Here is a 72,089-nt window from a genome sequence, read left to right on the forward strand (position 1 = left end):
TTTATGCAAAACATTTTAATTTATTTTTTTAATTTTTTCTTGGAACATCTTCAATATGATAGAATATTTAAAGTGCACTTTTAAATAGTGGCTGGCAATCTGTGAAACACCATTTTAGCATGAATGAAGTCATATGCTACTAAAATACTCCTTATACTAGGAAACTGAGATAAATTGAAAGTAGCACAGCTAAAAAAAGGGAGGGCAACAGGTGTTTTATTAGACAGCAGATATCGGCTTTTTTTACATGTGTAAAATAACTGATACTTCATCCTAAAAATTGTTACAAATTTGTGTGTTTCTACTACTGAATATCAGTAAGTCACACTGTTACTAATTTAGTGCATGTTCCTTTAAGGTGTTTTTGATGAATAAAACATGATACGCTCTCCTAGCATATCACCAGTTTTGTAATGTGGTACAGGATTGAAAGAATTTTGCTTGAGAACCAGGCATTTGATGACTAAGAGTATGCTGGAAAATGGAACAAGGCAGGCTGTACTCCTGCACAAAAAAACCTGCATTCTGTAATTACAGAGATGACTGTAAGGTGCATGTGCAGCCTGTTATAAAGAAGTATTTTCTGTGTTGCAGTAAATGGGAGAGTAATTTTCTTAGATACACAGATCTTAGTCACCTACTTAGTGAATAAGAGCAGTGTGATTTACCTCTGCCCAAAATTTAAAATGCCTTTGACTGTTAATTTGAGCAAGTCTCCAAAGTGAAGCATCCCCGATGCCAATTTTCCCACTGTTTAAATCTGAGATCCTCCCTAGTTTATTGCTGTAATTTACAGAACCTTTTAGAATGTGCTGTTTAAAACCATATTGTTGGGAGTTTTAGCACCATAGACCAAAGAATATATAGATGATAAAATGGTTTCAGTAAAAGCATTCAACCTGATGTTTCAAATTTAATGTTCTGTATACAGAATGCTGTAATATTCTCACATCCTAAAAAATATGGTACCTTCCATAAAGTAGTAGTTTCAGGTGACTAATCATTGTGTAAAGCACAGAACTGGTATTTAAATGCAAATCAGGGGCCTTTAGGTTTGTGCAGTTTTGGTATTTTAGAATGATTCACAGCACACCCCTTAGGTGATTCCATTTTCTTTTGTAAAATGTGTATAATAATGTAGATTTAACTAGAAACATTGACATTTTAAAAATATGTGTGCAATGGATACAAAATATAAAATGGTTTGAATTCAGTTTGCAAATGCACATACTATTTAAACTGAGTACAACTGAAGTGTCAGTCTGGAAATGTGGAGTGTCAGAGCCATCTGGAAAACACACCCCTGGGCTATTCAGACATCATTTCTGTCCCAAGACCCTTGCTGTCATGGCTATTGAAGATCTTGCATGTCTTAAGATTTTATGTAGAGAGCCTTTTTTAGGCTTTGCTGCAATGGCATGCAATGAAGGCACTCATGCCACCTAAATACCATCTGTCCATGCAAAGCACAAGAGGGTCTTACGATCTCAGGGAGATCCTGGCTCCATGGAAACTGAAGCAGAAGACTTGTAGTGACTTTACTGGAGCCAGGATTTTCTGTATCTTCAAACAAATGCTTTTGCAGTAATTGGATCTGGACCTGGAGATCAGTATCAACTGCTGATGTTATCGAGCAGTACTGGTGATGCTATTGAGCTGTAGAACATTATTTGCCATAATGGTTGTGATCAGAGACAAATCTCTCTTCCCTCTCATTCCAAAGGAGATGTACAGGGAGGAACCCTCAATCTTTTCAGGAACACATCAAGAGAAGAGAAAATGGTCAGTGTATTCAGAATTGCAGTCCCACTTTTCACTAACTCTTTGGGTGAGAGCCCATGGTCTGCTCTGAAATCATACTGCAGTTAGACAGCCTCACCAGATACCTAACTAATGGTGTAGCTGCCCGGGTCACTGCTGGAGAAAAGGCACTGTGGGTAGAATATCTTTTCAGTTTAGTCATTTCAAAGTATGAAAAGGTCTTTTGAGGCCACAAGGGCAACTGCTGGTTTCCTGAGATTTGCACTGATTAGATCAATCCTGGGCTAAGGCCAGAAGGTGAAAGGGTGAAGAAGGATGAAAGCTTGACTTCAGACCTTCACGTCTCTGTTTGTCCTGCAATCTGTGTCTTTGCTGAGCCAAGAGATTCTAGCAATGTGCTTATACAGGAGATCTGGGTTAGGTAAACCTCTGTTTGGAATTTAAAAACATAAAATATACCTTAAAAACACATTTTGAAATATAAAAGGAAGAGAACCCCTTTTCAAGTACACAACAATAAAGATATTCTTTGTAATCATTCTGTAACTCTCCAGTTTTCTCCATTTGTTTGAGTGACTGTGCTAACAGTCAGTCAAAGTCATGTAGGCAGTACATGTGTGTGACACAGCTACAGAACATAAAAATTTAAGCTGAAGAAATGAACCTCTCTTGTGATACTTCAGGATTTACCTACTAATAATTGCTTGCCTGTGGCTTAAAAAACTTCACAAAAGCTGTCTGAAATCACACTAGGAAATCCTCTGAGTTCAGTCAAATCTCTGATTTAGTCAGCTTCAGCTATCACTGCTATCACCAGCGCATCTATAAATACATCTGCTTTCACAGAGTACACATTCTGAAATTTGCCCGTTGCCTCCTCAGAAGTGCAGAGCTATCATTGCTATTAGACAAGCCTGGCTTCACCAAAGCCAACATTAACCCAGCCTAGAGGCCAAGCCCATCCCTTGTTGTTAGTTTTGATAGTTGCTGCTATCATTTGATAGTTCGCTTGTAGCCTGTCCAAGTTGGCAGTGTCAGACCAAGCTGATTGGAGCTGCAGACATTTTTGCTGACTGGAGTCATGCTATCTTTGCCAGTTTGCTGGAATAGACACAGACACTGATTGGGTCATGCTGAAAACATTCCTGTCCTATGAAGCAAGTCTGTTTGTATTTTAGGTTTGCCAGGACTAATGAATTAAAAATCTTGGGCTCGCTGCAGTTTGCTGCTTAATAATGCCTGTGACAGAAGGATTTTTTCCTCACTGAAGCGTGACAGCATCATAATCTCTCCTCACTGACAAGGAGAGGAAGGAAAAGTGGAATTGTGGAGAAAAGTGGAAAAGGGTGATCTTTTGGGACAGCAAAGCCTATGGGAAGTGCAGGTAGCAGCATGTTGCCCTGACAGCTGTCTCAGCTTCTCAGACCTTGTCAGTTTGTTGCTATGCAGCAGGTGCAGCCTTTTCTTTTATTGAAGCTTTACTCCATAAAGGCAACGACAAGCCAAGGCAGTGGCTGGCCCTGGATTATACAAGTGCAGACACTCCGCTAAGTGAGGTAAGGCAACAGGTGTGAAAACTGAACTAAATTGATAGAGCTGTAACAGCACTTAATCTGAGTTCTGCAGCAGGTTTTTCATGGAGAACCAGCAGCCAGTTCTGTAGGCAATTGTTGTGAAGAAGAGAGAGGCTCATTAAATCTCACTAAATTCCAGGTTGCCCACTCACCCTCTGTCTACAGAGATACTGTTCTTCATACATGGAGAAAGCAGGTGGGGAACTGGGGGCAGTTGGTCTGTGTGTTTCCTGTATCACTTTGTCTGCACACAGGCTGCTTCCATCCCTTTCTGTTCTCTGTGACTGCTTTTTGTGATGAAAAGCTTGAGGACTCTGCACAAAAAGGAGTGAAGGGATGAATGCAATATAAAAAAAATGGATAGGAGGATAACTGCTGCATATAAAGATGAGATTTCTTTTTCTGCATTGGAATAAAATGAAAACACTTTTTTGTGTTATGATAGAATTCACCCTTGCTTATCCAAGGGGTATTGATTTTTGCCCTCATATATAAGATGGTTAAAAGAGGTAATTTAAAGACATCACAGACCACAGAGTGTGTGACTGGGATAAAAAAACAGATTTGCTCCTAGCAATAATTTTGTGGCAAATTTAAAACCTAAGCAGAATGCATCATTTTCATTTCTCAGGCTATGATATGAAATGTTAAGTATACTCTTATGTGGAATACCACTTGAGATAGTAAGCAGATGTCAGGGGACTGTGTTCCAACAACACAGAATGATGAACAGCCTTGTTTTAAGGATGTGCTTATCACTTTAAATCTCTTATTTTCTTTTTTTTTTTTTTTTCTTTTATTGGGAAGTATGGAAGGGAAATATAATAAAGAATTTTTGATTAGTAGTTCTGTTGTTTTTGAAGAACAATGAGATGTTTCAGATGTTTCTTATAAGTGAGGGTCGGGGGGGGGAAGAGATCAATAATGCTCAGAAGGTAAAAATTATCAGTCTAATGCAATGCATTTTGAAAGGGAATATTTCAGTTGACCCAAGGATCTTTTCCTGAGTCCAAAAACACACACTGTTGCAGTTTAGTTGACTTTTCTTTGTCTCTGCCCAATAGCTATGAGCTCAATTTTTGTGTCTTGATTATTAGAAATGGGGAATAAAGAACGATACCTGATATCCTTCATATATTAGTAGAAGGAGACACTCTCAGCTCCAAGTAAGATTGATTTGAAGTAATCATTTTAGATTATTTGCTGTTATTTTAAGAAAGGATTATGTACTTCAAATAACAATTTATTGTGTAGCATTGCTACAGGGTAACCGTATCACTCTGCTAGCTAAATATTAAGACAGACAGAGGAAAAACAAAATAAATGCTGAAATTAATGTGTCAAATGCAAATTTGATACTCCTCCACTGATTGCAAGGCAGTGATGCCAGGGAAGTGTTTGATTCACTTGTGCATTGCCAAGGAAGATTATAACCCTGAAATATTGTTCTGTTCTATTGACTTTCTGAGACTGCCAAATAAAGTGTAAATTAGAATGAGTTGTTCGGATTTCTGTGCAATGCAATAGCTACTTTACTGAAAAACTGCAAGACTATTGGCTTAGGAAACTGGCTTTTGCTTTCACTAGGTAAATGCTGAGTTGTCTATTGATGTGGTACAACTTTTAGTAATTAATTGTATTTTCCTGAAGAATTTGGTTTCTAATTGACTGAGTTTTTATCTTACTTTGAAAGTGACTCTCATAACTGTCCATATAGTTGGTATGGATGCAATGCACTCTGGATAGCATAGTCTTCAGTCCTAAAATAATTTCTTTATGGGCAAATCTTTTTCATGCATGATGTCCCACTTGACTTCATGTTCTCCACACATGGAGCTAATCAGAAGATTAATATCTGTGAATTTTAGCAGCTTTGTGCTAGATATACAAGGAGATTAAGTTTGCTTTTAGCTATTTAATAGAATTTAACCAAAACCAGTCAAAAGGTTAAATATACGCTGAGCTCTGAGTACAACGTTGGAGTGTTCAGAGATGCTTTAATTATACCATTACAGATCAGTAGTGGCTAATTCTTTTGTTGCTCAACAATTCTTTAGTGCCCTGCTTGAAATGAACTAGCAGTTTTCTTAATGGACAGGGTTTCATCTCAGTAAAACTACTTTTTGGGATTGGTGGTCTCAGAAGAAAGACCGAGGACTGAATAAGGTCCTGATCCAGGAGTCAAACCCATGCAGACAGACCCCTACACCTGCACAGAGTTCCACTGAAGGATCACCACCAAGGTTTGGAGACCCAGTAACTTTCTGACCATTAAGTGTGTGACTATCAAGTACAGTTTGACTGGGGGAGTATGGGTGGAAGGTAGGAGGATGGGTGTCTCCTCATTGACACCATGTGGAGTGGTGTGCACGTTTCCAATCACATGGCAGGCTTGGGGTCATGTTACTCTCAACTCCCCACCCCTTCTTCCTTCTTCACCTTCAGAACCAGGCAGCATTGCCACGAGTCAAGGCTTGCTGAAGGGGCAATGGCGGGGAGCAAGCAGGTGAGGAGAGGGGAAGCTTCCTTTGCCATCATTCTTTCTAATCTGTAAATAGCAAAAGAAAGGCAGTCTCAGCACTGAATTTCACTTAAATCCTTTTCAAATGGAAAAGTGAAATGGCGCTCCCTTGACTGATTCTAAACATTGCTTAGCTAGAATGAGAAAGATAGCTATGAATGCATGAAAAGCATTAAACCTCATTTGTTGAATGGTGTAATGTGCTCTGTAATAAATATATTGTTTGTATTATTACAGCTGGAACAAACAAGTAAAAGCATTGACTCAAGTGCCCACATGATCACCACCGCCAGGGTACCTGCTGATAAACCAGTACGAATTGCCTTCAGCCTAAATGAATCCCCAGGTACAGTTTAATTTATGCAGTAAACCACAGTGAAATGATTGCTTTAAAATTTTACATGTTCTTACCAATGTTTACAATATCAAATGAAGTCCAGTGTTACGCATGCATTTTTTTCCTAAGTGATAGCATGTGATCAGTTTCCCTGTCCGATAAATTTTAATGTTTCCGTTAACAATTTCATTATACTAAAACCACGAGCCTGATGGTTTAGATCTTAGCTTTCTTTCAGTAGTTTGAGTAATATAATTTGGATTGTAATTAACTATCGAATTTAACTGCATATGCGGTATGTCTGATTTTAAGGAATTTTAAAACAAGAAAAGAAAAATGACATGTTTTACTGAGGATGATGCTAAGAGCAGGAAGAGACTTTCCCTTCAGCAGGGAGGTTGGAAAGTGCTGTATGTGCCCAGCCTGATGAAAGGTTTCAGGAAACAGATGCCCCACATGGCATGTGCCCTGAGAAAGCATCAGAAATTTCATTGATGCTTATCCTGTCAGCTAGTGCTGATTGCGTATTAATTTCCCCAAACATACCCTGTACATACATGGATCCTTTCATCTCTGGAATAGATGGATGTTATTAGTTTTCACCTTAAATATTATTGAAGTCTAGAGAAGCTGTTGCCAAACAGTAAAAGTTAGAATGAAATAAAGTAAATTGGAAGCATCCCCAGAAAAGTTGCCTGTGCTGTTACTAAAGGTGGGTGCATGGACCCAGGGTTGGGATGTGTTTATGGCATGACATATAAGGATCTTTGATAACCCCAACTGAAACTTACTGCTGATGAGTGCTTTATGGAAGGGTATGCATTGCAGGATAATGTGTGAGGCTGCTTCCTGAGTTTTGTGTGAATAGTCTCAGTTTGAATACAGTTCTCTCATTTTAAAAGTATTTTAGAATATGCATTATCTTTCCTAGATAGTTGTTGTGTAATATTAATTTGCAGCTAGAAGCCTGAAACAGAATCTTATTCCCTAAGCGAGACAATTTAAAACCAAATATCATATATTACTGCACATCAGTTTCAGCTCAGGAGTACATGTGGCTGTGTGCCATTTTTGTAGATTAAAATAATTTTGTAATTACATTTTATTATAGAAAGTAATAAGGAATCATTCTTATCTTTCAAGGCATAGTAACATGGCAAATTTCTCACAGGAATTGTGGCAAAAATAAGCCTTGAAGAGAGATGTAAAAGAAAGGGGAGTGCTCTTACAAATTATGGAAAAAGAATGCTTATGTGAGATACTGAAAACAAGTCAGGGAAAGCTGAGACCATGGGAAAATCAAAGAGGGCAGGGTGGTTTGTGACAAGAGACGGCAGTAGGAAATGACAAGGTTGTGAATAGCTTGGAAGAAGACAACATGAAAGGCAGGAAGCCTAGCTTCCTTAACATTGCATCATACTTTATTTTTTACTTTCTATCTTGCTAATAATTACAGCCTTTCTTTAAACATTTAGAGAAATAAACCAAATTACAGAAAGCTAATCTTTTTCTGCTACAGTTTGATTAAACTTTTCCGTAATTATGAGTCCTTTATTGTATACATACAAGTGTTCCTACAGTATGCAATCCAGAATCTGTGTGAGTACTGATGAAACTAAACAGCAACCAGTAAAGTGAGGGCCAGCTCCTCAGTATCGCATCCCCTTGGGTTCTATCAGGAGATCTAAAACAGCATACGATTTTACCATGTCAGAAAAATTCTGTTCTTGCTCTTAATAGTAAGCCTGAACTTGGTTATTACATTTGATACATCTAAAGAAGGGAAAGGAAAAAAAAAATTCTTACCAGCTTTGAAAATTTCCAGCAAACCATCATTGAATCAAGAGAGTATAAAGTATTTAACACTTTATTTTTCAAGATGAACTACAAAAACACTTTACAGATAGACCTTTAAGTATTCCATATTTGGCTTTTATTTTTTTGTTGTTCCTCTTGGTTTTTTCTCCTTATTTTTTTATATTTAATCTTTTTTTCTCTCCTTGACAAGGGTATTTGTTTTCAGTTCAAACAGGAGTTACCTGCTGCAAGCGTGATGGTAAATCATCAGTTAAGGCTTGTGTACTGCTTGGGTATATACAAAATGTTCTTCACCAGGGCTAAGTGGTGAGGCAATCTGTCTGACTTAAGCTTTTCCTTAAATTCTACCTCACTTGAAAGGCACAGTAACAGATTCACCAAGAAAGGCTTGCATTCTCCTTCCGGGGGCTGTACAACTGCTTACGAGGAGGAACTGGCAGCATAACTGGATATAAAAAGGGGAAATGGAATGTTTCTTCTGGGTGCTGATTATCTCACTGGCTAGGATTGTAACCAAGCACTGGGTGTGAGGAGCAGCAAAAGGAGAAAGTGCTCTCGACTCATGAGAAGAGATTAGTTTGTGTTAACTGACCTACAGGACTGGATCTGGTTTATCCTGAGTATAAAAGAAATAATTTAATTGTGTTATATTATTTGCCAGTCAACACCTGATGACTGAAATCCTGGCCAACTTTGAGCAGTATTTTTAATGTGGAAGTAGGCTAGCCAGTTCCTTAAAAGTCTCAGGAGCAGACCATGAGAGGGTGCTATATAAGAAGGCAGTTTTATTGTGTATCTCTTATTCATGTATATATAGGTATCTATGTTTGGCTCTTTTACTCAGGTTCACTAAACTGGCATCAAACATAGGTTTCTCAGGGTGTGTCTGCACACTGTATTGCACCAGTTTGACTTAAGGTACCATCCTAATTTAATGAATTTCAATACTATTATTTCAGCCCACCTTATATCAGTGGAAAACTAATGCAAGTTAAACTGAACTTGGTGTTCTGAAATTTGAATGTGTTCCCAAATAGAAAATTCATTGCCATTTATCAAAATCAAGTTAATTAAACAAATCCAATGTGTCCTAATTTATATCACTGACTTATTTACTGAACATATTAAGATGCAATGATTATAACAGGAACTTGATTAATTTTAGAGAAGTGGATTTGTTTTGTGTAATAGTTCTAAAGGAGGTTTTATAGGTAAACATCGCTTTCCCTCCTAGAATAAAATCTTGACTCTAGATGAAAAGTTCTGCTAGTGATGTGGTGATAAGTAATATCTTTTATTTGAAATTAATCTACTTCTGATAGCACTCTCCAGAAAAACCACTGATAACAAAGGCAAAGCATACATCCTCTAATGAAATTGCAGACAGTGGAACAATGTAATATTTTTGAAAGCACAGCAAATGACTTACTTTACTCCTCTTTATGCCTTTGTTATCCTACTGACCATGAAGAATTTTTTGCTTTTACAGTTGATCATGCAAGACTCTTTTGCAATAGTTGCTTCTTCAATAACAACCTTCAAATCCCTCTTCCATCCTCATTTTGGTTGTAATGGCAACAGAGGCTTTCCAGCAGATAAGATACTGGCTGAAAACCGGTGGGGATTGCTAAAATATGTGGCTAAAATGTGAAAAGCTAGTTTCCTAAAACTACACCCAGACTACAAGTGAGCGGCTTGATCTTTGGGAAATTAGACAGGAACTTAAGTGAGATACCCTCAAAGGGGTAGTGGCCGCGCATTCATCCGAGGATGCTTTAGGCTTAGGTGAAGGTATATGTAGTAGGAGGGTTTTGCTCTTATCTCTTCTGTTATGGGCCATTTCTATTTTGGGAAGGTCCACAACTCTTATTACTGAGCAATCCTTCATAGCCTATTCCTGGGTCAGGCAGTGACCATTCCCCACTATTTTACGAGTGAGGTAACTGTGAGGTTGTGTAAGGTCATGTTAGGCAGGGCTGTGAATAGAAGCCTGGGAGCTTCACTCAGCGGTGCCAAGTCGCAGTCACTTAGCCACACAGCCTTCCAGGATGAATTCAATGAGTCTATGCTTGTCTGTCAGTAACCAGACTGGAGCTTCTGGATCTCACTGTCCTGCTAAGGCCAAGAATGGACCCCAGTACACAGTTTGCTAGTGTTGTTCCACTGTGATTTGCAGTACTTGCAGTTGAGTTTGGGCACTTGCCCTGTGTAATAGCTGATCCACTTACAGGATAACAGCCTACTTATGTTACTAATTTAATTCTTTAATTTAGGAGGAAGAGATCTGAATACACTTACCCACGCATGTAGGAGAAAAAAATAGTACCTGATTGTATAATTAAAGACTGGATCATAACTCAGTTACTCAAGGAAGCAGAGCTGTCATTGGCATTTCCTAAATTTTGAGTGCTTGATTTAGCAACCTTAATATGCTTTCAACACATTTGAATTTTTATGTTCTATTTCTGTCTTTGTGAAGATCCTTGAGAAAATGTAATTCACAGGTTTATACTGCAAGTAAATCAGATGTTGTTCTTAAATTATTCATTAACTATTGCCTGTATCCCACAGCTCAGCTAAATAGAGCAGCCATATAGGAAAAGACTGGGGTGTTACACTTAATTGTATCAGACATTGTGTCAGTCAGCAAAGTGTGAGGGATTTTGCTCGTTCGTCTGTGTGGTGGAGGTCTGGGCTATTGGAATCTCCAGAGGCCAGAACATGATTGAATAAGTGAAACTTTCCAGAAAGTGTGATTAATTCTCAAATGTACATTAGCATATAGCAGGGGACTGAATGCATCAGGACACCACTGAGAAGTAGTAAGCCTTTTCAATGAAGACAATCAGTGTTAATACAGTACAATCCTCTAAATCAGATGGCTTGTGTGGATCTCTGTACTACACATTAGAAACCCACCTCTCTTTTGTATTAATAGATACTGTTAGCAAAGACAAGAACTTACCTGGGCAGTAGATTGTTCCTCAAAGAGCACACCCAGTGACCCACACAGCTCCATCCCCAGGCAGACAGGAGGCAATGAAAAGAGACAAAAAGGAGTCACTTGAATGGGCAGAAGAGTCTTGTTAAGATGTTATGGTAGGAAATGAATAGGCTAGTATTGGTTGCAAAGGTGGGTAACATTCATTTTGAGGGAGGAGGCTCAGGGAAAGACCTTATCGTTCTCTACAGCTACCTGAAAGGAGGTTGTAGCGAGGGTGGTGTCAGTCTCTTCTCCAAAGTAACAAGTGATAGGTCAAGAGCAAATGACCTCAAGCTGTGCCAGGGCAAGTTTAGATTGGATATTAGGAAAAATGTGTTCGCCAAAAAGGTTGTCAAGCATTGGAACAGGCTGCCCAGGGAAGTGGTTGAGTCACCATTCCCGGAGCTATTTAAAAGACTTGTAGATGAGGAGCTTAGAGACATGGTTTAGTGGTGGACTTGGCAGTGCTGGGTTAGTGGTTGGACTTGATGATCTTAAAGGTCTTTTTCAACCTAAATAATTCTATGATTCTATGACAGTGAAAATTGAGCAGCCTAACGTTGCTGCCCTTACACAAATGTGCCCGTCACACCATTTAAGCATGAAGGAGTTGACTGGGCAGCATGCTTAGGGAGCTTGTTATTTTGTTGCGGTGTTAGTTTTGATGTAGAAATGGTCAGAGAGCTGGCTCTGACATAGAAGGGTACTTTGTCTGAGCCCAGCTGGTGGAAAGCAAAAGGAGGAAGTAATTTCCCTGGAGACCCTCCCTCAGATGCTCTCTGTTATAATGACAGACTTCAGGAACAAGCAAAATAGATGAATGAACCTGAAGAAACAAACATAAAACCCAAACTGTATCCCATACACATGAACCAAGCCTTTAGTTAAAAAACTGTATATGCAGAGTTCATCTTGTAATTGGGGTAAAGGTACTTTAATATACTTTTATATTTCAAAAATTAGTTTCAGGATCTATGGGAAATCAGGAAGTGCTACTCAGTTAGAAATTATGCAACAGATAACTTTGACTTAGGTGGTTGTAATGACGTCCCTGATCTCTTTCACATCATATGTTAGTGCTCTTAACTTGCTCAGATGGCCATAACATTCACATGTATGTTCTTCCTCCTTTCTTTTTTTCTTGTGACCAGAACCTTGATTCATTTTCAGTTGCAGCAGATTGTAGTCTCTGAATTTTTTATATTTTTATTTTTAAACAAAATATGTTTTCGATAATTATCTTGAATCATTTTTCTTTATGAGTGACAGGGAAGGGAGCAGTAAAATAGTGACCGCAGGAGCTTGATGCTTATGTTGATGCTTGATGCCTAGTTATTTTCTGGGTATTGTGAAACAGAAAAGCCACTAACTTTATTATAAAGGGAGTCTTTGATTATGTCAGTGATTCCTTATAACAATCAAGTCATTAAATACTGCTAATAAATTGAAGGAGAAGAAGAGCTATTTCTAAATTCTGTTGTCTAAGGAGATGTAGAATAGAAAAGACAGATGAAGAGATAATTATGAGAGTGTTTTGATCTTTAGAATATCTTCTTTGATATTTCAGACATTTTCAGTGTTTCTGATTTTCATAGTCATAGTTTTTTAAGGCTGGAAGCCAATGCGGTTTCGTCCAATCTCCTGCATAACAACCAGTGTTCAAGCTTGTAAGGACAATAGTGACTTTTAGGGGAAAATGAAAGACTTTGTATCTTTCCTCTTGACTTTCTGAAAATACCCTCAGTAAAGTTTTAGGAGGTGAATGACAGCTGTAATTTGCTTTCCCCTTGTGTGATATATAAATGTATTTATGTTTTACCAAGTGATTTTTGCTGTTATTGTTGTGGTTGTTACTTTGACTACAGTGAAATACAGACTGACCTGATGCAGTAATTTATTTTCACTGAAAGCTTTTCTTTTTATGGGAAGCAAGATTGAAGTTAGTTGTGAGAATTTCTGTTAGTTTTTGTAAGCTAAATATTTCAGCTGAAGATTTCAGAGTAGCCTAAGAGAATTAGGAACTCAGAAAAATTTCAAACCACCAAAGTCCTCGACTTTTCTTGATGATGTTCTACACTTCAGATGATGATTTAAACAAGTCTTAAACTAGCATAACTAAAAAAAAACTCTAGCAGCTGTTCAATGGATGCTAGGGCAGGCCCATTATAAAATGTACTATGGTATGTCATAATGGTTAGGATACCAATATGTTCTATTTTTAGTACCATTGACTCAGTCACTTGAGCTCAAAAAATAAGAAGGGAACATCTGCTTATTGAAAGGATTTCCTCTATAGTAATTTCTGTTTCCATCCCATCCTTTTAAAAAGTATTTCCAAACATTTCTCTTACTGGTTCTCTTCCGAAGATAGTCCAATATATTTTCTAATATTCTGACACTGTATTAATTTTGATTTCTTGTTAATATCCAGTACAGTGAAAAAGTAATTTTTGGCTGATATTTTGTTACAATTTTTGAAGTTGTTTTTGCTTTGTTTTTCTTATGTTAAAAACGTTTGAGGTCCTTCCTTAAAGCTACTGTACCAAAGATTGTACTTCTGGAATTGTCAAAACAAATAGCAGCTTAGCTGCTGTGGACACAACTCTGGTCCAATATCTCTGTCAGAGAATATTTAACAGCTATTCAGCCAAATATTTGTAGAGCAGCTGTACCCTTAGTCAGACAGCCCTATTCCATGCTTCCTTTTAGCCTTGCCATATGATTCATCTTTCTTCTTTTAGAATATTAGTCTGTTTTTTAATTTTGTGAAGAAAGCAACAGCAAATTAAAGGTAAATAATTACATATCAGTGTGTTATAATTCTATACAATTAAAACAGTCAAAATATTTTCCAGAATGGACATATTTGTGACATGGCATAAAAAATGAAGTGTGTGGAAGTGGGTATGACTTCTTGATAATACTAGCAAAACCTCTATCCCATGAAAATACAGAATTTAACTTTGTTTCCTGGGGAAATTCAAGAGCTTTTGCTTTTTCCCTCTGTATCACTGTAGGGGTTTTTTTCTTCTCTGGGCATCTCCCCAGTTTATTCTTCATAGGGTAAGGTGAATTATTTTACTTTTTGTCCCTAACCTGCTTTGCTGTATGTCCACTGAGGGAAGGAAAAACAGAAAACAAGTATTTTACAGATAATTTAAATCCTAGTCTGTATTCTCTAAGAATATGCAGAATCCTGCTTTGATACATGGTAATCTTATTCTTGTTGGGGTTTTGTTGGTGTGTGTAAATCTGCCAGCACAGAGCAGGTTGCAGGATCTGACCTATGTTAGCAATTTTCTCCTATGAGAGCCATCCTTATTTAATTCTGACACATTACAAATAACTGTAGTAAGCTTGCTAATAGTAACCTTCTCTTGACCTCCCGTAACCTGTAGTAAGATGCATAAACAGTCATCACAATCCAGTTCAAAACTGATAGTGTGAAAGTCACTGAGAAAGAAATATTGCAGTGGCTAGCTGTGACGCCACCGAGTATGATTCATATTTCTGATCTCAGTCCAGCTACTAGTGGGCAGGTGTCCACTTCACAACACTGACGTAACTGGCACAGTCTGTCCCACCTTTGCTGGAAGCCTGTACTAAAAATAAAGAAATAAATAAAAACACAGATTGGCCTGTTGTCATGAATCAACTAACTCTAGCTCGTAAGGATTGTTATCTACAGGTTGAAGACATTCCTTTGCAGTACGGAGAAGTTTGTGATGCTTTCCCCATTCTGATCACATCTGTATGGGTAGCAGTCTTCTGGTTCCAGGGTTGACAGTCTGGTTTCTGTGTTCTTGGGGTTGCCTTTGTGTGGCAAAAGTTTTCTGTTATTGTTGGGTTAGCCCTGGTATGTCATTGTATTGTGATGGGGAAAATATCTTTCCCTTCATTCAAGTAAATGAACACTTTGGTAATAAGGATGGTGTCCCTAGAAGTTTCTTTACTTTGCAATGTAATAGAAACCTCAGGAAGAAAGACTGTTTGTTTAGATTAATTTTTCTTATTAAGTGATCACATGTTCTACTGTTAACTGGCTTTGTTTAGGTTTTAATGACAGCAATACAAAGTAGGCTTTTGTCTTTCCATCACCTAAACCTTTACTTATTGCCAACTCATTAGTACTTTCAAGGAGCCTATTGGGGTATCTCAAGTGTAGAAAGATAAGCAGATGATGATGTGTTTGCAGTATCACAGTATTATTGTGAATACATGCAATGTAGAACAGCATTAAACAGGTCATTTGAAATGCCCTTTTCAGCAGACATTGACTTTTAACATCATGTTTACCTTTTAGATGAAGCTTCCTCTGAAAACTTCCCTCTGACATTTCCAGAACTAGATCAGCAGCTGCAGGTAAACCTTTTCACTATAGTTCTTCACATTCACTGTATTTGTTATGATAAAAACCTCTGGTTGCTACAGTAGAGTGAAAGTGGTGATTCTCTAACCTGTTAATATTTAATAAGACTGTACATTTCCACAGAAAAAAAATTGTCTTTTCAAGATCTGCAGAAAAATTTATATGATATTTTTAATCCAACTGTAGGGAAATGACTATTTTAACAATCTCACCTGCCTTTAAATTTTTTTGTACAATTCCTGTGCAAAACACAGCAGGTACTGCTGTAATGCAGTGAAGAGAGTTCTTGTGGTTTTGATGGGAGAAGGAATGAGCCAGGTTTTACATTCTCATGCCTACAGACTGTGCTAAGACTGTTATGATTAGCTTTCTCTGAAGCACTCCAAGAGAGTGCAAAGGTGCATTTTGTAGTGCCATCTTATTTCTAATCTTGAGTGACTAAAGCCAGTCACGAGGATCGGTAAGAGTCTTCTCAAAGTTACTTTAGTACATGCTGCATAGCCAGCAACCCTAACTGTTGCCCTAGCAAGTGTCTGCAGACAGCATGGGATAAAAGTGGTGAATCTCTTTGTGAACAGTCTGATTTGTCACTGTAGTACAATGGAGCCTGGGTATACAGGACAATCAGATGGCAGTTGATGGCAACTCCATGGTCCAGTAGGCACAGAGCCAGCTCTGTATCCAGGGATTATTTCCCTTTCCTCTGTGGCGGTTCTGGAGCGCTTGTTGGCTTTTGTAAACTACTTCAGATCATCTGTTTCCCAGGAGCATTTAGACTTCCTCTAATATTTCAATATGAACACAGTTGTTTCCTGAGTGTAAACTGAGAAAGGCATTAGCAGACCGTGTTGTCCAATAATGTCATCCTTCCTGTCCTCATCAACTCATGTGACAACACTGGAGGGCTGCTGATTTAAAAAACTGACATCTCTCTTGTTGCTCTCATCAAAAGGATGACTGAGGAAGAAATGGAGGCTGACATAGAGCCTTCCTGCTCTATCCCTCTAGTACTGAGAATAGGGGCAAGTTCCTTAGGTGTAACTAGGAAAGATTAAAGGAATAAATAGCAACCTAAGATCTGGCCTGAAAGGAGCAAGGTAGTATGTTGGCCTTTTAATACCACTAATCTTTCAGCGCAGCAATGCAGATTGATACTCTTTTTCCCTCAGAAGCATTAAATTTGAGAAAAGCAATATTGTTTTGTGGCTAAAGCACTGAACTGAAAGAACCTGCATTTTGTTTTCAGTTCTGTCAGCGACACACTGTGTGATCCTAGAGGAGTCGCTTCATGCCTTTCCTCATCTCTGAAATGAAGTTAATACTTTTTAGCTTTTTTGTTAAAGAGCATTGAGTTCAGTGTGTGAAGAGTGCTCTAAAAGTGCAAAGTATGATTTCATTACTGCTATTGGTATATGAAAACAAGATTACTAGTGTTAGATGTAGATAATTTACAGGCCAAGTGATGATTTTTTTTATTAGGCCTTTCACGACCCATCTCTGCAACATATAACATACTCTAAATGTGCAATTTCATGATAGACTGAAATTGCTCCTCTGGAAGCATTCAGGTCTGCTGGATAAATAATAGCCATTCTGTCACAGTTTTTGAAGTATGCACTAGGGCAGTTCCACAAAGTACACTCTTGTCTGTTTAAGTATCTCACTTTTTTGTCAAGAGAACCTTCCTTTATTCTCATGATATCAGTATGATACCAAATTCAAACAAACAGTCAAAAGGCTTTGATTCAGATAATGTTCTTTATATTATCCTTCAGAAACTTTTTTGGTAATACTGAGGTAGTTGAAAGAATAACTTAAGACAAATATCTGGCTGACTCAACCACTCAAAAGTATAAAATTAGTGGTAGTGCTTCATTTTTTAGCTTTCAAGCTTATTTGCATATTTAAGTTTAGATGCCTTTATGTTCAGCCAGAGACAGTTAAGTCAACGTAGAGTTCTGAGCTAGTGCAGAGGTAGCTTTAGCAATGAAAACTGGAATTTTCTAAAGTTTTGTCAATCTGGATCACAGCTTAAATTTGTAACAATTTAATGTAATTACGTTATGTTTATACTGTTTTAAAATTTCAAACAAGCAATAACTGTAAACAAAATTAGGATTTGCCTAGTTATATTTTCTTATTTTTTTAATTTATTTATTAAATTTATTATTTAATTATTTCTATTTTTTTTAAATCCAAACTGCTAAGTTTGTGTCAGCCTAATACAACATATGGTTGCAATTTATGTTAACGTAACTACACCAGCTTTGAAACAGGTACCTCTTGTATTACAGAAGCAAACTACAACATGGCCTTCCCTTGTCATTCTACCCATGTCTTTCTCTGTCCCAAAGTATAAAGTAGCATACATGAAGTGCCATCTAAATGAGCCCTTTAATCAATTGTGGCATAGCAGCCTGAAATACTTGAATTTGTAAGAATGATGGTACATATTTTCGTAATAGAAATATGACATCTAGAGTCACAAGATTTTCATCACTGTACCATAAATATAGTCAAAAGCATTTGTATTTTATTTAAAGTAACAAACTGTAAGTGCAGGGTAGGTAGCTATATAATAATAGACATAAAAAGAAAAAAATATAAATTCCAGGTTTCAAACATACAAAGGAAATTTTTGAAACCTGATTTAAAACAAAACAAGCAAACTAAAAGGCCTGCCTTTAGGTTGGGTTTTGAAAGCAGCTTGAAAGCTATGTACGTTCACTGAATGACTTGGAAAATCAGAGCCTTAGAATTTTAAGTATGCAGGCAGCAGACCACAGCCTGAGTACCAAGCAATTTGCACCTCCGTTTTAGGCTTCAGGCCCTTGTCCTCCTATGTTAGGCCCTGGCAGACAACTTGGCTGTTTGCGCAGACTTACCTAGTGTTCCCACTTTTCCTACCACGATCCTACCATACCTACTCCCTAGGCACTGGTATCCAATGGCAGGGCAAAGTTCAGTGAAGCCTCCCCCTGACAGGGTAGTAAACCCTGCTGTCGAAGCGCCAGTGCCAACTTTATAGAGGCAAAGGTAGGACTGGCCAGAGAAAAGGTGTTTCTAGGATGCTAACTACAAATAGCTAATTCTTTACAAGGGCTCTTACTGGAGGACAATCCTGGTTGAAAGTTACGGCTTCTTGCTGAAGCATAAAAATGATCAGTCTAGTGTCCTGATCTACTAGCTAGGTTCAGACCAAAATGTTGTCTTCTCCAACTACCTTTTTGAATGTTACATTTTTCTACTACTCTGAGAGGAAGAAATTCCAATAAGCAATTTGTAAGAAAGTAATATCAATTCTCTAACTCTAAAAATTTGCTTTTGGTTTGTTTGCTTTTTGGTTTGTTTGTTTGTTTTTTGTTGTTGTTGTTGTTGTTGTTTTGTTTTGTTCTATTTATTTTTTATTTAAACCAAAAATTAATGTGTGGTCAACCAGACAGTTTAATCTATATGAGGGAAAAGCCTGGTCTCTTTTGCAGCTTTATTATTAAAAAAACTCCATGAAGTTGTTCATTATATGCTACCAGTGAAGCAACGCTCATATTAATAAATGTATTGCTTTCAATTCCTTTTGTTTGCAGTATTGGAAATTATTCTCTTCCCACTGACAATAAATACTTTGAATGAGAGTAGAACACTTGCATATTTGGGCTTCAGTGTCATTTGTCCCCTTCCTTGTTTGAGCAGTGTGGTGGGTGGTGCAGGGAGGGTAGGCTTGCTACATTTGTCAGTTTGTTATTGGGAAACCTTAACCTTTGCCTTGTGCAAAAGTAAGACTGGGCATTGGAAGATGCTTCCTTGATTAGCTGCATAGTTGGTGGTGGCCCCTGTAACAGACACTCTACTACGGGTTATCTGCTATATTTAGACACCTACATCAGCATCTAAGGCCTCACTGTTTATGTCGCTGAATATAGACGAAGGTACCTAGTGTTAAAACACCCGTATTACTATGCCCTGTGTGCCGTCCTGTTCCAGCATTTCCTATGACTTGCTCAGTTAATCTCCACCAAAGTCTTTATTCCAGCTGGGAATTTGATCCTGAAGAGGGAAGAACACAAGTGACATATGGATGCACAGGGTGGTCTGTAGTTCTTTATCATCTCTTCTCATGGAAACATGAGATTGAGAGAGGCCTTTATGTCATACTTTGTATTACGAATCCGTTGAGGTCAGTGGGGTTAGGTGACTGTAAAATTGCTGCAACAGAGAAAAGGCTCCAACCATTTATAATATCAGTTTGTTAAGTCAAAGGGTAGTTTTTAATGCTTTAGTGGGAAATATCTACATAAAAGAAGCAAGAAAAACATTATGAAAGGGACAATTTATTGTGTGCGATACAAGCATTTAGCAGAACCCTTATTTACTCTGAAACTTTAATAATGGAACTGTTGCTTCTACTGAATGCCAGGATTCTTGCTAGATGCATACAAATTAGTTTAGAAAGTTTGAAAATATATTCTGTTTTTAAAGAGTATACTGTATTTTTAAAATATGTATTAAATTACAAGAGAATTCCCAGAGTACTGTGGTGCTCTATAATTAGATTTGATTTCCGATGAACTTGATAAGTCTCCTGTAATGCTGCTGTGATAACTGTGATCTTAAATTAGATTATGCAAGGCATGAATGTTTACAAAGTAAAAGCATCACACTAAGGTTAGAAAAGAATGGAAAATCTCTCAAAAAAGTAGAGCAAAACTCTTAGTTTCTCACATCCAGTTGACTTGCATTGTTTGAAGGAAAGAGAACTGCGTACTTTCATGGTAAAAACTAGACTAGACTAGATACATCCTAGACTAGATACCTAAAACTAGTTGAAGAATTCCTGTTGCATGACAAAAAGTAGCTGCAATATACAGCTATAACTTTGGCTTGGAATAATGTGTTTTTTTTCATAATGGAAGAGTATATGAGGCCATGTAATGAACATAGGCCACATGCAAAATATTGGCACTGAACTTTCTGGTTTTCCAGACTAGTCTAACTGAAAATCACCAAACTTACAAAAAGTGAGACCAGTGCTGAAGGCGGTCTTTGAAATGAGTCCACATGCTCAGCTGTAAAAACTGCATGATGCAACTTTTGCTTTAAACCTTAACCTTTTCAGGAGAAAGTTTGATTTTTTTTTCTTTCCCCACAGTACAACCAAAATGTAAATGCAAACAGATGAAGGTGAATTAAAAAAATAAACCATATCAGAGTTTTTAAACACTTGGGTGATGCTACCAACTATACAACAACTGTGGACATGTAATGCTGATATTCATATGGCAAGGCAAAACATGCTTTGTCATGGGAGTGGTGAAGCAAAAAAAAATTGGTGAAAACTCTCATTTTGTATCCCCCAACAAAAATTTAATTAGAACAGCTCCTTCAGCCTTTCTTAAGAAACAGGCAGAACTTCTCTGGCTCTTTCTAGTTCCTCATGAGCTGCCTTTGCATATCATCTTCGCACATCTTCCATACCTGGATTCCAAACAAAAATCTAAATAAACCACGCATGTGTCTTGTAAAGAGGTACATAGATATGTGCAGTTATGAATAGCCTATAACAGGATCTCTTAGTGTCTACTTGCTGGATTCTGTAGAATGTTTGTCAATGTCATAGTGAGTTATTCAACAAAATACAAGGAAAAATCAGGTGTTGTTGAAAATTGGGAATAGTAGGATAGAACACCAGTGTGACTGAAAACTGTAGCTTTTTTACTAACTTGGTGAACAAAATCAGAGATGCTGTGTGTGCATATTTTGCCAGCACAGGAAAATGAGGGTGGATGACAGTGAAGCCTGAAATAAGCAGGATTAGAAGTAGCAACTGTTACCATTAAATATAACTTTCTTTGGCAGGGGTGTTTTTTGCTTATGTAGTGGGTATGCTTTTATATATATTAATTTATGTATGGGCAAGATACTTCATGAAGTAACAAGCTTGGGCTGTCCTAAGGAGAAAGGCGTTAGCTCCTGAGTGAAAAAAATATATATACTGCAAATTGAACTTTATTAAGGATTTTTGTAATTAGTCACCTCAATAAACTAGTGAACTAGAAAAAAGAAAATTACAGACTTCATAGATGAAAAATGCTTACTGCTGGGAATTCAGGTTCTCTGCCACAGGAATGCCATCAGGGTAGCATCTGCAACACTTCCCATGGCCTGGCCACAGGCATTCAAAAAAGTCAGTCCAGGTAGAACAGAAGTTGCTGGGAAGGGTCCAGAAAAGGTCAACTGATCTGGTGAAGGGTCTGGAGCACAAGTGTGATGAGGAACAACTGAGGGAACTGGGATTGTATAGTCTGGAGAATGCTTAGGGGGACCTTATTGCTCTATATATCTACCTGAAAGGAAGTTGTAGTGAAGTGGGTTTCAGTCTCTTCTCCCAAGTAACAAACGACAGGACAATAGGAAACAGCGTCAAGCTGCGCCAGGGAGGTTTAGATTGGATATTAGGAAAAATTTCTTCACAGAAAGAGTGATCAGGCATTTGCACAGGCTGCCCAGGGAAGTGGTGGAATCATTCATTGTCCCTGGAAGTGTTTAAAGACCATGTAGATGAAGCCGTTAGTGACATGTTTTAGTGGTGGACTTGTCAGTCATGGTTGGACTTGATAACCTTAAAGATCTTTGTCAACCTCGTTGATTCTGTAATTCTATGATTCTATGAATGGGAGCAGAGAAAGACTGTTTGGATAAGCTAAGGAGAATAGAAATTTCGTCTAGGACGCTTAGAGGAATGCAGCTTTGCCAAGACACAAGTCTTGGGAAGTGTATGAGAACTCTCTGTAAGTACATCTCAGAGTTAAAACAGGTAGGACAAAGACCCACCATTTGAATGAAATACAGTGTTGGCACAATAAAAAAACTTGAATGAAATACAGTGCTGGCACCATTTGAATGAAATATAGTGCTGGTACTATACAAACTTATTTCAGGAAACCCAAATTGGAAATGACAAAAATGCTTCTAATCCTTGGTGAGGCTCTGGACCAGTCTTACAACTGGGCAGGGGACTTCAGTTTTTCTAAGACAGAACTGGGCAAGTGTGTGAATAAAGATACGCTTCTGATAACAGGAGACTGGACTTGCTGGTTTTGCAGGTTTCTCTCATTCCCATTTAGATAATGTAGGTTAGTCCAGTAATTGTTACTATTCTGTCACTGTTTTTTTTTCTGTGAAAGTATGCTAATTCTCTAAATGTCTGCTGGCCAGTTGGAGTTACCCCTCCAACAAGCAAAAAATAAAGAAAAACAACAAATAAGTTTTGCCTCTGTTTCTGAATTTGTTCTTTAGGAGTTTGCCCTGCTGTCTTCTGAAAATGCTTCTCTTAGTGGGAACAGACGTATCATTAATTATTTGCACTTTTGTTTATGTCAAAAAGTAGGCTATTAGACAAGGGTAAAATAATTTATCTATGCTTTTGTGTTGGCTTGAATTTTCTGGTGAGCAGCAAAGAAGCGACCAGACTTCTATCTCTCCATTTTTTCTTGCAATTGCAGTGGAGGTGTTTGCTAAATAATGAACGTATAAGCCTGTTCCATGTTCTGCTGGCCAGAAGTTACTCAAACTGTAGGTACTATCTTCAAAGCTTTTCTTAGAAATTTCAAAATTAAAAAATAGCAAACCAAATTGCCCAGTCATACAGAAACATAATTAAATTACATTTTGAAGTAAAAATACCCCCAAACTGAAAAAAAAAATCTTGATACAGAGAATTTTATGAACAGAATATTAGTAAACTGATTGTATCTTTTGTTGTCAGTTTATTTTGAGTGATAAAATATCAATGTATGAAAAAATGATACTGAAGAGGGAATAATGATAGGAAGGGGTTTGAAAGTCAGCAACTGGTCTAAGTGGGAATTAGATACTAAGTCTCAGCATGACGATAATTTTTAGCTCTCTATATATATCATTTGAGTGGGAAGCTGGAATATAGAAATTGAATGCTGCTTGAATTTTTAAACTGGTTTAAAACAGCTAGATTTATGGAAACTGAGTTAGAAGCAAAAGCGTGATGATTTTTTTTTTTTCTTCTGAAATATCACCATTTGGGGACCTTCCCCAGGGTTACTGTTCAAAACCGTTTTATTGTGATGCATCCGTTGTTTGCTGATCTGTGGTAGATACCAGAGATGCTACTTTGGCTCACCCTTGCATTCTTGGATTAGAGCACTGAGACTTCTATATTCTGTCTTGTTAAATTTATGCTTATTATTTGGGTGGCTGTGTGAATGGTGCTATTGCTCATCCACATTGAAATGCAATTAAAAGCCCTTTCCTAAGGACCAGATGCATCAGGTAATGGACTGCCCTTTCCCTGGGTTCCCAAATTCTCCAAGCTCAGAGAGAATGAAACAATATGCTGTGAAACAGTTCTGCCACAGCAATTTCACATTTGAAACATGAAAGTGAATGTTTGTGTTAAAGTTTTGGTGAGGAACCACATGCTATCTGCAAGTACTTGCGAGGTCCGTGCATTAGTTACATCTGTGCATTAGGGTATGTCTGAAGCCAATTTACCCTGCCTCCTGGATAAAAATAGTTTTAATCTTTGTCTCTGAATATGTTTAGTAAAATTTAAATTTCCAGTTTAGTTAAACAAAAGTTTACAAGATCATAAATACGAAAAGTCTGGAGACTTGTGCTTTCCCTAACAATGTCATTGAAGGAATATTACACTACAGAGAAGAGTCAAAGAAGGACATGAAGAAATAAAAAATAATCTACTTATATTGCGAAAGACAATTGGATGTTATTTAACTGGACAGTAAAGGAACTATTTTAAGTGCTTCCTTTTGCTTCAGACAGGTGGCTCAAGCATGCTATTTGAAGTTCATTTACAGTCAATTGATTCATGGCTAATAACTTAAAAATACTACACTTCCTGAAAGTGTTATAGGCCAAATGTGACAGTCAAGCCTGAAGCCTGAATTAGGTTCCTTTTTAAGGATCAAAAAGCACTGACATTTAATCAAACCATATTTTTAAGATCTTGGATGAAAATCATGTAAGAAGTCCAAGGACAGAGTGGGTTTATTTGCTGTATTTATTACCTCCAGTGTGCATTATAAAAAGCAAATTAAAATCTTGCTTCAATAATGTTGGTATTTAGGTTAGGAGGTGCGGAGCTTTTGCCTTTGCTGTATCTTTTTTTAACTGTTTGGTTTTGGGGTTTTTTTGGTTGTGTTTTTTAGTTGATGCATCCTTCTGCACTCAGTCTCACCTGCACTTCTCATGGAAATTTAAAACACTTTGCAAATATAACTGATACAGCTCTCATGACATTTCTGCTAACTAAATATATCCCCTTCTTCTACAGGAATTAAAGATGCAGAGAAACTCAGTATGTTCTTGAGCAAACTACTTGCAGCTTGAGGCATTACTGGAACAGAACCCATCATGAAATCTGGGCTCCACTGGAGTCAGCAGTGTAACTCCTGTTGAGTGAAGCAGAATCAGCCCCAGTGTCCCAGATCATGGTCCTGTCCCATTTAGCAATAAACTGGAATAAGCATTGCATCTATGAAAAAAGAGTGTTTAATCAATAGCTTTACAGGTCTTTTCTTGCCATCTTGCAGAATTGGAGAATAAGAGCTTGTTTGCACTCAAATTACCCTTATACTCAGTGCTGCAGTTTCTGCAGTGAAAACATACATACTTTTTCATGGGTCTGATCAATGCATCAACTTTAGCAATCTTGTATCACTGTAGCTGAAAAACTAAGGGAGAAATCATTCTTTGAACAATCTTTTGGGATACTTTGCAAAGTTGACAAGGGAAGCCCTGAAAATCCTTACAAGGTTTGAAGGTTTGTGCATGTTTTTATGTGGGGAAGTGTTTTTTCCCCTCCATGAAAGGCAGTCACTAGGAATATTTGTCTGTATTCTGCAGTTGTGGGGTGAGGGGAAATTTCTCTAAGTATTCTCACAGGAATTAAGATAATTATTGGATCTTTCAAAGTGTATGTTTTTTTCCAAAAATTTCATTCAAAAGCACTATTTTCTTCTTCTTCTTCTGTTCTTAAAGCCATTGCCTCCTTGTCATGACTCTAAAGAATCTATGCAGGTGTACAAACAGCACTGCAAAATAGCAGAAGAGTACCATGAGGTCAAGAAAGAAATTGCTCTGCTGGAAGAAAGAAAGTGAGTAATTTTCTGAAAGTATTTACTGTTGTATATTCTCTTTGTAAAATCCTGTTTAAAACATGGGGGTTTCATGTGATATTTTCTGACATTACACCTCTGACTGAGAGTCACTGTACAGCACAACAGTTAGGCCATTGTTCCATAGAATCAACTGAGGCCACTAGGGACACAGGGCTGTCATAGTTCTGGGCCCCCAGTTATACAGATGTCCCTTGAAACCTCCATTGACAGCCTACAAGTCACACCAATCTAGTTCAGCTGGTGTGAGCCCTCTTTTTAGTTTTAGGGAAATTTCCTTCAATTTAGCTTTACACATTTTAATGAATGGTTAAGTTTAGAGTATTTGACACTATTAGTGAACATTTTTCTGTTTACTAATAGGTGCATTGTCTCTGGGTACATTAAAATTTTAGGTGTTCATATCCAAAGTGCAGAAGCTGGAGGCATTTTCTTGTCTATGACCTATACTTATACCCCCGTCATCTTTGCATGACTGTTAAGTGGCAAAGGGCAGTCTGTGATTTTCAGTCCCTTTGCACAAGAAACCTGAAAAATTAATATAGAGAGAGGAAAGAGGGTGAGTAGTGGAAGTTTTTAACAGGCAACAAACTCCAAGTAATGGCAGTTACTGCTAATTAAACTTTCTCTTTCAAATTCTTTTTTATTTTCACATTCACACTGAAGGTGACTTTAGCAGTTTTGCCTTCCTCAGGGAGAGTTACCTCAATGTAGATCTCAGACTTCTTGTGCAAATGAAGACCACATCATCATTATTTCAAATGCTGCTTGAACAGAAACATTTGTAATATAGCAACTGGGGTCAAAAGAGCTCTGTTACAGGGTGGGCTTTTGGACCAGTGTATCTGTTTCATAGCAATCTTTGCACCAGCTGACCTTGCGGTACAGCCAAATTTGCATCTGTGGGAGTATTGAGCTGCAGAAGCAAGCTGATGGGAGGGAAACTGATGAAATCCTGTACTCACAGATGTAAGACAGCCAAAGATGACCTTGACTCCAAACTATGCAGGATAAGAAAGTGAAGCTTGTCTTTATCAAGGTTGATAGCTACAGGCACAATATAGTTAGTTGCCTAAAGTGTTGGAACAAGTTGAGGTTTCCCTCTACAAATCCCCTTCCATTGTAGGACCTTCACGATGCTCAGTTGCTGAGAAACTGGCACAAAAGTTAGAAAAAAACATTGTCCCAATGCTTGCATTTGATTCATCGTTAATTGAACTTGGCCAATCAAAAGTAATTGGTGTTTTTAAAAACCCGTAGAGAAGATAATTAATTAGAATAGTTTTACAATTATTTGTCAAATTTGATTGTCTAATATCAGCTGTGTATGTGTGTCTTTAGCAACCACATTAATTCAGTGGAAACCATGTATGTCTTCTCTGAAAATCCAAATGGACTATAAAATACTAGCTGGCATTAAAATGCTTAACTTTTGATGTATAAACTCAAAAGGTGACCTTAGACCATTTGGTTTTTAGAGTTTATTAAACATACATGCATTATTATTACTGACACATCCCTGAAGCAGTTGTCATATTTATGAAGCTTGGAGCCCTTGAAAACTAGACTCACATATATATTTTTGCATCTAAAAGAATGAAAAAAAATATTATGTGAATGCATTGTTGTTTATGTATGGGGTCTGTGTTACTTGCTGAATGAGAACTATTTTGCTCCTTGGGAATGGCAGATACATGCACAAAACTGTTTACCTGAGCTCAAAACTACCCTAATCAACCTCTGAACCCAGAAGCCAGCCTCTCAGCAGTGGTTATCATGGATGAATTTAGGGGCTTCAGGATAGCATTTTCCTTCATTCCACCAATGGATATCAACAGTCGAATAATGTGAGGTAGCTTCCACCACTGCTTCTTTTGCAGAACCTGTTCTGTGGATAGAGGATTTCATGCCCCAGTAAACATATGTTAAACAAGGTTGGCTGAATAAGGCAGCAAACAGAATTATATTATTGTGATTTTTATGTGCCATCTAATTACGTATCTATGGCCTAGATACTCACATGCTGTGCAGCTGTGAAATGCCTAAAGAAGGCTAATACCAGTGCAGCACCTTTCACCACCTTCCAAATCCCTTAATCTGAAGAAGTGGTCCTTCGGGCATTGGGAAGCTTTTTTCCTCCAGATGTAAACTATTTATGACTTCTCCCTCCAGGCAGATTCTCCATAGTGTAGTATTTTGAAGGAGGTATCATGAAGGTCTCACGACACTGCATTTCCCCTTTGGGTTCCTTTTCTTTCTGTGGCAATCTGTTTTTATAAAACCTTCCAGAAACTAACTGGGACCTCTTCACCACATGAAGTTTAGCTAAAATGGGAAAGTGGATTAAGAAGTTATTAGGGCACATGTGGGTATGTAGGTGTACACAATCTGAACACATTGGCCCTGGTTTTTATATAAAACTAGATAGAAAGGGAGTATAAGTGCAGAGGTGAAGGAATAAGCAAAAAGTAAAAGAGGGTTTTGGTCTACTGATCACTGATTTATATCTAAAAATGTTCTAAACAGTTACAGTTTTAAAGTGAAAGGAAGTTTATGGGGTATCATATACTGAATGAAGTGGAGACGAATGGATGTCATGTGTGTCCTGTGTGTTGAATATTCCATTCTCATAATCAAAGGATGCTTTTGTGCTTTCTCTAAAAAGTCTGATGAAAAGATGGAGTTTGCAGCTTTTGAAATTTGCTCCTGTTGCAGGTGTCTTTATCTTCTACATTTGAATTTGAATGTATGGAAGTATAGGTTCATAACTGCCTAATACACCTGCTATCTATTGTCTATTTCTTTTAAATATTACTTTGATAAAATGGACAAAGACAGCGGTTCGTCCCTTGCAGTGGGAACACTTTGTGCAGTGGTTTTCAGCATACATTTTTACTAAAGGCAACCAGAAATGCTGTTGGATGGTACCCCTGCCAGTGCTCTGAACTTCCTCTCCACAGATCAACTCACCTGTGGAATTCAAATGTCAAGTCCCACCAGGCAATGACTGCACCTGTGGTGTCAACTGATAGTACACTGTGATGCAATACAATAATTATCAAGAGAAGAGCAGAAAATGGATTGAGCAAATATTTTTGGCTAGGGGGAAGGAATAATGTTAAGTCAACCTGACATAAATGTCCATACAGGAACTGGAGCTTTTTAGTGAAAGAAAAAAAAAAAAAGAAAAAAGGAGTACTATTCATTCCATTTAAAATCATTTTTGTTTCAACCTCCAAAGTCCAGTGTAACCTTTTACGCAGGAAATAATACATGCAGCTATATTTCTAAAGGAGGCATCTTCAAGAAAGTTGAATAACATTTTTTTTATAATAGTAAAAAGCATTTACTCTTTTGCAACTTTTCAAAGGCTTTCAATTATGCTTAGCTTGACTTGTCTCTCACTGTAGTGTGAAGAATGAGTATTAGCTGAAGTATAGAAAGGCAGTGGTGTGAAATGGCAAGCATTGTTTTTCATCAAGCCAAAACCAGAGCTTATTTGCCCCTTTGTCTTGTATGCAAAAATAGACAGCCAGAGAATGTCTTAGGCTGGGAGTAGGAGAGAAGACAACTATTTCATAGGAAAATGCGAAATGTGAAGGAGAAAGGGTGGTTGCAGGTTCAAAAAAAAAGAAGGAAAATCAAAGGACAAAGCAAATAATAAGGGGAAAGAAGTTACTCAGGAAGAAGACAAAGGAAACAAGAATTGAAAGAATTTAAAACAACACTGGGTACATATTTTTGCTAATACAAATAATTGTAGCTTTGCTGCCTTCACTCGAACTCTTCCCATTTATGCCAGCAATATGTAGCACAATGGACAAAATCACTCTGGAATGGAAGACATGATCAAAAAGAAAGAAAAGGGTGTGGAACAGAGAGTACACCACATTTAGGTCATAGAATGTAATTTAATTTATGTTCCAGAAACACACATGTATTTCCATAACAGATGCTTTTGGGTATCTAAGTTTGGGTGAAAGGGTTGGGATGGCTGGTTATTTTGAGCACTTGTTATATTGCTATTACTAGATAATGACCCTGGATTATGTAGTTAAATATTAGAGTTGTCATGGTTGCTAGCTATATCTTATATTCTTAGCACTGGCTGGTTTTCTCTTTTTCCTCCCCCAGACAATTCTAATATAACTCTCCATAAAATATCATTCGATCACCACCTGGTTTAGGATCATTCCTTTTCTTTGCCATGGATATGATTTTTTTCCTTCTTTTACATACATTACAGCAGACATGCAGTGGAGATGTCTACTTAATTTTGTGGCATCCTTCCATATGCTTTAGCATGCTCTCATGACCATAGGACTGATTCTAAGGTCTCAAGTCCAGATGGTTTCTCCAGGTACACTATTTCTGGAGTGTCTTTTGGAACGCTATTGAGATGAGTAGTCTTCAGACTTCCAGGTACTGCAGAGAAAGACTGGTATGAACCATAAAGGCAATTTTTTTAATCTTAATTATTTTCCCATTCTAGACCTGATTTTTCACCATCGTGCCAAGCAGTGGAAATTACAATTTTATATATAGAAAGAGAAACCTCAGCTTGCCCTATTGCAGTGATGAATACTTAAGGACTTTTTATGTGCTGGCATCTAAGACATGTTTTAATTTACATTAAAACGGGCTGTCTGCTTGTTTTAAAAATTAATTAGTAGACTTTGAACACACAAAAACAGTCTCCTTAGGCAGCAGTTACGTTACAAGGTGTCATGATTCCTCCTGATTTGAAAGCCATGTCAAATGTGGGAAGAATAAATGATCTTATGCCCACCAAAACACACAGACACTTGTTAGCTGGGAAGAAATGTGTAGTACCAGAGATGCATGATCCTGAATATGTTGTTCACAATGGAGGAAAGACAAGTGTGCCTCTTTGCACTGTGGAAGCAGTTTTTCTTGATGTCAAAATACACTTGTCTCCAGACAGATTTATCTGCTTTTTCTGTCATTTTTGTTGATGTTTATTCCTTGTGAATATTTCTGTAAGGGAACTCTGTTGTCTGCATGGTCTGTCATTAAGGCCAGGACAAGAGAAATGATTTCCCAAAGACCATGCTGAATTTTTCTCCTGCTCTAGTGTGGCTCGTGGTTTATTGGTTTATGATGCAAATCACACTTGTCTTCTTCCTACCTAAACCCCTCCTTGAGAAAGAACATTTAAACTGTATATTACAGATTGTCCTGAAGCTTCAAGTACCTCAGCACCGTTTTAGAAAATACCTTATGAATGCTGTTAATATTTAAACTCAGGGTAACCATTAACAGGAAACATAGATTACACAGTGCTAGATTTATTTATTAAGCATCCATAACAAAGGCTAGATGGTGCAAGAGCTTAGTATGGTGTTCTTTAACCTCTGGAAGCCAAGTTCAAATCCTGGATTAGAACAGAAGCAAATGTTAGTTACCGTCTTCATCCTTTTGTGAGCTTCGTAAACCATACCATTCATAACATTTAGCAATTCCCTGGTACTCTAATTTTAGATCTCTGTGGCAGGCTGACAGTATTTGCCTGAAACATCACCCTACCCTATAAACAGGTGTTGATCCTGATGGGAAGGGAATAAGTAGGTTCTGCTGACTCAGAAGCGGGCAATTTTACTACCTCAGTGCAAGGGAACTGTTTTCTATGAGGGAAGTCCTAGACTGTGGACTACAGAAATGGGTACATTGTGATTTTAATGCATTTATATTTTGTTTAATACAAAAGCTAAATCCAAAGGGGAAAAAAACGTTATCTGTGCTGCTTGGGTATTACTAGAGAGCAGCACAAAAGCCATACCTGCATATAGCCTAATTTTATCAAATCACGACTGACAATCATTAATAGAGGTGTCTGAGTTTGCATGTTGTCTGTCTGTGCCACTCCTGGCTCAAGTCCAAATGGAGTAGTTAGTACCTTTCTTCTAATTCTTTACTAAAAGTCCCTGTGGAAAAGGTTTACCTGCTTTTAAGATGCTGATTACTTCTTAATATTTTTACTGCATCTCCCCTTAAGAACCTCGTAAAGTGTAAGAAAATGAAGAATGATTGTGAATTAATTTGTTTGGACACTTCTGAGTCAACAGTCTGTAATTTGGAAGAGCTTAATTTAATCCTTCAGTCCAGCATTGCGCCAGTAGAGTAATTCCAAAGAAATATTGCTAAGCTCTCTTTTGCTCCCAAGAGACAGAAATCTTCTAGAGGAAGCCCTAAGAGACTGAAGTGATTAAAGATGCCATACTTGTAAAGTCTTATTGTCATTAGATGCATTTCTCACTCTCTAAAGCATACATGCAATTAGTCCTTTGTGGCCTATAGTCCCATTAATACGAGCTGTCTAGCAAGATAAGTTCATCTTAGCCAGTCTGAAAAATTGGTTGATCTTGTATGGCCCAATGAAGAGGAATTAAATGCTGCTTTTAACATTTTTACAGCTAATGTACCAAATGTTAATAGAATTCTGCTGAACAAAAATATGCTCTTGATGTTTTCTCTTAAGAGCCTGATGAAAGGAAACAGAAGAGGCTTTGCTGCAGCATAGCTCCTATACAGTACACCAGTGGTATAAAACAAAGGCAACGTATTTAGCTATAGGGGGGGTTCTATACACTGCAGTTTTGGGGTGATTTAAAATTGCTAAAATGGCTGCTAATTTTTCTTTCTTTTTATTTTATTTTTTTTTTTTTTTTGTTAATGGGAAATGTGGGAGAAATGAGTGTGCCAGGGCTCTCTGCTAGCTTGACTCCTTGAACTGCAGGAACTTTGTAAACACTCAGCTAAACTAGGGGAAAACTGTGCAATCACTTAAAGCTATAGTAAAGACAGAGGAACATCAAACTGAGGAAGATTAAACCGATTCTAAAAGAAGACCGAATAGAAATGTTTTTGAAAACCTGCGTGCTTATAGTTTTGCTGCTGTAACTGGTAGTTTTGCAGCTGTAAGTAATGTAAGTGATGGGCAAATACTGAAACGTTATCGTTTCATGAATACTCTGACATGTAGTGATAGAATTGCTAAGCTGTAGGAATTTTTCCCATCTTAAATCACCGGTCTAGCCTGACAAGAGGGCTCCTTTAAAGACTGTGGCAAAAGCTATCCACTTTGAAGGCATTACATCTTCCCACTGATGATCTATAAGTATTGTTTTGACATGACTGAGACATAAAGTCAGAGGGCTATGAACGGTTAAAGATTAACTAATCTCTGAAATAGAATGATCAAAAGAACTGAGAACCTTTTAGAAGAGATTTCCTGTAGCAAGGGTGGATAAATTACTTGACTTTCAGCGGAAAGAAAGCAGAGGCCAGGCTAGCCTGCTGGGTAACTAAGTGGAGAGCGATTAGATACCCTGTGAGTTATTCATGCCTTCAGTGTGTTTTAAGACCTATTTATCTTAATTTGTGCTGAGGTAATTTCAGTTGATACTATACAGGAGACTGCAGCTCCTGCCCAGCTCTGGGAATACAGGGCACTGTGTGACTCCCTCCAGAAAGAAGTAACAGCTTGAATCCTGCGTCTGCTCTTAGAAAGACCAGGAGGGGTCAGGTTTGCAGCAGTATCACTCTTCTTCAGCATAAACAGATCTGAGCATAAACACGTTATAGAAACAATATATGTAGTTCAGATTCATGTGCCTACTATTTACTAATTTTTCTTGTAGCAGAGAGTAGGAAACCAGACGTACTTCAGAGAATTTACTGACAAATCTAACTAACAGAACAACAAAAAAACCCAAACCCCAACAACAACAAACAAAAAACAAACAAAAACACACACACACACAAACCAGAAAACAAACAAATTGTTTGGTATTGAGAAAAAATTGCCTGTTATTCTTCAGGCAAAATATTAGCATGAGATTTCCAGGAACTTGAACTGCATGCTCAGCTCTTACTGAACTTAGAGGTACCTGAGGTTGTTTTAGCATCTTGCAGGTTTGGTCACTGAACAGCAAATCTGTCAGAGATTTTGGCAGTGCCTTTTTTTAAAGACAAAGGTAGGCTTTTAACAAATTAATTTTCTAGGTCTTTATTTCACAGGAACTCAAGAAATAGCATGTTAACAACCTATAACCCAGCTTTAACCTAACACACGATGCCAAATACTTGCGTACTGCCATTTTTAATCTTTGGGTTTTTTTTTTTCTGTAATCCTCAGAAAGGAGCTAATCGCCAGGCTGGAACAAGTGGAAAAAGAAAGCATGGATGCTGCTCAGCTGGCCAAGGAGTATGCAGAACTGACAGAGGAGAACCGAACACTGAAGCTGGCCCAGACACAGTGTGTAGAGCAGTTGGAAAAGCTCAGAATACAGTACCAAAAGAGACAGGGATCCTCATAACTCTCAACTAGTTTATGTGAGGCAGTTAATACAGGATTGGTCCTGTGCTGGAAAGAGATTTTAAAATAAAGGTCTGTTTAATATGTTATAATACTTTACTACAGATACAGAGTATGTAGAAGTCTATATTTGATTTAATGCTTGCCATCCAGTTGCTTAATATAATGGATATTTCATCCATTATATAATGGATATTTTATTTCAAGTAACATAATTGAAGTTAATCTATCCCCATTATATGTTCTAGTAGATCAAGTTTCTTTTCTAAACATATTTCTTCCAATTTAAGAAGATATGGACACACTAGAAAATGATATAAATAGTCTCTGTGTTGGAAATTTGGACCATACTAAGGCATACAACAGGGACAATGTTAATATATGGAATACATGTATGTTAATTTTAGTTTGGTGAAGATTTTTTTAATTATTTTCCTCATGCCTGAAATGTTTGGAAGTTATATTAAAACAGGTCTCCTCACTGGTAAAAACTATACTTCATTATCCCATGTCGGCTTTACATTGTTGTATAAAATCTGAGAAATTACACATTAAAAATTGAAGTCACATAATTATTTTTATCAAATGCGTGTACTGCCAGTAATAATTTGCAAGTAATGAAATTAAAAGGAAACTAATGAGGTCAGAAATTCTTTCCTTGAGCATAAAGGTAGTTTGAGAGTCTTTTATTGTACTTTTGGGCATGCGAGAAATTAACATAAGGATACTACCATCATAGTTTCAAGTGAGAATATGTCCACAAAAGTACTGTGAGGATGTTTTGTTCTTATTTTTGGGCCTGTTTTGAAGCATAAATGGCTGTAAGTAGGGACAGGAGTTCCATCATATACAAATAACCTGGAAGTAAAATGTTAATCTTATTTGCTCTATTTATCCCTGTATTTTCCTAGATCAACTGAAATTTCTTTGTTATACTTCCATTTCTATTCATACAGTATTTTTTTCATTAAAAGTGGATATAGAAAAGCCATTTTATGTTCTGAATATTATTAAATCACCCTGTATTTTTAACTCTGCTTGACAGTGGCAATTTGTTACATCTTCATGAGGCTGGAATTGAACTTGATGTGTCGTTAATCCTGAAATGTGTCTTAGTAATTGAAAACTATGAATTTAAGATTTCTGCCAGAACTTTAGCTTTGATTATTAGCACTAAACTATTATAAAAGTGGCATTTTATGTTAATCAGAACAATTTCTGGAGAAGACTTTTGGCACCAAAATGTTCCCCAGTAATTCTGGCAGCAAAGGGGACAATAAGAAATACAAGCTGCCCTTTTTTCCTCTGTGCTAACTGCGTACAGTTTTCCCTGCAGCACAGGCATGAGAACAGGCTCCGCGTTGCTACCAGCACCTGACATTGCAGTATAAGGAGGCAGCAGGAGAGGACAGCCTTGTCTTCACTTCTCCTCCTGAGCCTCCAGCGCAGGGGCTGTGTAGGTGCCCTGTACCTTACCCTGGCCACTGCAGATACACGAAGGAAAATCCCCAATCTGAGGCACGTGCTTTCTGCTGGGATGCTTCGCAGGCAGTGTACCGCTGTATTTATTCCTCTTCCATTAGTCCAGTTTTCACTATGTCTTGTGAAAGTTGAAGAGAAAAAAATACATAATGAATAAAATGCACTTGGGATGTCAAGCCTGAGAATGCTGGAAAAGCCTTGTCTGAGTTTTGCACTGATGGGAAACACCAGATGGGAAACTTCAGAGCTTTGCTTTGAGCACAGGTCACTGCAGAATCCAGGATGTGTTAGTTTTGTCTGTATTTATGTGTCTTGAACAAGAGGATTCTGATTTTAAAAACTAATTTGTCATTTTAGTCAGAGTTTTTTCCATCAAGCATTGAAAATGTCAGGCAGTCTGGTGATTTCAGTGATAATTGAAAACTGTACAAATTACATAAAATTGTTTCATTAACAGACTGGCTTTGGATGGAAGTGGATCAGACAGCACAATGTTACTTACAAATAACTGTGTTCACCTTAAAGCCTTCTATTTAAGTGCAGCCATTATGCTTTAGATGTCAGAATAACAACAGATCGCATCTCGGAGAAAAACCTGAGGGTTTGTGACACAGAGCAATTAGAGAGTAGCCAGGGAATATGGTCTTTCTAACTGGTAGATACTGACCAGCATGGAAGTCTTCAGGAAGCATTTTTACAGGTGAACAGACACCGAATTCATGGTGTTGTCCGGCTACCAGACTGGACAAATAGGGAATTCTTAAAACATCCAAAACTCATAGATTTGTATTTAATCTGGACTGTGGCTATTTGCAGTCAATTTTTCCCCCTACTTTAAGTTCTGGTGAAAAAAAAAAACCGCTTTGTATCAATATATTTGCCTGCCAGCTCATGTGCCTGAGAATAGTGACTCATAGAAATTGCATCACAGTCCAAATGAGTAAGACTGATATAGAACTACCAAGGAAGAGAAAGTGTCTCATGAAAACAATTAAAAAAAAAATATCAGGGGAAATGGGATTCAAAGACAGGAGTGCAGACAAATGGAATTTTCCAAAAATATTCATAGGCAAGTGAAATAAAAATGCAGAAAACTCAACATAACCCAGACAGTGATTCAAGTGTTGCAAAGAGTAAAAATGGCTGTAACAGCCTTCCGAGAGGTAACTGCTGTGTCTATCATCCACCTCTTGATATTTTTATCAAGAGCATAATAATGATAAACATCTCATATTCAATAAATTTCCAGTTTTGACATGCTGAACTTCTCCTCTATATATGACTTCAAACTGTGCAGCTCTGCTGACTCGATAGCTGAAATTAGGTTTTTAAAGAAAACATTTATCAAATTTATGCTGTAATTTTCAAACAGACAATATGATTTATATCCTTCCACTACTTAAGGAGAGATCTTAAATTGGTCTGCAAATAGATCTACTGTAAGCATGGCACTGTAAAAAAGAGTTCTATACAACTGTTTCAGAGATGTTTTTACACCATATTTCACCCAAGGACTTAGAAGGTAGTTTCAGCTTTTGAGTTCAGCCAATGAAAGGTTCAATTTTATGACTCCAGCCTGTGACAACTGCGGCTGTATTCAGGAAAACAGCAGTGCAGTCTGAGGCTCTTGCTGGCAATTCACCAGTGGTCAGAAGGCAAGGAAAGACATGTGAAAGGCTCAGATGACAAAAGAAGTTGCGAAATCCATACAGCTACATAGATACAGCCTGATACACAGATAAAGTGTATTTCTTGCTATTATCCAGGTTATTCAGGTTAGCAAAAGTAAGCATACCACTATGATGACAAATGTGTTTGCTTCGGACCCCTTAAGAAAACAGTGAAGTACACGGGTTTGAAAAAACAAGACCTGTGCTTTCCATTTCCTATTATTACTAACTTCCTTCCATCGTAACAAATGCTGAACAAGCTCGATTTAAGTATTCCAGTTAGGACGGATATGACTCATGCAGTCTTGAAACAGCCAGAGAGAGGCCAATGCAATTTTACACTTGAAAAGCCTGGAAGATAAGGACCAGGAGGTTTGGGTTTGGCAGCTTTTTTTTAATGTTTCCCTTTCCAGGATTAACTTTACACAGGCTGGTTTTGTGAGTTAATGATCTTTCAATGTGTGCCACCTCCCCCCAAGGGTTTTATTGCCATCTAGGCTTAGTGAGCATTACACTTTGTTCATAGCGGGTACAAATCTGCAAGGGTACGACAAAGGTGTTCTCCACCTTCCTCTGGGCTATGTGCATGGGAGCTCTGGCACATGCTGCTCCAACTCCAGTCACAAACCATCTTGCAGAAATGAGCTAGTTGCAGCCTTCGTCATGGGGTCACTGTTTTTTCCTACGTAAAATCCTTTCCTTGTTCAACGCACAAGATGGAAGTGTCTGAAGGAGATGGTTGTCTGGAGGAGTCCTGCCTCACTTCTTGTGGAGGGTGCACGATGTGCAAGAATCAAGTAAGAGAGTTACAGGGAAAGGAATTTAGGAAGTTTGGTCCAGGCAGGGATGTAGCAGAAGAGATGCTGGCTCTGGCCAGCAGGATTGCAAGGAGAGTTGACAAAACCAGAGGTCTGGCGTGACCTTTCTCTCCTATGCACATACTTCCACAGACATATATGCACAACCACAGAGCTGAGGGTCTTTTCCCTCCTGTAAGAGTGTCCTGGCATGTATATGCATGGATAATATGGTGATGAACATCCTTGGAAAGCTCAGGATGAAACTACTAACCTTCCACATGACAGGCCTGGAAGGTGTACAGCAGTGAAGGCCTAGGGCTATTATGGAACAAGTACCAAAAAGCTGGCCCCTCTTGTCCATCCATCTGGGCTTTGCTGGGACAAGACCAGATATTGTGACTGCATTACTGTACTACAGTGCACCGTAAGGAGGGAGCAAATGTAGCAAGGCAGACTTGGACGGGCAGCCTCAATCTTACCTTTTCCTCCTCTGCATTCCTTGGTTTTGAAGTGTTAAACTGGGAATTACTGAGATGGTCCTTCAGATGTGCACCAAAACTATGCAGCTGGCACTTTAAATTCAAAGAAGTTGGGGGTTTACAATAAGAATGAAAAAAAAAAAATCTATCTTGCTTGGGACAGTGCCAGTCATTTCTATGTTCTTCAGTTCTTCATGACAAGGAATGTAATGCGTTACTCATACCTGTATGAATGAAAGATGACCATCATCCACAAATTACTGTTGACCTAGACCCAGGCTTTCTAGACTGCAGTTTGGTGGTTTGCACTGTAGAAAGCACAAGATTTAGAGTACAAGTCACTCAGCTTTTCCACACACCAATCATCAGTTCCCCCTTCCAAACCTCAGTTCCTTTAATCAACCCCAACCACAAACCATGGATCTGTACCCCCTATTGAGTTACCAGCATCAGTCTAGAGATCAGATCCGGTTGACTTGTGATCTCATGATGTGGTCTGATGACCACCATGTGCTTGAGATGGTTTCCAAATGTTACAGTCGCACAATGTGTTGTGATTCTCTGCTTGTATATGGCAGCAAGGTACTCTGCCAGCCTGCAGGTGATGGCTATCAGATGTGCTTGATTTCTTTGAACTTGTTAGGAAAACATGAGAGCGGGTGGTCTGTGGATGTAGTTGTCTGAATTCTGTATTAAATCTTAATACAGAAATTAGGGAAACGAAATGAGGATCTGCGTGCTGATGTAACAAATGTGCAGCCAGATGCCAGACTGTGCCTTGGGTGCTCAGAATGAGGAAAGTGATATGAGAAATGTAAGTGATGGAAAGGAAGTAGTTACAGCTGGGAAGAGGAACTGGTGAGTGAACTGTGTGCCTTAACTCCTTGCTTTCTCGCATTTTATGGCTTGCACCAGTGGGATGTATAGGATGTTGTCCTTAACATTAAGCAGCTTTTATTTGGATGTTTCCCAAGGCTTTTCCAAGCCTAGCCTCCACAAATATTTTATACTTCATAAGTTTATGTTTTTGTCTAATGTCTTGTATAAACAGAGCTTTACTGTGATAAGGTGCTCACAGCATTGCAAATGGTTCTATAGAAAGAGGAATAACCAGAAATGGTTCTATAGAAAGAGGAATAACCAGGAATAACCATATATTTCTATGATTTCCTAATCATAGAAACATAGAATATCTCTAGTTGGAAGGGACCCATAAGTATCACTGAGCCCAATACTATGCCAAGTGCTGTACTTGAATTAAAGATAAACAAATTACAGCCTTGATAAATAGCCTGTGCATAGTAAAAACTATACTGAAGGTCGGACATGTTAGTACTGAAATAAATGCATCCCCACTAATGGGGTTTTGCTGCTTTCACTGCATAATTAGACTTTGGTGCTTTTATTAACCAGATCCCCAGTTACCCACATGAAAGGATGGTAATGTGATGTTCTGTGATGAAAAAAGCATCCACATCTACAGACTTTCTCCACAGCCGTTTCATTGCAGTACTCTCCCCAGCTTGTTCCTTTGACTGTTGCCTGTCAGATTCCTCTGCTGTGTTTGGATAGCTGAAATAAACCAACCAGTCTGTATTTTTAAGAGTAGTTAGAAGTAAATGCATAATTTAAAAACACTGCCTGCCAAAAATCTTTAGTGTCTTTCAGTCAGACCCTTTTGTATTCATGTTCTGCGAGTATGTCAGTATATATACGCTTGCTGATTAGATGTCTGCACATAAAAAAAATACAAGGCAAGTGTTAATATTTATGGAAGACAGAGGCGCATTCAAGCATACTGCTATAAATACTGTTCTAAACATTAGGCTTATTCGGGGGCTTCACTCCCTGGTTTTGTGTCTAATCAGAGAAAAGCCCACTACTGACATATGAAATACTCCCTCCTTATGAAGTTACATGCACTGATGAGAATGTGAACACTTATTTTTTACATAATTTCAGAAAATGAGTGTTCTTTCAAGGGAAACCAAACCAAACCAAAAACATGACAGTTACAAGCTAATATAAATTACTTCCAGCTATGCACTAACAGCTAAAAATGTGCTTCAACCTATTTCCAACCCTTTCATTAGTTCTCATGAGTGTACGCCTATAAAAGATACCCTTACGTTTGACTGTATGAGCTCCCTCTGGTGGGCAATGTGACATCTACCACTATCATTACAAAGCAAAGAGAGATCTCAGAAAAAGTTTTGGGTAAACAATTATGCTCGTCCAAGTGGTTTATGTTTATTTCAGTGTTTATAGCTACTACACTATATAGCTTGTTTATATATCTAGATATAGGACAGTATGCTAATTTCTCACCATCTGACCACATCTGAAACAACCAAAAGAGTGATATCCAGTAATTTAAAGAAAGTACAGGTGCATTGTACAAAAGGTGCAGTTTGCACAGAGATGTAGTTTTCAGCAACACAGTGGAAAACAGCTAACATAAGCACCCAAGTTAAATGAGTTCTGGCACCCTGGAGAAGTTGAAATAGTTCATAATACTTAGAAATTATATAGTAATACCTTTATTTGTCCAAAGTGCTTCTGTTGAGGTCAGATGAATTTATGTCTCTGGCAATTTGGCCTATGGGGCTTTAGTTTTTCAAAGTACTAGACAGTACTGATTGCAAGCACATTATGTATAAAGCACTTATTTAGTGATACAAAAAATAAGAATCGAATACTCTTAACATAGTACAGAACAACTGAATAATGTACCTATTTTTTTGCTGGCAAATTTTAATATGCCTTAAATCTCATACAGCCTGGCATCCACGAGTTATACTTTTCTAAAAGAAAACACAAGTGCTGTCTTCCTATTTTTCTCTTTGCATTTAAGTTAAGTAATCTGAACACCGGAAGTGCTAGTCTTCAGAAGAGTGTCCTGATGGATGGGCAATGTTCCAGCCATAGTTCAAGTTTCAACAGCCCAAAGCGGTCGTGCTGGAATATTAGGATTGTTTAACCAGCAATGAATACGGTGGCTCTTGCACACCCCCCAGTTTATTTGAACAACCATGCTTTTGGAAAATTTGGGTTCCTAGAATGTTTTGGGAGGAAGAAGAGCGGAAGAAAAGCATGCTGATGAGTTTGCTTTTCTATTTTAGCTGTTTCAGAATTCCCCTTTGAGAGGTTTATGTTTTGTCACTTGGCTAAAACCTGGCAAGAGATGAAATTCTAGTTGCGCTGCACTTAGAGGTGAGGATGAAAGTAAACAGGAGGATTTTACCAAAGGCAGTAGACAACGTTTTTACTTGCAGTTTTCGATAGCTGTGTATGTCCTGAGTATGACTGTATGTGCAGGGTTTTCAGATGTTTATTATACTCTCCTAATCCTGTAATTTCTATTCAAGAGACTCCTAATTCACAGTTTGGCTGCCAGAGTGCTCTGATGTAAATCTGCCACTGTATCACTGTCCAAAAGGGAATCAGCACTGAATTTTTGTCTTGAGAAAGTGGCATTTAAAAGTGCTTAACTTTGCTTCTGAAATTAGGGTGTCCACATCTAAGCAAACAAGGCTCTCTCATAGGTAATCAGCAGCACCAAAAAGGCACCACACGGTAAACTGGATTTAGGCCCCGGTTCAAAACAGCACTTACCGCGGGGCACTGTGGCCACATCAAACAAATCTCTTGAACACATACCTAAGTATAAGCGATGAGTAGTTCCCACTGATCTGCCAATAGGACTGTTCACAGTAGTAAAGTTTTTTTCATGCACTGAAGTGTTTTGCTGGATTAAGGCCAGAGAGACAAGCACCTCAGCTTGAAACTTGACTGTTAAAAGTTCATTGGAATTTTATTATGTGCTTGGAGTGTTTAAACACTGTGCTACATCGGGACCTTTCCGTTGAGCCGTCTGTCAATGAGCTAAACAGGGCCTCACAGCATCCAATAGCAGGGAGGACCTTCATACCATGAGGTACATACAGAACTTGGGCATCTTGCTCCAGTGCCTTGGGCTGAGTCTAGGTCCAGTTGCAGCTGCCAAATAAGCCAGATGCTGGCATAAGTTGTCAGAAGTAATGAAGAAAACATTCTCTTTTGTCACTTTTATTCCCACTGTAAAAGTAAGCACTTTTATTCCCACCCACCCAACTGCAGCTATGCCAACCCTCATGAAGTGGCTCTGTAGGGTCATTATAAGGAGCTATATGAGTTTAAAAAAAAGCAAGCAAACACAGAAGAAATGTCAAATATTTACAAAGCACTGTAAAACACACCTAGAAATGGCTCTTAACTAGAAAAGTAACAGCATAATGCTGTTAAAGGATTTTAGAAATACTCCTTTTATTTGGAAAAATTCACCAGAAATACTGGACTAGAATAAAAATGCATTGAGTGTGTCTGTCAGATAGGTCCCATTCCTCCTTTCCTCTTGCTTCATATACCCCTCCCTGTTCTTCCAGTAAGAGGAGATCTCAGCTGCTTCAAAGATGAGATAGAGAAATAAAGTATTTCTCAGAGTTGTAGTTGCGGCACCATTTTCCCGGATAAGCTTCCCTCTGCTTTTGATGTAGGAACTGGGCAGCAGAGGAGTGCTTGGGTTAAAAGTGTGCTCTCTACCATCCATGTAAATGCCTGCTCAAATTTAGATGTGTGATAAGCATTTGAAATTGTCAGTTTGTATGTGGTAAGAAGAGACTTAGAGCTGAAGTATTTCCTAGCTGAACCTACTCCGTAACCCAAGAGCTTCAGTACATTGGAGACAGTTCAGCACACAGATTGCTCACCCCTGCAAATGCATTCTTCAGACAGGCATACATGACCACAGACAATTTTGCTTGTGATGTCATCTTGCAATTTGATTCTCCCATGTAGTCAATACCCTTCCTTTGGTCATTGTAAACTGAGGAAGATTTCATGTTCAAATACAAAATGATCAAACACCTGGTCCCAGGAAGGAAGAATACCGTGCCTTTAAATTTGGCTAGAATCCATTGCTACTTTTCTGATTTGCTTTATTATCACTAATCACTATTAATCAAAGCAAAACTTTCCCTTCTTTGTCTTTCTTTTTCTCTGCCTTTCCATTTCCTTTTTTTTTTCTTTTCCTTTTGTCTTTTTTTCTTTTTAACTAGTCAGGAGTATTAAAACAGACTAAAAAAAGATAAGGAACTTAGAGTGTCTTTATAAGATAGATAGTCAGTGAGCTCAGACCTATCATGATATCTACAGCTGAACAAACAAGATGACTATTCCAGTATGAACTTAAGCATTTGGAGCTTTTTGTCTGATTACACACTTTCCTATTTCAAGAGTAGGAGTTACTTAATATCTGTCTGAAGCAAGCAGAGGATTTATGAAACACATCATCTTCAGCTAGTCTCAGCCTTACTGAAGCATTATTGAGGACTTTTGTTTCAAAATAAATAAATAAACAAGAACTTCCAGCCTCATTTGTTAAAGAAGTATTTGTTAAATAGATCAATATTTATTAAATAAATTTCTAAATACTGTTTTAGTTGTAAAAGTCAATGCCAGTTAAAGGATAAGGTTAGAAGAAGAGGAGTAGTCCACAGTGGGCTTACACTGCCCACTATATAATTTAAATCAGGTTTTCAAAGCAAAGCAGTGTTTGGGGAAGCAGCACGTCTTTCAGGGCTTCACTCTCAGGCACTGGTGATAAGGCTTTCTGAATATCTCGGTTATGAAATAAATCAAACCTGACACATCACAGCAAGCCAGATTTTACCTTTGAAAATTTGGACTACGTGAAGATCTCCTCAGATATCTCACAGGGACTGGGACAACACAGACAGTCCCCCAGTTCAAAAAAGATGTAAGCAATTCAGATTGTGTGTTATCTGGGGCTGATTCTATTCTGGGAACAGAGTCCATAGCAGGGAGTAAGCATTTATTCAGACTGCACATGCCTCCTGTAGAGGTCTTTTACTTTTCCCTGACTGTATATGGACCTTGAAGTTCAGTCACCATGGGCCTCTTCCTCACTGAAGCTTGCATCTGTATAAAGGAGCCATTCATTCACTTAAAACTTGGCTCTTTGCACTTAAGTATTAGCCTTCTGGGAATGCTGCTAAGACTGAGACTCCTGGTACTTTGACTCATGCTATGTGGACACAAAAAGCACCTAAAATTCAGATTCTGAGTAGTATCAGCAACAAGTTGTTGTGTCTTCACTTGAAAAACCCCTCTCAGAAGCCAAATACACATTAACAAACTATTCTGCCAACCACACAAAGGTGGGTATGGCATGAGTACAAACTGAGCACACATGAAAGGGAACTCGAAATTCTTACGGTATGTCTGTTCAGCTACAGTCATTGCTTTCTTGAATATAAGGGTCTGGCATAAAGCCTACCTGTGTGCCATGCACAGTGCAGCATATACATGTGACTTCCCTCCTGCTGGAGCCACCTCCAACTTTTGATGGTGAAGTGGAGCAAAAGTGACTGCTCCACACCTTGCCCTGCTGATTCTGCCTCTTGCTCTCCATGTGACTGGCAAAAGGCAGAGAGGTCTTCAGAGGACAGAAAATGTTCCCATTTGTCACCAAGGCCCCAGAGGCACCATCAGGTGGCAAAGAAGAAGCCAAGAAGACTTCAGCAAAGCAAATGCTCCCACAACTCCATAGAGTCTCTAGAGCACCTGACAGCGAGAGAAGATACAAAAGAAAATGAGATGACAATATGATGGAAACAGCCCTGTTCAAATACAGTTTTAGAAATTATCAAATATTACAGTGGTTCTGCAATGAAGGTGTATGAGATACAAATGGACAGTTGTCTGTTCTATATAGGCATTGACATTCAAGAAGAACTTGGTCTTTTTCAGGGTTTAGCCTGAAGCTTCTTCAAAATGGCACAAGATCATTTGGTACTTACGTAATCTGTGAAAGAAAAACACTAAAGAAACCCAAACCAAATAAGTCATCTTTGTACTGCTTTTTTTCTGAAGCCTGATAAATGAAAATCCTGGAGTCCAACAGCTGATTAGTGGTAGGACACTGCGTTTTCATATGTTAAAAGAAGAAATTACTTGGCAATTTGAGCTAAGAAATAGGGGAACTAAACATATTTGCTCATCTGCACTCTGCCCTTGAGAGGGTTTTGATGATAGCAGCCTTCCTGTATCTGAAGGGGGCACATAGGGATGCTGGGGGTGGACTCTTCATTAGGGACTGTAGTGATAGGACAAGGGGTAATGGGTTAAAACTTAAACAGGGGAAGTTTAGATTGGATATAAGGAGGAAATTCTTTCCTGTTAGGGTGGTGAGGCACTGGAATAGGTTGTCCAGGGAGGTTGTGAATGCTCCATCCCTGGCAGTGTTCAAGGCTAGGTTGGACGAGGCCTTGGGTAATATGGTTTAGGGCGAGGTGTCCCTGCCCATGGCAGGGGGGTTGGAACTTGATGATCTTAAGGTCCTTTCCAACCCTAACTATTCTATGATTCTATGATTCTATGATTCTATGTCTCAGCTTAAGAATAGACTTTTCATTCTATCTTAGCAGAGTAATAAAAATCTGGAAAGAAGATAGATATGCACTGTAAGCCTTATGACAGTGTACGTGGGTCTTTTGAGGCTTCCTTGGAAAACTGTTTTGGACTGTTCCCTTCATGTGCAGAGGACGGGGAGAACAGTATGTGGTGATTTCTTACCACCCTCCTCCCCAGAGTCAGTCTGTGAGACCTAAAAAGCCAGGACAGATCTGCTGACTCACCCCCGCTGCTGCAGGAGCTCCTGGGGACTCCAAGCAGGAGCACACTGGAGAGGAAAGGAGGCCAGAGCCTTGGCTCCCCGGCAGCCTTTGCCGTATCCCCATCTGCAGCCCACTTTGCACATTCACTCTGAACAGCTGACAAGCTGATCTGGATTGCTACTTTTTTCAGTTGCTATTCCAGGTGATTCCTTCCTGGATCTTGTTACTAATTTTCTTTAAAGCTGGGCTATGCACTCTGTGAAGCCAGCTCCAATTTCATCCTTCCTTCTGCCTAATTATTTCTGGAAAATCTATATGCAGTTTATCCATACATCATTGTTATGGACCAACAGTCCCTTCTCGTAAAGTAAAAATGTTTGCTTTTTAATCCTGTTTATGAGTAGTTTCAGGACTGAACTTTCTTGTTCTGCTAGAACTTTTGTTCTTCATTTCCTTTTGGGAATTGGACCATTTCATTTCGTTTTTCACTAGAACTGCTCCAGCCTGCTGTCCGATGGCTGCTTCTCTAGAAAAAAATAATTTAATACACACACCAAAATTTTATTTTAAAAATTTGTTATTTATTGGTAGCAACATAATAACTGTCTTAATTTACTAACAGTCAATTAACTTTCTGCATGGGTTTTCCCCTGATTTCAAGAGCCTCTGGCAATAAACTACTTGGTTTATAATTATTCTGCTTTCCAGCCTTGTACTAGCCAGTTGATTTCTTTTTCCTCAGTGCTCTTTTGAGATCCTTCTTTTTGGGGGTTGTTTTTAACCAACAGCAACAACTTTTCTCCCCAGTATAAGCTTATTGCTCTTTCACCACCTGTAGGCAGGGAGAGGACTCCACTATGTCTGCTTTAGTGCTGATAGTCTAGAGGCACCTTTCCTGCCTGGAACCCATTTTCCTAGAAGTTTGTTTCCTGCCTTTATCTGCTAATGCAAACATAGTTTGTACTTCAACAGTTTCTATCAGCAGGGTGAGTTTATATCAAACAGACAACAATACAGCTTTTCTCAGCACTTCAAGTTTGTTTACCAGAGGAGGTTTTGGTTAACTAATTCTACTCCCTTCCATCAGTGGTTAAATTTTATGCTTTCTCAGTAAGGATTTTCCAGGATATTATCAACCTAAATACCACCTTTTTTTTTTGTTTTTTTTTCCTTTGGCTGCAGCTTAGTTTTTAATATATGTATTTCATAATACTTGCTCAACTATGGTGGCCATCTAGCCAATGAATCAAGCACATCTTGAATCTGGCTGGCAATATGTTGTATTTCACTGTGTGAAACCCTGACAGCATCAGAACAAGCTCAGTTTAAGTCAAGCTAATTTTCACATATTTAATAGCCTGCTTTCTATTTTTATAACCCATCAATTACATGCTTAAAAATAATGCAAGTGGATTAAAATAAAATCCTTGTGATGTGTTCAGGAGAGTAGCTGTTTCATCGGATCAACAGAAACAGGCTTATGTCTGAAGAGCTAATGAACAGGAGATGAGAAGCACGAATGGAAACTGGTGATGGCTTTTTTGTTATCCGTGACTTTCTAGTAATTTCTACCAAAATAGTTCAAAAACGCTCAGAGAAAAGAAATGGAAAGCCTTGCCAGCTTTGAAGACAGTGTCCCCATCACCAGAAAACAAGTAAAACAGGTCAAAGTACACATGTGGAGGATGAGTGCTTATCCTCTCACATTGCAGATGGGCTCTTGTGCAGCAAATTTTGTAACATTTGTGAATGGGGGGAGAGCAAACAAGAAACAGGGCCCTAATTTTGGGGTACTGGGCTCCCCACCCAAATTTTATGCTTATATTTGTTGATACAATTCATAGCCCCGAGGTGAGGGGCTGAATACTTTCTGTTTCTAGGTAGGTGTCCCCATCAAAAGGAAAACTGCTGCATTTTCTTCCATTTTGTGGGAGGCTGGGCTTTGCCTGTGCCCATCAGATGACAGATGCACTGTGATCACAGACCGGGGACACTTGAAATGCCACTCAGCACTCCCGCATCCCAAAACTCAAGCAGAGCATTTAAGCAGGGATGAGGCACTAGCTCTCTCGGGCCACAGCTGGACCTCAGGTTTAGATAATGGTATATTTGGATCCCTAGATATACCTAGGTATATTTCCAAACTCCCCCCACAGTCCAGTGTTTGCAGTTGTGCTACTCTATCACCAGCTCACAACTGCTGTTTTAACTGCTGTATCCCATGCAGTATGTTTAAAACACGCTAGTTTTGTGATTTGTGAAGCTGCATCCCTGCCCTAGTTAATATTTCACATCTGCTAGCTCCCCAGAAGAATGACTGAACAGCAGTGCTTGCAAATAAAATGTTGTTCTTTAAATTTTCAGTGCAAGTTTTTGTTAATGTTTTTGCTAATAATTTACACATAATCTAGATGTCCCACTTAAACTTGGGGCAGAAGTGCAGATGGGTGCATAGACCTCAGATACTACAGTGAGCCTTCCAAGAACAGACACTGAGCCCAGCAGATCCCCTCAAATCTGGGCTGTGCAAGCCACTGGGAAGTTACTGGCTGTGAGTCTGCTCAGCTCTCCATAGGGGCACTTGCTTTCACATTAGGGCTGAGGGCCTGTAAGATCGTGCTTTACCTGTCAGAGGGCCCCATCACATGCCTCATCTGGTGAAAATGCTGTCTTTCTTGATTGATTCATCTTTATTATCGTTCATTGGGGTGTACTGATTTATAGTACCTGTGGCGTTGTGTTACCTTGCACCAGTGCACATTACTTCACATCCTTCTGGTTGTTCCCCTGTTCTAGTAAATCACACCTATCTACAGCAGCAGATGGCTGCTCTACAATATGCAATATTATTCTTTACATAATTGTTAGGATACAATGTCATTTAAGGAATGTCATGACAAATAAGATGAGACATTTAATACCATTTTATGTTTAATATTGAAAATAATAAGATATGACTTAGGACGTAGCTTCCAGGGTAGGTTTCTCTGTACTTACCAGCATTAGCAGTGTAATAACTTGGCAGAATTTGAATTTAAACAACTGCAGGACTTGAGATAATCGACAGTGTTCTTTCAAAACCAGAAAATACCTAGAAAATACAACTGACTCTTCAGTCAGCATTTTTTTGTGCTGCATCATTTCCACTGCAATTGGCACATCACAAAAAAACTGTTCATGTCCTGACAGAAACAAGGCTTCCTTGGCACTGTACAACTGAGAACTTTTAAAACCAAATTTATATTGCAATGTGCATTTGAGAAGTTTCTACTATTTTCTAAGAGGTATCTAAGGTATTTCTTGCTTTATGCAACAGCAACTACTGATATCAACGAAAACCATCTTTGTATTAATAGAAACATATGAAACTTAGTCATCATGCCTTTACAAATACAACTCCAAACAACATGAAAGCAGTTACAACTTTCTTGTTGGCAGAAGAACAGCCACTAATCCAAATAAACATGACTGTACTGACACATGACCTCTCTGTCAAAGGGACAAGATTTGCACAATGGGAGACAGAACTGAACTGTGTTTTGTTTATATATCAGTTTACAGCTTTAGCTGATTTGAATGAACTTTGACATGGAGGTTTACAAGCCTCAATAGGGACAAGCTGGGAAAAACGGTAATTTTCTAAAGACAGTAACATTATTATACAAGAGCATTTTCTCAAAACTGTTTTTATACAAACTACCTGTTATTCCTTGTTTTTTAAGAATAGTGTTTGGGAGTTTCCTTCCCATTCTGCTACATTATTTCAGCCTTCTGAATCATATTGTGCCACAATGAAACTGCCAAGTGGTAGTGAAGTAACACAAATCAAAATGATGGAGAAAAAAAGGTCTCTAATATATCCCAAAGTGGAACAGAACAGGATATGTTTTGAATACATGCTTAAAGAGTAGCTCATTCAGATCTTAGTGGGACTACTCCTCTGCTTATTGACACGTACTCTGCTAAATGTCCTAGCAGATAAGGGACTCAGAATATACTATATTTTACTTTATTCTCTCTGAAGCATTTAGCTTACAACACTAGGGTTGTATAAACATTACTTACATAGGCTATAAATGCCAATCCCAAAGCCTATGTTCCCAGCTGCATGGCAGCTCATCTGCGTTCCTGAATGTTTCTGTTTCGTCTAGTGCTTTGTTCTAGAAACATTGTTAAAACATGCCCTTGGATTGTTGTTCCTTTCCTACACCTTAGAATCAATAAGGCAACAGTCACGATTGTGTATCTACATGCAGTATCTGCATGTATTTAGTAAGTTCATAGAGAAAAGTACCTAATTTTTGTTTTGCTCTCTGCATGCAAAAAATTGCGTACCTTTGTTAATTAAACTGTCATTCTAAGATTTCTGCTCCTAGCACTGTCAGCTGGGCAGCTTCTGCTAAGTTTCTCTGCCTGAAAGGAATGTGCAGTATAACACACCTCCTTGTGTCACGCAGTAACCACTGTACAGCACAGTCACTAGCTGCCTCAGTTCAGCTCATTCTCCCCATTTTCTGTATGTGAAACATGACAGGTGGTGTCACTTTTTACTGGGAAGTGATTCATGAGTACTTAACTAGAACACTGGAGTTTAATTCTTTATTACAGAGACTTCGTGTGAGACAATTACCACAATTTCTGATTTACAGCATTTGTTAGAAAGTACAAAGCATTTGCATTTTCTTAGGCAGCAACTTGCTTTCATGTGGTGGAAGGCATGCAAACAAGCACTCAGAGCTGAAGGCCTCTATCTTATCAGGACTAGACGCACCTGTGCTCAGCAACGGCTGCATGTAGATATGTAAACTGGTTGACCGTGACTTGCAAAACTCCCCGTGAACCCCAGAATCTCAAATTTTACAAGTCATTCTGAGGTGGAGGGACGTGAAGAGAATTAGGTCATATATACAGGTACGATACATTCCAGAGAACATTGCTCCCATGAGCTACTCACAAACACTAAACTGACTGTGAGTGTTTTGAGAGGTTAGTCAACAGGAGACCACTCTGCTGAGTGCTTCCTCTTGAAGCCCCAATAGTAGCAGTGTGCTTGGCAACAGCAGGAAAAGATACTGCTCTGGAGATCCTAAAAATGGTCACATCCCTTAGAAAGTCTGTAAGGGTCTTGAACTCCTATGGACTACACGCAACCACAGACAATAGTCTTGCATAAAGTCCCAGCACAGTCGTCTGTGTACTGGGATAGTCTCTGAGTCAATATAGCCAGAATTTGCTAGGTAGATAAAAAGTAGAATGTTTTGTACAGGGATCATAGTGACACATGAAATAATATGAGAAAATTAATCTCCTGAGCTAAACAACTGTTGTAAAACACCTTACAGGGAATTCAAGGTCATGTTTGTGATTCTCCTTATCAGGAAATAAGTCTGTGTGAAAAGAAGTACCCACAAGAATTTGATTGTCTCCCACTCTTCTCGCTGAGCGGCAGCCCTTCACTCCCTCTGTCTTCCTTTCTCTTCATCATCCCTCCAAATGCTTGTTGAGAGGTAAAGCAGTCAACATGTAGCCTAACTGGTCTCTTCTGGGGACTGAAGACCCCGTGCAAGGTCTGCAAACAAGATAAAGGGTCTCATTTCAGGACAGGTACAAAACATTCAACAGCAGCTATAACCAACTGCTCACAGGCTGCTTTTCACACCTATGCTGAAGGCTAAGATACTTTTGTCCAATTTGGATATTATATCGGTCACAATGCATAAGGTAATAGTAGGCTGCTGCATGGTCCAGAGGTTTAAATACGTCTTAGCTGACTTTTTCAGGTGTTTTCTGCAGAGTGTTTTGAAAAGTTTCCAGGCCAGGTAAGCATCCAGGTTCCAAGACCTGCACTGTCATTAAATACAAAACACCTTTGACTGAGAAAAAGCAAGTCTCAAAATGTGTTTTGACAATAATTTCACTGTAGCAAAAACAGCACCAGAGGTTTTTGCTGAATCAATACGTCAGTTTAGTCCCTGATGAGGCAGATTGGCCTGTTTCAGCCCCCTTTAGTACTTCATCCCTGTCAAGAGAAGGCTGAGGGGGGAATTTCATCCATGGGTACAAATACCTGAAGGGAGCGTATAAAGCTGAGGGAGATAGGCTCATTTCAGTGGTATCCAGTGACAGGCAACGAACACGAACTGAAACACAGGAGGGTCCATCTGAACATCTGAAAACACCTTCCCGCTGTGAGGGTGACTGAGCACTGGCACAGGTTGCCCAGAGAGGTTGTGGAGTCTCCATCCCTGGAGGTACTCAAGAGCTGCCTCAACATGATTGTGGGCAACCAGCTCTAGGTGGGCCTGCTTGAACAGGGGGGTTGGACCAGATGCCCTTCAGAGCTGCCTTCCAACCTCAACCAGTCTGTGATTCTGTGAAAGGGGAAAAGAAACAGTGTGCTCCTGAGACATCTGTGAAAGGGGTTTCAAGAAGCTCCCACCTTGCACCGTGAGAAAACAAACTCCGAAAGCCTTCTAAAAAATCTTGTGAGTCTCCCCCAGTGCTGGCAGAAGCAGTCTGCACAGGTGTGGATCATCAGCTGTGAAGAAGGGAGAGGAAAAGCTGCAACGGTTGGAAACTGCCTGACTATTGTGTCCGAGGCAATACCTCATGAGACAAAAAATTTACAAAGAACCAAGTTATCAGGAAATGACACCGTGTAATCAGTTCCAACTCTTCTATAACAAGTTCCAGATTTTCAAGTAAACTTTCCAATTGTCAACTTGCTGTTTTCAGCAACTTTCATCCTCTGACAAGAGATGACCACTACTTTGTGCATCATCTAATGCTGTGTTATTGAGAGGACACTCTACCACAGTAAGACCCAGAACAGAGAACTGCAGGTATATTTATCTCTTTTTTCTTTTTTAATGGTCACACCTCCTGCATCTCATTTGCACTAGGTTACCTTTTGGTTTGTGTAGCAATTTGGGCTTTTTGTGACCTTCACAGAACAAAGCTAGATATGAAATCAAAAGTAGGGTTAAAACTGGCCTCATTTTCCTTTCGGTATGAGTAGTGCACTTAATGCGTGACTCACCATGGCTTGCAGTCACACCCAAGTGCATGATGAGCTGACTGGCCAGCCGCTTGAGAACAGGAGTAAATCCAGATAGACGCAGCAGATGGGTGAAGACTGGCTCCCTCCTCTTACTGGATCACCGCAGTGACAAACAAACTAGTAATCACTCCGGTTTCTCAATTGACACTCCATCTTGATAACGAGTCCCAGAAACTGAACAGCTTCTGTTGTGGGGCATTTAATATGCAGCTCTAAACAGAAGCAGGCACTGAATCGATTTTTCCTCTTATGACAAATGGGAAAATGTACAACCTCAGAAAAATAAATACTTTTTTTCAGACAGCTTCAGCAGTAGGGTTAATACGTCAAACAGTCAAACCGTCTTGCTGGCAAGTCATTGTGTGATCAATACAGAAGTAGTAGGTTACGGGAAGAATATGCTGTAACATTAGAACCTAGCCAAGTGTTTGCATGTATGGCATTTTTTCTTAATTTTGGTATGCTTTCCAGTCTTAACCAGGTCTTCAAATACACTTCTGCAATCATCCTGTGTAGCAAGAGCAAGTTGGGTGAGCATAAAGAAGTACTTAAGCGTAAGATTAGTTTAATCATGTACTGTAAAAAATTATGTTATGCCATGTTGCAAAAAAAATCCCTTAACCAAATAATTTATCTCTTCTTTATGCCACTATCACACGTCTCCAAAGGAAAATGCAATTTCATTTTTCACCATTCTGGACTTGGTATATTTACAATTGCCTTCAGGCAGTCGAAGTGTAAGACCTTCAAAAGCTTTCTACCAAAACATTTTAAAATTAATCCTTCTTCAAGCATTAGACTTACAAGGCAAATATACTGAGATACACTGGGATGACAATTCATTTCCATATTTTCTTTCAGAGCACTTGAAATGTTTTTGTCTAATGCCAGAAAGCCTAGCCTTTTGAATCATTTAACCAGTGTTTTTGTTGTTCATCTGTCTGTCTTGGTTGCGTCTGACCTCTGGGACGATTGTAATAGAAAAAACATTCAGCTTTTCTTTCCTTTCTTTGCTATGACTCAACATCCTTCTCCTCTCAGGGGTATGACTACAGTTCTCAGGGAACCAGTCCAAAGTTTCAATGTTTCAAGTATTACAGAGATTTATGAAGCTGCATGTGTGTGAAAGAGAAGCCACTTCTTAACTGCTTTCAAGGGTCTCACCCACAAATACTTTTGTCATGTAAGAAAACTCAGGGTACCTTCTTCCATGATAAAGTGAACATTCCCCGAGTTTTCATCTGGGGTGGGGAGGGTTTGTGTTTTACTCTAAGAGCAACAAGCCAGTTCTCCAGATAGCCCTGATAATGTAGAACTAACGAGCAGACTCCTCAGAGCAGTTTAGAGTGAAACCAAGAGAAGAGCCCCAACCCACCCACACATGGGAATAATGCACTACCAGCTCACTATCAGCCCTTACTTCTAAATTAAGGGGGGGGGGGGAATTCTATATTGCTAATTGAGGAGACTGTCAATAGGCTCTATTATAAATTAAGCAAATGGACTCTTCTTTCCCTAGTACCACACAGGCTATTTTCTGAAGAGATGACTCTCCTCCCCAGCATGACCCTTTCACAGGACTTCATCTTCAATCCCCCAAGCATGAGGTATTTCACCAGGTCTCCCTACATCTTCCCTAAACCTCAATGCTTCCATGAATCTATGTGAAGATATGCATCTGGCTGAAAACTCAGCTTCTGCTGTTTTCAGGCTTAGTGCTTTTCTGCTGCAGGGAGCTAATTCATCTAAAACCTGCACAGCTGCAATCCCACAGCATTACTTGAGACTACAAATACTGATTGAGCCCCAGATGACATACACTAGCTTTCCCACATAAACGAAGGCGTCTTCCCAGGCTTCAGAAGAGTCACTGTGTGATAATGCCTGGTATGGACAGTCTGGCTGCAGGGTTTTCACCTTGCCTCCCCAACATTCCTTGTTTTTTCAGATACTCCTCAAATCAGCCATTGACATCTGACAAGATTTCAGCCCTTACCAGCTTTACGCCAGGTTTCCAGGAAAGCAAATCCAATTTTAATGAATAAATCATTTTCCTCTTTCAAGCTAAGTACCCAGATGGGGCTCTTCTAGCTGTCCTGCTGCAGTTCTCATTCTTTAGTCTTCACATACACCTATCTCAGCCTATCTAAGCAGGCCTCTTATTTTCTACAGCTAGACAATTTAGATCTGTTTCCCACACTTTTGCCACTGTTCAGACATGGTTTATAGCCCTTCTTATTGAAAAAAAATAAAAATATAAAAAAACCCCCTCATTCTTTTAAAGGAAAAAGATTCTATTTTTTTCCCATTGAAATAATACAATTTAAACTGGGAGGAATGGCTGACACACCAGAAGGCTGTGGCCATTCAGCGAGACCTGGACAGGCTGGAGAGTTGGGCAGGGAGAAATTTGATGAAATTCAACAAGGGCAAGTGTAGAGTCTTGCATCTGGGGAAGAACAACCCCATGTACCAGTACAGGCTGGGGACTGACCTGCTGGAAAGTAGCGAAGGGGAAAGGGACCTGGGGGTCCTGGTGGACAGGAGGATGAACATGAGCCAGCAATGTGCCCTTGTGGCCAAGAAGGCAAATGGCATCCTGGGGTGCATTAGAAAGGGTGTGGTTAGTAGGTCAAGGGAGGTTCTCCTCCCCCTCTATTCTGCCTTGGTTAGGCCGCATCTGGAATATTGCATCCAGTTCTGGGCCCCTCAGTTCAAGAAGGACAGGGAACTGCTTGAAAGAGTCCAGCGCAGAGCCACAAAGATGATTAAAGGAGTGGAACACCTCCCTTATGAGGAGAGGCTGAAGGAGCTGGGTCTCTTCAGCTTGGAGGAGACTGAGGGGTGACCTCATCAGTGTTTACAAATATGTAACGGGTGGGAGTCAGGATGATGCAGCTAGGCTTTTTTCAGTGATATCCAGTGATAGGACAAGGGGCAATGGGTGTAAACTGGAGCATAGAAGGTTCCACGTTAACATCAGGAAGAACTTCTTTACTGTGAGAGTGACAGAGCACTGGAACAGGTTGCCTAGTGGGGTTGTGGAGTCTCCCACATTGGAGATATTCAAGGCCCGCCTGGACAAGTTCCTGTGTGATGTACTCTAGGTTACCCTGCTCTTGCAGGGGGCTTGGACCAGATGATCTCCTGAGGTCCCTTCAAACCTTTGGGATTCTCTGATTCTGTGATTCTGGGATTAAAGTTGCTGCTTTTCAAAATAATAACTGGGGACAAAAAAGTTTTAACTGAGAGGCTGATTTTCAGTTTAAGAAGCTCTGATGAGAATTTTGACCAAATTAGCTTTAGATTTAAGATACTTTCGCATTTGTATTTTAAAAGACATTTTACTAGAATAGGATTTTTTTCCTAGATGAAATGCAGGTTTTCCTCTTTTCTTATAAACATGGAATTTAAAAATCTTTTCCTGTGATTCGCAGTATGCTTCCTCAGAATGAACAAAAGACTTCTGTAAGGAAGAAACCATTAAAAATAAGCACGTATGTTCCTAAGACTTACAACTGTACTACACACATACAGCAAAAGACAGCATGGAAATAAATTCTAAAAGAATGTATCTAAAGACTTCAAAAGCCATTTTGAAATAAGAGTCAGATTTTCAGCTTGTAAATATTGACATAGCCCTGAGGTTTCAGTCACTTAGATGCTGTAGCTAGTAGCTACATATAGTAGCTGATATAGTAGCTCCTTGATACCTCAATTTACAGTCAGAAAATGTTATCTAAGTGTAGATTAAAAAAACAGCTTTAGTGTTTGCAAGTTCACAGGAGGGAGTGGTTAGGTTTTCATTTACAGGAGTGTAAATGGACAAGCCTTCTGTATGATGCTTACAGAAGTAATACTGGACATGGATGTGCATACAACTGGGTCTTCAGCCTCTGCCGCCCCGAAGCCAGGGTGGCAGGTTCCACCAGGTGACTCGTGATGCAGCTCATGGAAAGCAGACCACGAGCAAAAGTGATCGGTCCAGAGAGACCAGACTAGTCCCAGTTGGGATCTTTACATGTCTTGCAGATGTACAACACAGCTGTTCTATATACGCAAGGAAAATCTGCAGCTCCAGGGAAATACTGCAATTGCTGCACATGCATAAATGTAATGGAGTGCTATGGCCAATGCTTCCAGGAAAGCATCAACATATTCCATATATGCAGTGCATTCCATCTGTCTGTCTAAACCTGGTGCATCTAGGCCAGTGGCATGTCTATTACACCTATTTACTGCAGTGATCTGTATGCTCATTTGGCTTACACCAGAAATGCTGGATTCGTCATGTATGTCTGTCTGGTATACTGTAGGTAAAGGAACCAAAGACAGAAATCTTCTTCTGAGATAAGTGTCCTGCTCATCCAGAAAAAAAAATGGACATTTAGTGATGAAAAGAAGAGGGGCCTGTAGCACCTATTTTTCTCAATGAATCCACAACACATTTGCTCTAGGGGATTCCAATCCCAGCATCCTGCAGAAGTATGGGGGCACAGGTTCAGTTAATGTGTAGTCCCCTTAAGCGTTATGCATCTAGTCTAACCCACTTATTCACATTCCTATCAGACAAATGTGTGAGACAGGCATCTCCAAAAGGAGTTTCATCATACCTGTCTTAGACACCTACCATAGGAAGGGAAGAATTACCCTATGGAGATTCCTATCTACTTTCATTGACTATGGGAGCCTAGATAAATAGCTTAGATGAGACAGCTATATTTTATATGGATAAAGAGAAGCAAGATGAATCTCATATTTAGTATTGGGATGTGTTAAAATTTACCTCTGGAGAACTTATTAGCCAAGTTTCTATGGTATGAAACCAGTCCCACTATAGGAGAGGACAAGGGCAGAAAAGATCACACACAATATTAAAGATGGTCTGAGTGTCCCCTAATTTAGTCTGTACTCAGTAGTCAACACAACTAAGCTCCACAGACTAGACCACTTTCTCCTCTCTGGGCCATTGTCCATCCAAAGACTAGCCAGAACTCAGTGAAATCAAGCCCCAGACAAGTGCTAGCTGAGGCTGGTGCATCTAGTGGATGAGAAGCAGTAAACAACACTATCAAGAAGACAGCTGTAGCCAAGGTTCATAGGGAAATAACAGCATTTAATGTAATAGGACTTAAAATCCCATTAATGTTGTCAATGTATCTGGAAAAAAAAACAACCAACCACATTTAGAAAAAGGGGCGTTTTCCTTTTTGCATTTTTTTGTTATTATTTCTTATTATGCTTACTAATTCTCTGAGCATTTATCATCTCAATTTTTATCTTGTTTTATCTTTAAGACATTCATTATTCATCTGCAGGAAGACATACTTCCTTGTTTTTCAGCTTAGCTCCCAGATCTCCTTTTTACTGGTTTTACTTCTCCTTTTTAGGGAAAAAATTGACGAATTCTTTTTTATTTTTTCCACTCTCCAGTTGTGTCTAATTTCAATGAGGAAAGTACTTATTCAGTTCTGCAGTTTGACTATGAGTGAGAAGCAAGCTATTACACCATAACTTTATTCCCTATTGTGTGGGAAGTCAGCATTGCATCATCCCTAGGATTGAGTACAAGAGATGAAGATCGCTTCTTGGTGGGTGTGGTCTGAAATTTGGTAGCCAATCTTCAAGCCAATGCAAGAGCTCCTTTTGTTTTGATTTCTCTTCTGTTCCCTCCTATTCCCCACAAAAATCTCAAGTGTAAAACCAGAGAAAAACCTCCAAACTTTTTAGCTTGTTGGCAGGTATTATAATTTTCCTGCTTATGCTTAAACACTGCGAACATCCTGTATTTCTCCAACTGTCAATTCTTACCAGTTGTCTTAAAGCCGCTTTCTTCCCATCTGAATTCCCTAGGGGACTGGGAATTAGCAATATGTGTAAGAGCATGAGAACTACAACTCACACAAAATATAAAGAGTAACTATAAAAACTTGGATTCAGAATACATAAAGAACTGGTAGTACTCAACGCTCAAAAAAAAAAGGCACTATTTACATATCAAATAGCTGTGCTTAAATTTATTTGTCAACAAGTTGCTTTTGTTTCATTACAAAATTATGAAGGTGAAAGACAGCTGTCAAACAGCCATTGAAGCAAAATCTGTATTAGCCTCTGTCAAAACTGCAAGCCTCAGAGTTTTGTTCAAGATACTCTTCATAGGAATGGCAGAGAGAACCACACCCTCCCTCCAGCATGTGTGATTTTGCTAAATCCTACGTGAAATTAGAACTATCTCAGATGCTTATTTTATAATACAGCTGTATTTAGCAAATTAGGGCCACCAATAATTTCTCATTTAATCAAAATATGGGAGTTGTATAAATAAAGCAGTAACAGTTGTGTTACATACAAAGAAAACAGTGAGGGGTTATTTTGATTTATAAAGCACTGGATATAACTTGTTCCTTTAGCAGAAATACACATGAATAGATTGACCAGAGAATTCCAAAGGAAAGGGGAAGAGTGGAGAGGAATTCCTTCCTCCTATCGGGAGATTCTTCTCACCTCAAAGGCATCATACCTCCTTCAGAGAACACTCACAAGAGCAGTATGTAAAATGAACATGCGAACACCACAAGTTTACGCATTTTTAAGTTAGTTGCTGAATATCCAGATTTTTTCTTAATCCAAAAATTTTCTTAATTCAACAGATTTTTTTCCATTGCTGGCCTAGTCCCGTCCTTTACACTGCTGCTGTTCTTTACATCCTTTCAGCACCTCTTCTGATTTGATAGCCTCTTTGCTTCATCAGCTCCAGCATGGCATATGTGCAATGTTTTTGTCCTGGCTGTAAGTGTGGATGATCACATGGGTATACAAACCCATTTGCTGCAGGTCTTTCAGAGAATGCATTGCTAGACTAACCTCAAGTACAGCCAACACAGCAGATTGTTTATTTTACTGATGTTGCTTTTATTTGTTTTGTATGATTGTCAGTTACAAAAGACTCAGCTGTATTAGCCCACAATAAACACTCTAAGAATTCAGGCACATGTAAAACTAAAGCAAAAGGTGAGTGGGTTTGGAAGACGGCTACAGTTGATGTGCCATGTTTACCACAGGTCTAACAAAAAGACAGACCTGGTGCACATCCAGACAAGGCATCAACATCTATTTTTAATACTGTTGATGGAGGAAATGACAGCTTTGTTTTTTTTTTAAGTACTATGAATTCTCAGAGCCCAGAGCAACTGGGAACCCTCAAGAAAGTAATCTGGAACTGCTACTTGGGTTATGGTTCCACATCTGCTTTTACAGTGCTTCAGGTTGTCATTTTAATTCTGGATGCTAATGAATATATCTGATGAAAGAAACGGAGACAAAAAACCAGTAACAAAATGTACCTTACAAAACTAAGCCTAAAAGACTTAGAAATGATCCAGGGAAAAGTGAAGCCTGCCTGTGAAATGCAGCTACTCCCCACTTAAAAAAAAAAATCCAATTCAGAAATGCCTTTTCAGTTAGCAAACATACTAATAAAAGGGCAGAGATTTCCTGTCTGTTATCAATTTTAATCTGACATAATGACTTTTGAAGAAAGCTACTGAAAATTTCCTTTCTAATTTTCTGTGAAAGCGAAATCGTTTGGTTCACTGGGTGGAGGTGGAATCAGTTATATATCCCTCAAACCTCCTACCTCTGTGACTTCTAACCAGATTGCCACTGAAAGTAAATAAAATTAGAATTTCACTAGCATTACCATTGTAATGGTAGTAACTCTGTAGAAAAAGAGTATTAATTCAGGAGTAAAGAAGAGAGTATTAATGTAGGAGTAAAGTAATATGTAAAACATGCTTCTGAGAATGACACTCCATGCTTTTCCAACATAGGCATTACTCCCCATGGTTTCACCTCTTTCTGAATTATGCAAAGTCAGTCATTACACCCAAACATGAGGGGAAGTCTCCTCTTTTATATACACCCATCATTACTAAATATTACCAGTAACATCTTTGCTCACACCTTCCCCAAAAATTCTCAGCAAAGCTAAAATGAAGTTTAGCATATCTACTGTAAAAACCAGCCCAAACTAGTCACATTATACTTAAATACAGGGTAAAACTGGTTTTTTATTTCTTATGTTTTATTTTATGAGGCATAAATGCAGTCTTATAATTAAAATGTAAACAAAATTGTTAAACTTTGTTAAAATTTCATAACAATGAAATTCCCATTAGTATTCTTGGCAGTGTATCTTTTGCCATCATTAATATTTTACTCAGGATATGCAGCTTCTGGAAGGAGGTTGCCATCAGTGGTGCCCTTGAATCAACAGGTATCTGGGGCTTATCCCCTCTGACCTGGGCAACAGAGAACTTTTTCCCTTTTAATGGTATGAAAGAGGAGAGGGTTTTTTTCTATCTGTTAATCAGGTTTTTTCCTTTGCATTGCCTTCAAGATGGTACTAAGGAGAACAAGCTGCCCTCTGGCTGTTTTCAGCAGAAGAAAAGACATTACTGCTACTCTAAGTTGCTTTGGAGGAGGCCAATACCTACCAGAGCCTAAAAGTACTGTAAATTCTCTAGTCCTGAGCAGGAAAACACACAGCAGCATTTGCTAAGACATTCTCTTAGCTATCTCTCTGAATCTGCACATGCAGATGGCATCACACAAAAAGACTTGTCAGGACAGTATGAAAACTGTATGCAAGCTCCATACAAGTGGCACTGGACATCCCAGTCTGCCTTTCAGTAGGGAAATCAGCTCAACAGTAACACCACACCATTCTCAGTTCTAGCACTGGTGCGTCTGTTGCTAGCTGAAGGTTATCTCCTCACCACAACTTGCCCTGCAGTGTTTTTTTCTCTTTACTTGACATCTTATCTCCTTTTACACAGCACAGTGCAGAGCTTGATAGCTGGTTGACAAATCAGACCCAACATGAGGATGAGGCCTGTCAACAGGCCACTTCCAGCAAATCACCCTCACATCAGCACAGCCTGAGCTTCCAGAAAGCATTCTAGATCACACGACATAATTCATCAAGTTGGTAAGTTGTACCAGCAAAACAGCAGTGTCACTCATTGCAGGGAAGCTGATGAAGGGTCTGGAGTACAAGCCTGATGAGGTTGTTTAGTCTGGAGAAGGCTCAAGGGGGACCTTATCGCTCTCTACAGCTACCTGAAAGGAGGATGTAGGGAAGTGGGGGTTGGTCTCTTCTCCTCAGTAACAAGTGATAGGACAAGGTAACGGCCTCAGGCAGCACCACGGGAGGTTTAGACTGGATGTTAGGAAAAATTTCTTCACTGAGAGGGTGCTCAGGCATTGGAACAGGCTGCCCAGGGAAGTGGTGGAATTACCATTCCTGGAAGGGGATCACTTCACAAACCGTGTAGATGTCCTCAGTGATGTGGCTTAGCGGTAGACTTGGCAGTCCTGAGGTAATGGTTGGACTTGATGGTGCTAAAGGTCTTTTCCAAACTGGTTGATTCTATGATTCTGTGACTGTGCTATTGGTCAAGCCTACTGACATGGGGCACTTCCCAGCACAAGCCTGCACCGCGCCATCACATCACGTCCCGTCCCGGACACACGAGGCGACAGCTGCGGGGCCGCGTCCAGCTCCACTACCAGCACTTCCGATCCGGACAGCGGCTGCCCCTTGGGGGCATTTACGTCTCCCCGTCCGCGACCCCGTTCCCTTCAGAGGGGTGACAAACGCTCCACCGGATCCCCGCGGCCCCTCAAGGAGCGCCGGCGGGTGGGTAGGCGGGCGGGCAGGCGGGCGGGCGGGCGGCAGGGCCCGGCGGTGGCACGGGGAACGCGTGCGCAGTGCGCGCGGCTGTGGGCGGCTGCGCGTCGGCGGGGAGCGCTGCTTCCAATCATCGGGCGGGGTGTGTGCGCGGGGGGCAGGCGGGTAATGTTGTTGGGAGTCACCTGACCGCTCGCGCCGCAGTCGGGCCGCAGCCTGTGTCAGGGGCGGCCGAGTTGGGGAGAGCGAGAGGAGGAGGAAGAAGGGGGGCGAGCCGAGGACGGCGACCCTGACCTCCGGCCCGCTGGCCAGCTGGCCCGCGGGTGAGCGGCGGCGGCGGCGGCAGCAGCAGCAGACGGCACTGAGGTGAGCTTAGCAGAGCCGGCCGCCGTCGGTGCCCGCTGGGCTGAAGTGGTGGTAATGGTGGTGGTGATAAGTGGTAGTGTTGGGGCGAAGGCTGCACCCCGTGGGAAGTGGGAGGGAGGTGTGGTAGAGGAGCCTGAAGCGCGTTCGCAGAGGCGGTGTTAGTCAGCCGGCCTGTCCTCCCCCCTCGCCACTCTGCGGCCGGTGGGGTGTCCCGTCCCGAGTGAGGGTGGAGGGGTCCCGGGAGAGGGAAGGTATGGAGCCGCCGCGCTCGCGGGGGCGCCGGGGCGGTGGCTCCCGGCCGCGGCGGGCACCCGTCAGTGCCCGGCTCCCCCTCCGCGGTGCCGTGTTTCAGGTGTTCGCCTCTTCACCTTCCCCCGAGGCCTGTACCCAGCGCCGCCGCGGGGTCGGGCAGTCAGTCATTCTCAGCGCCTCGTCCCTGGTTTCCGCGGGTGCCCATGTCCCCGTAGGGTCCGGTGACAGGCGTGGGACTCCCAAGGCGCGGTGCTGGCCCTGCGCGAACGGGACAGATCAACCCTGCTGAAAGTCTGGCGGTAAGCCCGCTTTCCCCGGGTGAAACGTACAACTGGTGCGTGTAGGGTTTGCTACCCTTTGTGGGAGCTTGGTGAGATTTATTTTAGACCGTAAATAGCGAGGTACAAAGCTTGTCTGTCTTGTTCTGTATGGTGAGGTACTTGGCATGCTCTAGGGTACGCTGAAAATGTAGTAATTATAAAAGAATAATCATCTGCTTTTCTGCCCATTTATGTTTACATTCTCCATTTTAGTATGGCAGTATAACAGTAATCCCAAGCTCATATGCAACTGGGCCCTGTAAATGTTTGTTTTATTGAAAAAGGGAAAAGCAAGTGTTCTTGCAGTGCAGGTAAAGTGAAGGTAACTGAATGTGCAGTTCTTCATGCAGTGACTTCTGACAGACAATTTGAGGCACTTTAGGAAGGCACTTTCATCGTGTGAAAAACACTTGAATGTAGTAATGGAGTAGCTGCAGTCCAGAAGCACTGTAAATTAAGGTTATGCAGAGCTCTGGGTATTCTAGTAATAGTCAGTTATTTAATCTTAAATATTATACCATACTGAAGAGAAAACAGAAGAGTATATTCCTGTCAGACATGGTGGTTTTAAATTAAAGCACCTAAGATATTGCAGATCTTATTCTCTGGTTTATGTTTAACTTTAAAGTTGACTTAAATAGCATAATTACTCTTGGGTAACCTAACACATGTAAGTCTGTGTGTGTGTTAGCAAGTGGTGAGGCCCAAAAGTGGCAGATTTGCAGAGAGAAACTGTTGTTGCTGAAAGCAGTATATCCACATCAAAAGCTTTAAAGAAGGGCTTCCTTTGAGCTAGGTCTACTGAATCCCTTCGTATTTGGACTTCTGAAGAAGTACGTTCCTCTTTAGAACTGGGAAGCTTCTAAAGAATGATTCCCAGTTTTATTTTGGTCTGGAAAAGAACTTACTCTTGTTGTCCAGGTCCATCTTGCGAAACGAACAAAGGCACAGTAAGTGGGATGTTTGGAAAGTTTGCTTCAGTAGCACACCCCTAATTCATACCAAAATGCTGAAGTGGAGGTTTAACTTCCATAGCTGTATTTCTGAGTAGTTCATACTCAAATGTGCAAGATCTTGATGTTCTAAATGTTTATTTTCCTTTAATGGGTTCTAAAATCCTATGCTAAGGATATTTTTAACAGTAATAAATTTATGTTAATATCAGAATTGTCTAGTTCCCTGCACTGGGCATGATGGTATGATGGGGAGGAGTGGTAGGTTAGTCAAAGGATTCATGTTTGTGTCCAAGTGCTGGCATTCTAGTTGTACCTTAGAATTTGACCACTGAAAGTTTCACAGGGGAGGTTTTAGGGGTAGAAAAAAACCTTTGGTATTTATAGCATAAGTCCTGTTTATATGCAGTCCTTAGTTAAACTGTAGGTAATGTGTTGTTGCTAACGTGGGTAGGAACAAAACCTTAAGTGGGCAAAAAACTGCTGAAACAACCATTAGGTTGTATGAATTCAGCCTAGTATGACCACAGTGGGGATGATGTGTGAGGACCCACCTACAGCTTTCCCTTCCCCCCCACCTTCAAGTTCAGAGGTTAGCAGTGTGAAGTTACTTTGCTTTAACAAATCATAGGTTGTATCACAGAAATAACTTCATCTCCAGCACTATGCTGAATATTTTTTTGTATCGTCCCCCCCCCTTAAAGCTGTTTTCAGGATGAAAGAAGTTTTGTTCTTAAGTAATACAAAGGGAAACCTTACTATTTGGTATAAATGTGAGTTAGCAGGTCAAAGTAAAGTGCAACTGACTGGTCAACTACTGAAGCTTTAAAGGAGTGTGGGGGAAGCATGCTATGAAGGGTAAATTGACTTTAGAAACATTGGTGAAATACAAATAAACTGAGTTTAATCATTAGACATACATTGGAGAGCGAAAGAGTTAGTCACTCAAGATGCCTTTAAATGAGAACCTGTGTCTCATAGGAATATTCAGTTAATCTTTAGAATCATGTTGAGAACTTATTTATAAACGATTTAATTTCAAATGTCATGATAATGTCTGTGGGTGTTCATTTGGACTCCAGTCTTAAGTCCATTGTCTAATACTTTGAGAATTGAGTAGATAGCTTTTGCTGCCCTGATTTACACTTCTTTTAGTATCAGTATTTTATATGGTACCATTCCAAAACTGCTTATTTACAGCTTAGCTAGTAAGTCTGTATCTTTTAACATCATATGTCGGATAGAAAATGGTCTACAGTTTCCTAATTGGGAAAACTGAAACACAGTTTTATGTGATTTGGTGGAAGTTGTTGCTGGAATTACCATTTGAAGTCTGTCTTCTGCATCTTTTTTTATTCTTTCTTACTGAATAAATAAGTAAATAAAAAAAAAGGTTTTATGTTTACACGGAAATGTTTCTGAAGTTCTTACTGATTTATGCTTAAAGTATTAGTGGAATTTTGTTTCGGTTTCATGTACTGTGAAGCACTGTTGTGGAAAAAAATCAGAGTTAAAAGGTTAATACCAGAAACAAGATTGAATATCGCTTTCAGAAAGTATTTACTTTGACTTGCCAATATGTTTGCTTTCTCAATTCTTTCGGTTGTTTCTTGTGTCCTCCTAAGTTAGAGTAAGATACATTAGAACCACAGATGATTAATTTAGTATTAATTGTAAATATTTTGACATACATACTTGTGAATGGATTCTGACAGTCATTAAAATAATCCATGTGTTTTGTTTATCTGTGGTAAAGAGTAGAATGTGTAGCTATAAATGCAAAGATATTTGTCCTTTGAGTAAAGGCAAGTGTTGACCAGAAATGTTAGCTGTGAATGCTTCGTTATGTCAGTTTACCCCCTTATCCTAAGTGAATGTTTTAGCTAAGTCAGATCTTCTTTAAAGAAATATAAAATAAGCTTCTACTAGTATGTTTTGGGGTGTTGTGTTTATGGGGGGTTTCTGTTGTTAGGTGTTTTGGGGCTTATTTAGGTGAACCGTACCTTTAGGATGTCTTTGCATTGTTGTTACCTTCTCAGAGAACTCTCTTCTTCTGTACCAGCAGAATTGAAGGATATAAATGATGGGATTTTGCTGCAAAGGAGTCTTGGAAATCCCTTCAGTCCCATTTCATTTTTTAGCAATGAAACAAACTAAATCACACAATGTGATTGTTATCCCTGATCCAAAAAACTAAACAGAGCTGTGTAAAACAGTGGTGAACTGCAAAGTAGTAATTTTTTGTTTTTGTTTTCTGGCTTTGATATGGACTGCTTTATATCATCTTTTGAGGGAAACTGTTCAAACCTCTGCTCAATTGGGAAATTTCTATGATTACATGGTATAAATCCTTTGCTTTTTTTTTCCTTCAAAATCCCAGCTTCTGGAGTCTTATGATTACTGTGAGTCTCAGGTTTCACACACCACCCCCCAAGGCACCCTGAGTTCTCATAGAACTTGCAGATATTGAAAAAGTGAATATTCAGGCTTAAATCCTGGAAAATAAATTAAGACTCAGCACAGACTTAAAACTTGCCAGACTGCCCGTGATACTTTTTAATTCTTGCTTGTGACTTGACAAGAGTCCAAATGCTGTGGTGAGAATTATGTTGTAGAAATACAACCTAATAATTTCTAAAATGCTCGTTTATGTAATTAAGCTGTGAGCGATATCATCCAGGTGTTTAATAAAGAATACAATTTAGAATTTTAATTATGAATGTGCTAATCATCTGAAGAGGAGACCTGCTTCCTCTGAGAGGAGAATGCATCATCGGTCTTGTGAAGCAAAGCTTTCTTTTTACATTTTTAACCACTTTTTTTGTTTTAAAGTCTTTTTTGAACTAAAGATTGAGAAAACAATAAACACGAACACTAAAATGCTTGTTCATTCCTTGTCAGCATAACATGATTCAGCAGCTATTAACTGCTGTAGGCATTCATCTGTAGCATAACTTTATTTCCTTATAAGGAGAGGTAACTGGGGGCAAGGACATAGATATAAAACTTCAGAAAAAAGCCTTTGCAGTGTGTTTTGAGTAAACTATCTCTTATTCAAACCGTTTCATTTTAGCAGTACTACATGGTAGTTGTCCCTTTGTACTTTACATCTGTGGATGACAGATTTTTGTACAAGACAGAGTGAATGTCCACCCTAAGGGAACTGCCAGAGATAAGTGACCTGCTGGCAGTTACTCAAGAGATCAGTGTAGGAATCAGGAATAGCACCCAGAGTTTGTTTTCTCCAAGCTATTTTTTGGGTGGCTATGATGCCTTTTATTTTTTTGTGCAGGAATTTGAAGTGTTCTGTGAGTACAGATACGTTACAAACATGGTGATAGCTGAGCAGACTTTTATTGTCTGCTAGGTGATAAATTAATCTTGCTAGTTTTATGGTGATGGTGATCATAACCGACTTAGCGTCTGGATGTCCAAGTTCAACCAGCTCAGGTAGCAGTGACAGCAAAGGTGTCCCACCTGGGTTCTGTAGCTACTGGAAGGGGGCTTCACTCTGCTTTCTCATATTTCAAGAACTTCAACTGAACACAAGTGAGAGTTACTGTAATTATTACAGAGAACTGATATCTAGTATGGTATCAGGGAATGGTTGTTCCCTATGTAAAGACTAAGGAACAGAGTTTTCTTTACTTTTTTAGTAAATTGGGTAACTTTGGGGCTTGATTATTTACAGGAAATCTATGGTAGCTGAAGGTCAGAAAAGAATAAATCACAGGTGTAGACTGAGTTGATTGTGGTAGTAGAGATGCATAATGGATAGCTGAGACTAGGAATAAAAGGTTAGTTATTTTTAGGAGTATCTAAAATAGATCTATAGGCTGATAGGAAATAAGTAAGAGGCTGTTGCTCTTTAAAAGAAAGCCTTCACTTCATAGGATGCAACTTCTGTAGCATGTGTATTTTTGCTTGGCTCTTGCTGGTACCATTGTTGTCTTAGTAGACCTTGAAGCAGAAGAACCACAGTTTAATTTGTGCTGGTTTACTATCGCACTTGCTATTAAGCATGTTACAGGTGTTGATGACAAAATACAGTCCTGTGTTTTATTTGACAGCAGGTCTTTCACAGCTAGTCATTAGGTCTGGATGTTACGTTACTGAATCCAAATGTGTATGGGTTCCCACTGTGTCTCAATGACCATTTGATACTGGATTTTCTTTTACAGGTCCTTAGATTTACTGCCAAATGTTTAGATTGTAAGTTTGGAAAATCAGCTATGTCTTTCCTGAAAGTGCAAACCTTCTAAATAATAAAGATATGACTGTTACTGATTTCCGTGGATTTCTGTGCTCTGATGTAAGTGGTTTTAAGGATACTTGAAACATTCAAATTCAGATGTTCAAAAAGTATTTTGGTAAATCTGTACATAAATCACAGGTGTATCATAATGTAAATAAAAGCAGAAATGACAGTGATCTGCACTCAAGCTTGTATCTCAGTTTTGAGGGTCATTTTAGTGTTCTGTGACTGTTTGCCTTTAAGAGTCAGAGCCTATGGAGCTCATTTCTGTGACTCATTCATTCTTTCTAGTTGTGAGTTTTATTCTAGCGCCGTTGGCGGATCTTGCTAGCATCAGCTGGTCTGATGTTCAAAATGCTCTCTTTAGCCATAAAGCATAACCCTTTGTATGTTGAAATATCACCCCTTTCAGCTTTTGTGGTGATTGAGTATAAACTAAAGGGCACTGAATTTGCCACATAGCTGTCTGACTCTTCTAAGTTACTCTGTGGTAAAGTTCCTGGCAGCTGTCATAGGCAGGCAGAGGCACCTCCAGATGTTGTTTTCTTTCCTCAGAAAGAATGATGCAAGTGGTACAATAAACCAGCTATAAGCATACAGAATTGGTGACTGTTTTTCTAAGTTACTGTAAAATGTAGTTGTCAAATGTGTGGCACGTTGGGGGATTTTCTAACATTGATGAAAAATGCAAGATACTTTGCTTAAATTTTTGTTTAAATTTTGAAGAAGTTCTTACTATTAATTCAGTGCATTGAATAACAGTATTTTAGCTATTTAGTCAATTTGTTTGATTTTTATGATCCTGTATGTTTATTAAGAAAATAGTTCTGACAGAACATTCATGGTTTAGAAATTCTCTGTAAAAAAGATGTAATTCTTTGGAGTTGTCCAGTGGGCATCTGGATAAGTGGCAATGATTTGGGATAATTGCTGCTGATTTTAATACTTGCAGTGAACTGATGGGGGGTATAGTTGCTTTATTATTCTAAGGTTTTGAGAGTTGTCTTGATGTCTGCATCTTATTACTATTGCTTCTGGTTACTTGAATAACTTTCCTCTTCAAATGGGATTCTGTTTATCAGCTTTTTTCAGCCTTAGAGGACTTAATCATTGTGACAAATTGTGAAGTTTGGGCTCAACAGTACAAGAAAAAGCAGATGATATTATTGAGTGCTCTGTGTCAGCGTATGCACACTGTGTGTTTTGCTGCCATTTTGTATAGTGGGGAAAATTAGTCCTCAGGGTTAAATACTTGAGAAAGCAGTACTGTGTCAAATTGTGACTTATGAGTGGTTTGCTAGGAAGACCTATTGTAAAAGGCATTTACTGGGTTTATTACTTTTTTATTACATATTAAAATAATATCTAATACATTAGTTCTATTTTTACATATATTATTTAAAATTATTTATACCTTTTGTTTGTGAAGCACAATACAAAACTCTTTCCAGGATTATGTAACTGCCAGAATTTTCAGAAACTTGCTTAAACGTCAAGCAGTTCTTTTGTCCTATCATAAATGTATGGAGGTAAGCTGGTTTTTGTGCATGCTTTTGTCACCTTCAGTGACAACTTGATTCTTCAAAGCTTCCTTCACCTCTTGCATAACACTTCTCTTGTTGACCACCTGATACCAAGCACAGGCTTTTACATGTTGTAATGGTGCTACTGAGCATGAAAGTTAATCTACCTTGTGCCAGATTTATATGCATGTGGATAAGAAATACATCACATTATTATGAGTTTTATCCTCATAATATGATCCTACTCTTATGCTATCTATTCCAAAGTAATATTATCTATTATTATTTTCCTTCTGTTACTTAGCAACAAGAGTTCCTTACAGCTTTACCTACTCTCATAATTATTATAATCTTTGAAAAATATACTTTTTTTTTTTGAACTATCAAATGGGTTTACCTAAAGATCCGCACCAAGTGGCTCTTTAAAGCAGAGATTCTGGGGGAAGGGATTGCATCACGTAACTAAGTTCTTTAATTCTGTGGTCAGCTAGGAGTTAAAGAGCAGTAATTGCTATCACCTGTAAGCAATCAGATGAGCAAACCTGCAGTCTTTTTTACAGTTTTACAGTACTTTACACTTATTATACTTTTCAGTTGCCTCCATGTTAATAATATAAGCTAATGAATAACTTCAAATGCATGAGGAAAAATGAGTGTTGGATGAGATCTGTATTCACAATGAGTCTTGATAGTCATCTTGCTCTGATCTGCAGACTATGTACTGTATGTACTTAAACAGATATATATTCCTTTCTTAAATATTGTTGCAGTGCTAATTTTTATTATATGTGCTTTGAAAGTGAATAGGTGCATATCTGGTCAGTTAGAAGTAGAGATGTCTAAATTTACTGATGGTATGATAGGCATAGTTTACCCATTGAATTGTGTGCTAGTAGGGAGGAAAAAAAAAAGGAGTTAATTCAATTTGATAAAGCAGAATAAAGTTTTATAGCTGGTATTTAGGAGCAAATATTTTTGCTGTTAGGCAAATAATTTTTTATCTCAAAATCACTGTGATAGAGAATGGAAACTTCATAGTAGCATGCTTGGTTGTGTTTTCAGAGCAAAATTTGGTTCATTCACCTGCAGATATTCCTTTGTGTAGTTTTTATACTACCATGTGTGTTTATATTATTTTTTTATTTCCCTCCCCCCTTCCTGAAAAGACTGAGGTTTTTTGGTGTGCAGAATTTCAGGTGAGATGAATTTGAGGAATGCTCTTGTGCTGACAGTACTAGTTTCTTCCACTAACCAATGATTTGTGATTAATGAGCTTTCATGTTGCTTCTTCTGTGGTTCTATGAAATTAATTTTAAGGATTTGATTCCTCTGGGAGAAGAGTTAAAGTAGAAATAAAATTAAACAGTTTCTAGAAGAGGTGTACTTTTTGTCTTTGTTGCAACAGTAAATCTTGTTCTGGATATGTGTATAACATCTATTTATGAACAACTGTATTTTGTTCTCACAGCGCTGTGAAAAATCTAGTTGACTGTCATAGAATCATAGAATGGTTTGGGATGGAAAGGACCTTAAGATCATCTAGTTCCAAACCCCCTGCCTCAGGCAGGGGTGCCTCACACTAGACCATGTTGCCCAAGGCTCTGTCCAGCCTGGCCTCAAACACTGCCAGGGATAGAGCTTTCGTCACTTCTTTGGACAACCTATTCTAGTGCCTCACCATCCTCATGGAGAAGA

General features: G+C 39.1%; 2 protein-coding genes across 5 annotated transcripts in view; both read left to right on the top strand.

Moving 5' to 3' along the window:
- The first annotated feature begins 2,467 nt into the window (after positions 1-2,467).
- MAP3K7CL (MAP3K7 C-terminal like) lies at positions 2,468-34,904 on the top strand. Of its 3 annotated transcripts, XM_061359000.1 has the most exons (6): positions 2,468-3,317; positions 5,434-5,578; positions 6,094-6,202; positions 15,298-15,356; positions 25,393-25,508; positions 33,688-34,904. In XM_061359000.1, the coding sequence occupies exons 3-6, from the start codon at positions 6,133-6,135 to the stop codon at positions 33,866-33,868; spliced, it is 426 nt and encodes a 141-aa protein (XP_061214984.1). In that variant the 5' UTR covers positions 2,468-3,317; positions 5,434-5,578; positions 6,094-6,132; the 3' UTR covers positions 33,869-34,904. The 3 variants fall into 3 exon arrangements, with proteins under 3 accessions (XP_061214984.1, XP_061214985.1, XP_061214982.1); XM_061359001.1 differs by lacking the exon at positions 5,434-5,578; XM_061358998.1 differs by lacking the exons at positions 2,468-3,317; positions 5,434-5,578 and adding an exon at positions 5,654-5,841.
- A 33,585-nt stretch (positions 34,905-68,489) lies between these two features.
- The window catches only part of BACH1 (BTB domain and CNC homolog 1), a 20,756-nt gene continuing 17,156 nt past the window's right edge, over positions 68,490-72,089 (top strand). Inside the window, exon 1 of one of the 2 annotated variants that reach the window (XM_061359009.1) lies at positions 68,490-68,928. The gene's annotated coding sequence lies outside the window, so the exon portion shown is untranslated. Of the gene's footprint in view, positions 68,929-71,567; positions 71,591-72,089 lie in introns of those variants that run through there. The other variant, XM_061359008.1, reaches the window with a different exon arrangement.

Source organism: Neopsephotus bourkii, unplaced genomic scaffold (genome assembly GCF_033783945.1).
Source record: "Neopsephotus bourkii isolate Nb327-2 ecotype Australia unplaced genomic scaffold, CSIRO-AGI_Nbou_v1 NB_962, whole genome shotgun sequence".
Classification (NCBI taxonomy): Eukaryota; Metazoa; Chordata; class Aves; order Psittaciformes; family Psittacidae; genus Neopsephotus; species Neopsephotus bourkii.

Coding starts and splice junctions, on each gene's coding strand:
- MAP3K7CL (XM_061358998.1), top strand. CDS start 5,689: ATGTGGAGTGGTGTGCACGTTTCCAATCACATGGCAGGCTTGGGGTCA. Junction 6,203..15,297: donor CAGCCTAAATGAATCCCCAG/GTACAGTTTAAT, acceptor TTTACCTTTTAG/ATGAAGCTTCCTCTGAAAAC. Junction 15,357..25,392: donor AACTAGATCAGCAGCTGCAG/GTAAACCTTTTC, acceptor CTGTTCTTAAAG/CCATTGCCTCCTTGTCATGA.